The 72089-nt window shown below is 32.8% G+C and overlaps 1 protein-coding gene across 8 annotated transcripts; it reads right to left on the minus strand.

Annotated features, from left to right (window-relative positions):
* Nucleotides 1–19665: 19665 nt before the first annotated feature.
* POSTN (periostin) lies at nt 19666–53887 on the minus strand. 8 transcript variants are annotated; one of them, XM_016123471.2, is made up of 23 exons: nt 53719–53887; nt 52338–52436; nt 48008–48072; nt 46264–46421; nt 44147–44311; nt 43113–43259; nt 42469–42610; nt 41134–41346; nt 40442–40576; nt 39191–39339; nt 37228–37364; nt 36219–36349; nt 35577–35707; nt 35369–35471; nt 34851–34918; nt 34123–34168; nt 31366–31446; nt 27784–27873; nt 27055–27144; nt 26330–26407; nt 25859–25942; nt 21480–21521; nt 19666–20440 (listed from the first exon to the last, which is right to left on the minus strand). In XM_016123471.2, the coding sequence occupies exons 1-23, from the start codon at nt 53835–53837 to the stop codon at nt 20403–20405; spliced, it is 2511 nt and encodes an 836-aa protein (XP_015978957.1). In that variant the 5' UTR covers nt 53838–53887; the 3' UTR covers nt 19666–20402. The 8 variants fall into 8 exon arrangements, with proteins under 8 accessions (XP_015978957.1, XP_015978958.1, XP_015978960.1 ...); XM_016123472.2 differs by lacking the exon at nt 31366–31446; XM_016123474.2 differs by lacking the exon at nt 27784–27873.
* Nucleotides 53888–72089: the final 18202 nt, after the last annotated feature.

Consider the following 72089-nt stretch of genomic DNA (forward strand, 5'->3'; position numbering starts at 1 on the left):
ATTCCAATAAAATAATTAATAATAATAATAAAAAGGTTTTTCTTAACAAATTACTTCCCTTGATTCTTCAGCCCTCTCCAAGTACTGCCTCATTTTCTGTTCGCTTCAAAGACAAATTTGTCAAAAACAATGTGTATTTTTGATGTCTTTATTCTCTTACTTTTTATCTTCTTGTCAATCGGTTCTTGGCATCTGCTTCCAATACTGATGTGCCAAGGCCCACAATGACATCTCTGATGGAATACTCAATGAGCACATTTTTGCCATTCACCTTCTTATTGTCCTACCATTGCTCAGCATGTCCTTTCACTCTATTCCTCCTGAGATACCTGCTTTTGAAACTATGATCATGGTTTTCTTTCCTATCTCTGTTGCCACTATGTCTCGATCTCCTTTCCTACCTCCTTCTCTTTCAACTAATCTCTAGCTAATAAAGTTCTTCATGATGAATATAATTTTTTTCTCTAACTTGACTTTTAATATCATCAACTTTCTAATTTCAAAAATCACCAATGTGGCAATACATGCATAATTTTTATCTAGCCTAGTTAGAATATCTTCTCTTAATTTTAAATTCCTGTGTCCAAAAATCTATTTGATGTGTTCACATGTATGTTTACAGAGAACCCAAGAGTTATCAAGTCCGAAATTGTACTTTTGGCTTTCCTGTCCCCACCTCCCTGCCCATGCTTTCCTACTTTATTAAATGACACCATCATCCAGCCGGGGACATGGGATCATGATCATCCTCGATTCCTTTCTCTCCTTCACTTTCCTCAATCCAATGCCAAGACCTGTCATTTCTACCTTCAAAATATATGTATTTCAATCATCATCTTCTTTTCACTTTTATTACCCTTAACATCCTTCAAGCTACCAGGATTTTTTACCTGGATTGCTCAATAGCTTTCTAACTGGTTTTCATTTTTCTTTTATAGTGGATCATGTGTCAAATGCTTCTAACTTTGCTTCATTCATAGAAAACCTTAAAGAGTCTTTACATATACTTTCTGCTTCTATAAATAAATCATTGTCCCTATCTTTATAAACAAAAAAATAATACCTGCCTTTGCCTTCTCCATTGTAAGTTAGAAGAAATATTCCCTATCTGTCCTTAATTATGCCTTTATAAGAATCACCACATATTCTTTCACACTTGTCAATATATTAGAGTATGAAATTGAATAACCAAAGATAACTTTTACAACTCTTTTTTACTCTATTTAAAAAATGAACATTAAAGTTAATTTTACTTTTTAGTACATCTTAGTTAAAATTTATTTTTAACATAAAAGTATAATGTTACCACTAAAGAAAATTTATTTTAAGACATAGATTTCCCCACTTTTGAAAGTATAGTGTTCCTATTAAACCTTTCTTAAGCCAAAATGGCATAGAGGGGAGAAGCGATCTCCTTAAGACACATCTTGCTAATGGATGCACAGAATAAATCTAGAGAAAGCACAGGTGCTCACAGACACAGTTCGAAGTTCTGTTAGCTTTATACTGAGATGCTGAATGTGGTTCCTAGAGGAGGAGCTCTCCCTGCTCAGAGTGCTGTTGCCTTTGTAAGGACTTACTGCAAAACAAACATTAAACATTACTTTCACTTTTTACCTTTTTTTGTAAAAGTGAAAATACTCTTCATATATTTTTTGTTGTCGTTAGCAACAGGTACTAATGCAGATCATTCCTAAGAGCAAAGCGGAATAAAGTGAACTTTCGATAAGCATGAGATTGCCAAAAGTTGTATTTTTTCCTATATGTACATATTTTATTGAAATGGATCTATGCTGTATATTTTTGGAGGTAACTTGTGGTGTAACATATTATATTATTATTCATCATTAGAATCTTCAAGAAAAATGTATTAAATATTACTTTCTGAATATTATTCTACTAGCCATAATGTAACCATTTTCTTGAAGTTAAATGTGAAGGTTATTTCCATTTTCCACTATAATAAATGACTGTAGTATACATTTTAATAAATAGGTAGTGTGCTTTGATTTTTTTCCTTCGAAAATATTATCGTAAGCTAAACTGCTGGTCTAAAGGGTTAGCATGTTTCTAATTCAAAATGAACTCTAGAAATATTGGACTTATTAATGTTTATACCACCAGAGTATGAGGGTACACAAATGTACTGTCAGGATAAGAGTGAGGCAAAACAAGCAAGGAAAAAACAGATCTTGGTGAAGAACATTACTAAAGTTTCTATTGTAAAATATTTTGTTACTTCTGCAATATAGATAACTTTTTTATTATTAATACCAAATTATTGGAAGGTTGTTAATTATTATATTAGATGTGTGGTGGCCACAAACTCATACGTTTCAGTAATATGTATTAGGGGAAAATGTTTACAACTTATGAGAAACAATAGTATTCTGTTAAGCAGACATTAGTTTGTGTAAGTCTCAGCTTGTGACTTAATATAGAATTGGTAGTTTTTTGGAAATTTGCCTTTGGCTGAGCAATTAAAATCATATTTTTGGTGATAAGTGTCAAAAATAAATTCTAACACATATTTTCTAAATTTGGAGAGACCATTACACTTCAAATTACATAATCCACTCCATTAAAATATTTTATAACTGGAAGAATAAAATAAGTAGATGACAATATGTTTTTATTTTTATTTTTAATTACAGTTGACATTTAGTATTTTATTTAAGTTTCAGGTGTACAGCATAGTTGTTAGACATTTATGAAATTTACAAAGCAATCCCTCCAATATATCTAGTAACAACCTAGCACCATAGATTGCAATATTATTAACTATATACCCTACACTGTACTTTACATCCTTGTGACTATTTTGTAATGCAAATTACTACTTCTTACTTCCTTCACCTTTTTCACCCAGCCCTCAAACCCCTCTACCATATGGCAACCATCAATTTGTTCTCTGTGTCTATGGGTCTGTTTTGGTTTTGTTTGTTTTGTCCTTTAGATTCCAGATGTAAGTGAAATTATATAGTATTTGTCTTTCTTTGTCTAACTTATTTCTCTTAGAATAATATCCTCTAAGTCCATCCATGTTGTTGCAAATACTAATATTGTTTTATGACCAAGTAATATTTCCTTGTGTATATGTACCACCTCTTCTTTATCCAGTCATCTGTTGATGGACACTTAGGTTGCTTCCAGACCTTAGCTATTATACATACTGCTGCAATGGACCTACAGGGGGGCATATATCTTTTTTGAATTAGTGTTTTGGATTTCTTCAGAAAAATACCCAGAAGTGGAATTGCTGGCTCATAAGGTAGTTCTAGTTTTAATTTTTTTGAGAACTCTCAGTATTGTTTTCCATACTGGCTGCACCAATTTGCAACCCCATCAACAATGCATAAGGGTTTCCTTTTCTCTATATCCTTGCCAACACTTGCTGTTTGTTGATTTATTGATGATAGCCATTCTGACAGATGTGAGGTGATAACTCATTGTGGTATTAATTTTCATTACTCTGATGATTAGTAGCACTGAGCATCTTTTTTATGTTTATTGGACATTGATAAGCCCTCTTTGGAGAAATGTCTATTCTGACTATCTGCCCATTTTTTAATTGAGTTGTTTTTTTTTTTGGGGGGGGGGAGGGTATTGAATGAATTCATTACGAATTTTGGATATTAACCTCTTATAGAATCTATCATTGGTGAATATCTTCTCTCACTCAGTAGGTATCTTTTTGTTTTGTTGATGATTTCCTTTGCTGTGCTAAAACATTTTAGTTTGATATAGTCCCATTTGTTTATTTTTCTTGTTTCCTTTGCTCAAAAAGATATATATATATATATATATATATATATATATATATATGATTAAGTGCAATGTCAGAAAGTTTACTATGTTTTCTCCTAGGAGTTTTATGGTTTGGGATTTTACATTTAAGTCTTTAATCCATTTTTGAGTTTATTCTTATATATGGTATAAGAAGGTGATCTAATTTTATTTTTTGCATGTATTTGTCCAGTTTTCACAACACCATTTATTAAATAGAATGTCTTTATCTTACTGTATGTTCTTCCCTACACTGTCATAAATTAATTTAACACATAGGTGTGGGTTTATTTCTGAGCTCTCTATTTTGGTCCGTTAATCTGTGTGTCTGTTTGTATGCCAGTACCATGATGTACTGATTGCTATAGCTTTATAGTATAGTTTGATATCAGGTAGTGCACACCTCTAACATTATTCTTTCTTAAGATTGCCAAGATTATTCAGTCTTTAATGGTTCCATATAAATTTTAAGATTATTTGTTTTAGTTCTGTGAAAAATGCCATTGAATCTAAATTGCTTTGGGTAATGTAGACATTATTAATTATTTTCTTCCTATCCATGAGGACAGTTTATGCTTCTATTTATCTGTGTTTCCTTCAATTTCTTTCTTCAATGACTTACAAGTTGCTGAGTCTTTTACTGCCTTGATTAAATTTATTTTTTGATGCAATTGTAAATAGATTTTTCAAAAATAAATATTAGAGGATAACAATCTTTCTGGTAGTTCATTATTAGTGTATAAAACTGCAACTGATTTCTGAATATTAATTTTATATCCTACTACTTCACTAAATTAACTTATCAGTCATATACACGCACACACACACACGAGTGTGTGTGTGTGTGTGTGTGTGTGTGCGCGTATTTTATGGAAACCTTAGGGTTCTCTCTATGTAGTATCATGGCATCTGCAAATAATGACAGTTTTACTTCTTCCTTTTCAATTTGGATGCCTTTTATTTCTCTTCCCTAATTACTGTGGCTCAGACTTCCAATATTATGTTGAATAAAAGTAGTAAAAGTTGACATCCTTGTCTTGTTCTTGATCTTAAGGAAAGTATTTCAGCTCTTCACCATTGGGTATGATGTTAGCTGTTTGCTTGTGATATATGGACTTCATTATATTGAGGTATGTTCTCTCTATTCCCACTTTACTGAGGGTGTTTATCATAAATAGATGCTGTTTTTTTTTTTTTTTTGTAATGTCTTTTTCTGTTTTTGAAATCTGAGTAATGGTGGTGTCATAAAATGAGTTTGAGAGCCTTTTCTCCTCTTGAATTTTTAGAAATACTTTGCAAAGGATAAGTGTTCATTCTTCTTTGATAGGTGTTAATTTTACTTTCATAAAGTTCACCTATGAAACTATTTAGTTAAGGTCTTCTGTTTATTGGGAATTTTTGATTACTGATTCAATTGTTGGTAATTACTGAGGTGTTTGCATTTTCTATTTCTTCCTGACTCAGTCTTGGAAGAAATTGTATGTGTTCCCAAATTTATCCATTTCCTTCAGATTATACAATCTATTTCCCACAATTATTAATAGCAATTTTTAAAAATTATTGTTTGTATTTCTGTGGTGTCAGTTGTTACTTCTCTTTCATTTCTGATTTTATTTATTTGGGTCCCCTCTCTTTTTTTCTTGATGTGTCTTTTAGATATGAAAACAGATTGTCTATTTGAAACTTTTCTTGTTTCTTGAGGTAATCCTGTCTTGCTATGAATTTCCTTCTTAGAACTGCTTTTGTTGTGTTCCATAGATTTTGGGTCATCGTATTTTAATTTTCATTTGTCTCAAGGTATCTTTTGATTTATTCCTTGTTTCACTGTTAACCCATTCATTGTTTAGTAGCATGTTTGCCTATTTTCAGTTTTCTTTTTATAATTGATTTCTAGTTTTATACAATTGTAATTGGAGAAAATGCTTGATTGATTTCAATCTCCTTAAATTTATTAAGACTTGTTTTGAAGCCTAACATGTGGCCTGTTCTGGAAAAATCTATGTGATTTTGAAAAGAATGTATATTCTGCAGCTTTGGGTTGAAATGCTCTAAAACATGAATTAAGTCCATCTGATCTAGTGTGTTATTTAAGGTCACTCTTCCCTTGTTGTTTTCTATCTGCATCATCCATCCACTGATTTTAATAGGGTGTAAAAGTCCCCTACAGTTATTGTATTATTGTCAATTTCTTCTTTTATGTTCTTCAATACTTGCTTTAAAAATTTAAGTGCTTCTATATTGGGTTCATAAATGTTTACAAGGGTTATATTCTCTTATTGGATTGATCCATTTATAATTATGTAATATGTTTTATCTCTTGTTAATAGTTTTTTTAAGTGTTAAAAAATATTGCTACACCAGCTTTTTTTCCCCCAATTTGCAAGAAATATCTTGTGCCCCTTGTTTGTAGTTGAACTTTGTTTGCTATAGGCATATAAGTGGGTAGGGTTTTCCCTTAGACTTGCTTACTGATTGTGAGGAGTGGCTATGACTACAGTGGGAGCTGATCACATAGAGAATATTTCACCCTGGCATGGCTCTGGTGTTTGCCAAGACCACCCTTTGAATGTGTCATTTGTGACACTAATTATGTGGTGCTCTGTTGTGGTCTAAAACTGGCCACCAGGTATGTTGGTTTTGGAGCCTCTTGGGAGGAGCTCGAGTGTAGGCTGAAGCCAGCTATCATCTGTGCTCAACCCAGACCCATGCTGGTAGAAGGCACAAAGCAATCTGAGGTTGGAAGCTGCCTGTACTGGGCCCAAATGCACATAGAGAGGACCCCTGCAACCCAAGCTGGGCTGTCACAATGTCATTCCTGGGGCCATTCAGCAAGATGCTCAGGGTACAGTAAGTCCAGCTGCTACCTGCTTGAGGCTTGCAGACCTTGGAGTGTTTTAAAGAAACTTTGCAGTGTGGACTGAAGATGGCTGCCCATGAGGCGCAATTACTGATAAAGCCAAGAGCAATTTGAAAGTTGGGTGAAAAGGAGTCTCAGGGAGTTACCAGGTGTTGGTCCCAGATCTGGCTGGTCCTAGGTCTGCCTGTGATCTGGGGTCACAGCTTGGAATAGGGCCCCAGATTTAGAATATTGCATTCTAAATGTAGGCCTGCACCTATGATATGTAAACATAATTCAGCTCATTGTATCATGTATGTGTGGCTGAATGCCACTATTGTACTCTGATATGTGTGGAGCCCATGCGGTCTCCTGGGGAGCAGAAGAGGAGTAGAAACAGAAGTGCACTCCCCACAACAGAAGTGCACTCCTTGCAATAAAGTTGGTACCTGCCATTTCATTCTCATGTCTGCCCCTCGTGCATTTTTCTAACTGGGCATCTCACCACCAAAACCTTCCTTTCTTGATCAGCTTGGCACTGACACCAGGGTAAGGCAAGTGGTATTTTCCTGGTTAATGCAGATTGAGATTTGGGTCCCGCCTGCACCTGCAGGCTGTGTGGGTGGAGGGCTCAACACTGACCCAGTGGGCTTAGGATGAGAGTTTGTGTGCAAGTGAGTCTTTGTGTGAGCCTTTTACGAGGACACCTGGGTCTCTAGAAGCCGTCCATGTCAACCAAATGGAATTTATACTGATTTGTGTGGGGTGGGGTCTCAGGGAGTTACCAGAGTTGGGCAAGTGCCCCTTGTCCTGAAGCCACACGGTTCAGTTTCTCCCCCTATGTCTCTCATGCCTTTTGAGTTACTGTCCCTTTGCTGAGTTTAGGGTGAGTGTTTGTGAGATCAGAAGAGGATGGGATGTTTAGTGGGGCAAATCAAGATGAGTGCTATGGGTGATGTGGAATTTGAGCTGAGTCTTCAACATGAGGAGGAAAGAATTGTGGTAAATATTGCACTAGGTATGTCGAGGAAGTCAGTAGTAATGCAGTTAGGTTGTATATCCAATATTCATCAAGGTATAGTGCTAGGTTATGTTAATATCGAAGGACATTTTAAACTTTCTTCTATATTTAAGGGAAAGTGTTCAAAGTTGCTGAGCAATGAAGTGATGCTGTCAGAGTTGGGTTTTAGAAATAAAAATGGGTTGATTTTTTTATGCATAAAATAAGACAAAGAGACACCGCAAGTAGGAAATCCAGTTAGGAAACTTACTATAGTCTCTAGAAAATAAATAATAAGGATCTAAAGAATTGTAATGGATCCAAGGTCAGATTCAGAGAAAACTAAAAAAAGAGATTTAGCAAACTGGAGGACAGAGCTAGAAATTAGTCTCACCACAAAGACAACCTGAAAGCCTTTATGTGTACGCATGTGTTAATGACACTACCAGAATTTTCAGGCACATTTCTTTGAAGAAATTGTTTCTAAGAAGAGATAATACTAGGAAGACAATAATTGTCAGCAGGAAAAATAATTTTAAAAAACAAAAACTAGACAAATTAAAAATATATTTTTGTCTTTTAATGTCAGCTATTTTCTAGTTGGATGTCTAAGTGTGTCATGAGGGACCTGAAAATAAAACTTGAATTTTTCATGAAAAAAGGCATCATGAAATCATCAATAAAGATATTCACCTTTAATGTATTGTTTATGTAATTAAAAAGACAGCTATGTATCTCCTCACACATTTGATGTGTTGAAATTCTTGAAGATTACAAAGTAGATTGGTGCTTCAACATAGAAGTTGAACAATTTTAACATGTTAAAGAGTTGATCTTACTAGATAAAAAATTTAATTAGCTAACATTTATAAAGGTTTTGCCTTTTCCCAGCTGCCTCGAGATTGCTTCTTATTAGAAGCCATGCATTAGTACATAATATTGATAGTTATGTTTTACATGAATCCATGCTGCTATGCAGAGACCATCAATATTATAATGAAGTCCCTGGCCTCTAACAACTCATATGTTAAATAAAATTAAAATTAGTGTACTATTGAAAATAAGGTAAGTAAATATGCAAATGGTTATATTTAAATTGTACTATTATTTTCAAAGTAGTTTCCTTGAATATAAAGTAGATGAAGTTCAGTAAAACTTCTCTCCCTTCTCTGATCTATATGTAGTGACATCTCCTGGGGAGGAAAACATCACTGATGCTTTCGAACATCATTCCACCCACTAGTTAACTTCTATTGTCAGAATTTTCTTCCTTTTGCCCAAAACATTACTTTTTTTTACAAGTAGCCTATCATATGATTAAGAGCTCAGACTATAAAGACATATTGTATGGATTCATATTCTACTTTTATTCTTGCTAATCTGGGAAAATTGTTTAAACTGGGATCCAGTGTCCTTTCTCTAAAATAGAGATAAAAATCACACCTACCTTATAGAATTTTCAGGAAGTTGTATGCAAAGTGCTTAACAAGTTTAGTCATATCATAGGTGCCAAATAGATGATCTATTTTTTAAAAAAAATATTTTTATTATTTTTTAACTAATGAGTCTCTCTAGAACTGTCAGATAGTCTGAGTGGTGATTGCTTATAAGTGTGAAAAAGAAAGTCATAGGAAAAATATTTCCGAGTGTGAGTTCACCGAGAAAAACACTATATTAAGTATGACTAAATGTTGAGCAAACAAATGGAGATATTTATTAGAAAAAGGCACAGGATAAGGACATAAAAATGAAGGAAGCAATGAGTAGAAGACCAGGGAAGCTAGAAGAATGAAACAGAGGATATTTCCAGGGCAGTTGATATTGGGCATTTTGGGAAACTAAGTCCAAGAATTAGAGATAGCTGTTGAATTTCCCTGTTTTCGAGTTCATCTCTTGTGAAAGGGCATGTCTACCTTCTTTAAAGAGGTCTGTCGGGATCCTAGTTGAAAGTACAGGACCACTTAGGGAGGTTACACTTTAAGTTATTACCCCTAATTTATGCTTTTTTGTTATTGTGTTGTCTATGACAGCCCTCATGAAAGGCAATGAGTGCACACATGCGACTAAGATATAGATGTATTTCTTGGTAAGGGGATGTCAGTGTTTTAGGTAATGTAAGCTATGGAATATGAAAGAAAAGTAATAATATAAAAGTATGATGTCTGGTATGTGTGGGAAGAGGAGGCCAAATATGAAAACGATAGTCTTGTGTTAAAAAGAAGACATTGTCTATTAGAGGGCTATGTGAAGAGAACATATTTTAGGTATAATAGGAGGGAAAAAAAGTATTGTAGACTGAAATCAAAGATGAACAAATAAGGCAGTGAGGAGGTCTATGCAAGTCTCAAAATAATATTGAGTCTCTGTTATGTGTGAAGATTTACATGTTCCTTGCCATTAAAATATAAACTCTATTAGCAATATATTTTCAATGATATATACAGAAATATCCATTTTAAATGTTTTCTAATAATTAGCAATGTTAGAAAATTATGAAGGGATTACAAAAACACTTGTAAGATTATTCTGTCAATAATTTCAATAATAGTCTTCCAAAATTTTTACATTCATTATAAATAGATTCTATATAAACTCATTCACTAATTCGATATCAAGACTTCATATGTGAAAAACTCATTTCTAGACATTAGGGAGATAGCTATGAAAGAGAACAGACAAAATCCTATCCTTACAAAGTTTATATTTCAGTAAGAGGAGAGGAACAAACAATAAACATCAAACGTTACCAATAAATAAATTTTGTAGCATGCTTGAGGGCAATAATTGCTATGGGAAAAGAAAATGCATGATGTAAAAGAGATTTTAAGTGCCAGGTTAGGGTCAGTTTGCAGTTTTAGATAAAGTAGTTAAGGTAGGTCTTATTGAGATTATCTTTCAGTTAGTTCTTGAAGATGAGCAATATTTTATATATTATAAACTTTTGTACTTTGTATTATGTATATTATGTTATACTGTATAAAATAGATTTATACAATAAATCTTAAAATTTTATATAGTACAGATTTTTATGTCTTTAAATGAATTTTTAAAACTTTGCAATTTTTCTGTAAATATAAAATTATTTTAAAAACAAAACTTATTATAAATGTTTTTGTTACTGTAAGCAATATGAAGACATTTATTTATACACCTAAATCTTTGTACTTACATACCAATATGGTTTTAGGAGTTATTAGGTCAGTGTATGTAAAATTTTAAGCTGTTGATATAATTTCCAAAAATAATGTTACAGTAATATTCCATGTACTTCTATTTTCACTAAAATTTAGTGTTATTTTTTTCAGTTATGCCTAAATTTAGCATATCATTTTAAATATCTGCCCTTTTGAGATGGCTGTGTACTGATTTTGGTTTTTGGCAGAATGGGACTGAGAAAATTCTGAGTTTCTTATTACCACAGAGAGTTGTGAGCAGGATTATAAAACCTTCTTCCCAAGGAGGGGAAATGAAATAGTGTGGCAGCAGTGGCATGAGCCAAACGCCAGAGACAAGGTGGGTATGTCCACACTTTAGGGCGTGCTGATATGGACAGCTAATGAGAACTGAACAGACAACTAGATCCAACTCCATCTAGATAGCAACTGTCTCCAATTTCCATGTTTACAAGCAGTTCAGTCCTTTCCTTCTATACCTTGAAATTACTGAATATGCCAATTGGAACTAGAGAGACTATGCTGGATATCTAAGAAGTGGCAGAAAAATGTTTTGGGAGTATTTCTATTGGCCAAGATTAAGATTTCTGACATCATACGGAATGCAACTAGAAATAGAGACTACTAAGTTGTCATCGATAAGAAAAAAATTCTATTTCTAAAGGCTTTAAAACCTCTAACAAACAATACTTCCTTAGAATGATGTTCTAAAGGTGCAGATAACTGAGGAAGACTTCTTCCTCAGCCCCTATCACTGGCATATCTAATGTTTGATAATAGTTTTCAAAAATAAATGAATTATCATTTCCTATAGCTTTACTGATTACATGCAAGTTTTATAGACTTAATCTTACTTTAATTCATACATTGGAATTCCTTTTCTAGTGCTGAAAGCATATGAAAATTCAGAATTATCAAAAATGAATATAAAGTCATTAACTAATACACAAATCTCTTCAAAGCAGGGCTTATGTTTGCGTAAAAGGGACTGATTTTTGTTTAATATGAGGTCCAAACAAGTAGAAAATTATGAATTCAGTACATGAGTTGTGTTAACTACAAAATTGCAGAAAGATTTCCTAATGTGAATTATATGCTAAAGGTTGGCATGTTTCTTATTGTAAAGGCCTAGATTGATGGGCCATACTGTTTCTGTCATAATTCTTCAATTCAGTTCTTGCAGCATAAAAGAAGCCATAAACAGTACATAAACAAACATAATGCCTGTGTTCAAATAAAACTGAACTTGTATAAGCAGGTAATATGATGGATTTGACAATAGTTCACCTATCTTTTAGTGTACACTCAAACTAAATTGAACAATTTTTTGCTTCTGTAGAACTCTTATAATTACATTAATTATATTATTTTAGTATTTAAAGAAATAGATTTGTATTTAAAGAACAATGGATTAGCTGTCACATTTCTGTGACCTATGTAAAGGCACAGTCATAAATACAAAAATAACAAGGGACTGATGAAATTACCTAATAATTCAGGCATAAAAAGTATTTTTCACTCAAAGAATACTGTAACATAAAATGTTAATTTTTACTTCAGTCTTTCAGTGCTCTGCAGTAATTTTTTCAATGCAGTTCTTATGTTTGGTAATAAAAACTTGTTAGAGAAAATTGTCATAGTGAAACAAAATCCATGGATCTTATTTTATCTTCATGTTCATATTTCTGAAGATCTTATTACATTGCAGCTAAGGAGAAGGTGAATATAAGAGAGCAGCTTTGAGTCCAAGGAGATGACAATGCAGTTATGTAAGGTTCTAACAGGTTGCTTGGTGTCTTCGTCTGATGACTTTGTACATTTCTCAGATTTTTCTGTTTCCACAGCTTTTTGTGAGACTTCAGGTAAGTTTAGAATATGCACTAGTTAATTGATTTATTACTAAGAATGAAAGTCATGTAACAATCTTACATATGGTCTATTTTCCAACTTTGTTTTGGAACTTGTTTTGGCAAGAAAATTACCTGTTTTATCTCATCATATTGTATAGAAATATTAATAAATATTTATCATATGTTATATAAGGCTTTTCAAAGACTCAGAGAAGTGAAGACAAAGAGCTTGCTTATTTATTTATTTTTAAATTACAGCTAACATTGAATATTATTTTACATTAGTTTCAGGTGTATGGTATAGTGGTTAGACATTTATGTAATTTATGAAGTGATCCTTGCTATTAGTCTATTAACCACCTGATGCTAAAATAGTTATTACAATATTATTAACTATATTCTCTGTGCTATAATTTACATTCTCATGACTAAATTGTAACTACCAATTTTTACTTCTAAAGCCTTTCACCATTTTCACCCAATACCCTAATCTACTCTCATCTGGTAACCATTGGGTTGCTACCTGTATATATGGGTCTATTTATTTTTGTTTCATTATTTGTGCTGTTCTCTAGATTCCACATATGAGATCATATGATTTTTTTTTTCTCTGAATGACTTACTTCACTTAGCATAATACACTCTAGATCCATCCATGTTTTTGCTAATGATAAGATTTCATCTTTAATGGCCAAGTAATATTCTGTTGTATCTATGTACCACCTCTTTACCAATTGTCTATTAATTGGCATGTAGGTTCCTTCCATATGTTGGCTATTATAAACAGAGCTGCAGTGAACATAGGGGTGTATATATCTTTCTTAATTAGTGTTTTGAATTTCTATCGATAAATACCTAAAAGTGGGATTGCTTAGTCATAAGTAGTTCTATTTTTAATTTTTTTGAGGAACTTTCATGCCGTTTGTCATAGTGGCTGTACCAATTTTCAATCCTGCCAATAGTACACAAGTTTCCTTTTTCCCATATCTTCATCAACACTTGTTATTTGTTGATTTATTGATCGCAGAATTCTGACAGGTATGAGGTGATATCTCATTATGGTTTTAAATAGAAATTCTCTGATTAGTGACCTTGAGTATCTTTTCATATGTCTATGGCCATTTGTATTTCCTCTTTGGAAACATATCTATTAAGGTCTTCTGATCATTTTTAAATTAGATTTTTTTTTTGGTGTTGAATTGTATGTGTTCTTCATATATTTTAAATATTAAATCTTAACAGATGCAGCATCAGTGAATACCTTCTCTCAGTTCATTTTGTTGATGATTTTCTTTGCTCTACAAAAACTTTTTAGTTTGATGAGGTCCCATCTGTTTATTTTTTCTTTTGTTTCCTTTGCCCGAGGAGATATATCTGAAAAGAAATTACTGTTAGCAACAGCAGAGAGTTTATTGACTGTATTTTATTGTAGAAGTTTTATGGTTTTGGGTCTTACATTTAAATATTTAATCTATTTTGAGTACATTCTTATATACAATGTAAGAAGGTGATTCAGTTTTGCTTTTGTTTTTCTGTTTTACATTTATCTGTCTAATTTTCCCGGCACCATTTATTGAAGAGACCGTCTTTACCCCATTGTATATTCTTGTCTTCTTTGTCATACATTGAGTGTATAGGTTTGGATTTGTTTCTGGGCTCTGTATTCTGTTCCATTAATCAATGTATCAGCTTTTATGCCAGTACCATGCTATTTTGATTACTGTAAGCTTGTAGTATAGTTTGATATCAGGTAGTGTGATACCTCCAAATGTGTTCTTCTTTCTCAAAATTGCCATGGTTATATGGGTCTTTTATGATAACATATAAATTATAGGATTATTTGTTTTAGCTCTCTGAAAAATGCCATTGACATTTTGATAGGGATTGCATTGAATCTATAGATTGCTTTGAGTAGTATGGCCATTTTAATTATGTTGACTCTTACTACCCATGAACACGGTATATGCTTCCATTTATTTGTATCTTTTTCAATTCCTTTTTCAATGCCTCATAATTTCTGAGAACAGGTCTTCTATCTCCTTGGTTAATTTGATTTCCAGGTATTTTATTGTTCTCAAAGCAATTATAAATGGGATTGTTTTCTTAATTCCCATTTCTGAAAGTTCATCATTGTTTAAAAATGCCATTGTCTTCTGAATATTAATTTTGTATCCTGCTACTTTAAGAATTCATTGATCAGTTCTAACAGTTTTTTGGGTGGAATCTTTACGGTTCTCTATATATAGTATCATGTTATTGGCAAATATTGAGAGTTTTTCTTTCCAATTTGGATACCTTTTATTTTTTTTCTTGTCTTATTGTTGTGGCTAAGACTTTCAATACAATGTTGAAGAGGAATGGTGATGGCTGACATCCTCGTATTGTTCCCGATTCTAAGGAAAATGCTTTAGCCTTTCCCCATTAAGTACAATGTTAGCTGTAGGTTTGTCATATATGCCCTTTATTATGTTGAGGTAAATTCCTCCTATTCCCACTTTGCTGAGAGTTTTCATCATAAATGAATGCTGGATTTTGTTGAATGCTTTTTCTGCATCTATTGATATGATCATATGTTTTTTATCTTTTGATTTGTTAATGTGATGTATCACATTAATTGATTTGTAGATATTGTACCAACCTTGCAACTCAGGAATAAATTCAACTTGATCATTGTGCATGATATTTTTAATGTATTGCTGAATTCAGTTTGCTAATATTTTGTTGAGGATTTTTGCATCAACAATGTTCATAAGCGGTATTGACCTATAGTTTTCTTTTTTTGTAATGTTTCTGTCTGGCTTTGGAATTAAGGTAACAGTTGCCTCATAAAAGGAGTTAGGGAGCCTTCCCTAACTCTTGAATTTTTAAGAATAGTTTGGAAAGAATACGTATGAATTCTTGGAATGTTTGGTAAGATTCACCTATGAAGCCATCTGGCCCAGGACTTTTGTTTTTTGGGAGGTTCTTGATTACTGATTCGATTTCCTTTGTAGTGGCCGGTCAGTTCAGATTTTCTGTTTCTTTTTGACTCAGCCTTGGGAGATTGTGTGTTTCGAGAAATGTATCTTTTTCTTCCAGATTGTCCAATTTCTTGGTGTATAACCGTTCTTAGTATTTTCTTATGATCTTTTGTATTTCTGTGAAGTCCATAGTTATTTCTCCTCTTTCATTTCTGATTTTATTTATTTGAGTTTTATCTTTTTTTTTTTTTTTTTTTTTTTGATGAGTCTGGTTAAGGGTCTGTCAGTTTTTTTTTTAATTCTTCCTATGACTTGCCAGGAAGTTGCCTGGTAGGAGGTACAAAGCTATGGTAGGTCACTGTCTGTTTTGGACTTGAAGGCATATGAAAGAGGTCATGCTGAGAACTAAGGCTGGCTGTGGCCCCCACCTGTTTCAGGCCTGGGGAAGCTCAGCAAAAAGGGTGTCTGTTTGGGTTTATATTATTTAGAACTCTCTGCACTTTCTGAAAATGTATGTCTATTTTTCACTAGGCTAGAGAAGTTTTCATTCATTATTTCTTCAACTAGGTTCTTGATCCCTTGCTTTTTCTCTTCTTTTTCTGGTACTCCTGTGATACAAATGTTGTTACACTTAATATTGTTTCAGAGATCTCTTAAGCTATCCTTATTTTTAAAAATTCTTTTCCTTTTTGTTTTTCCAATTTGGTGTGTTCTGCTACTTTATATTTCAAATCACTGGTTTAATACTTTGCTTCATTTAATCTGTTTGGATTCCTTCTAGTGTATTTTCATTTAAGTTATAATATTCTTTATTCCTGACTGGTTCTTTTGTATGTTTTTTATATCTTTTTTTAATGCTTAGTATCTTTTTGTTGAAATTCTAAGATCCTAGATCATCTTTTTAACTAGTATTTCAAACTCATCTTTGGTAAGTTGTTTGCTTCCATTTAATTTAGTTCATTTTCTGGATTGTTCCTCTGTTCTTTCATTTGGGACATACTTCTTTGTTTCCTTTAGCTTCTTGACTGTCTCTCTGTGTTCATTTCTATGTATTAGGTAGGACTCCTATGTCTCTTAGTCTTCATTGGGTGATCTTATGTAATATGGGTCTTGTATGGACCAGTGGCATAGGCTCCCGGATCAGGAGCATCCCTTTCTGTGGATTTTGTGTTCCCTCATGTTGTAGGTGAGACTTGATTTTTGTTGGCACATCTGTGAGTAGAATTGCCTCTAGGTGAGGATTGTCTCCACCCACTGTGTGTGGGCTGACCTCACAGAGCACAATTTACCACAACAGGTTCCTGTGCCTTTTGTGACCACTCTTTGTGTGTTTTGCTTGTGGGGCTAATTGATTAGTTCTTTTTTGTGGTCCGAAGCTTGCCTTTAAGTTTGTTAGTTCTCAGGATTCCTGGTAGAGGCTCCAATGCAGGCCAAGGTCAGTCGCTTCCTATGACTTGCTAGGAAGTTGCCTGGTAGGAGGTACAAAGCTAAGGTAGGTCACTGTCTGTTTTGGACTTGAAGGCATATGAAAGAGGTCATGCTGAGAACTAAGGCTGGCTGTGGCCCCCACCTGTTTCAGGCCTGGGGAAGCTCAGCAAAAGACTCAGGGCATCCTGAGACCTGATGCCACCTGCCAGGCTTTTACAGGAGTCAGCCACTAAGAGAGTCTTGGGTAGTAGGCGCGTTGGGTAAGGCAAGCTTCCAGGTAGTAACCAGGGTGAGGTGAGTAATGTTCACCAAATTAATGCCGATTCAGGTTTGGTACCAGTGTTGAGGCTTGGACCCCTCCCAAAAGTCTTAGTGCTTGCCTCCTCTCGCCTCCTCATATCAAAATAACAATGAAACTACAGAACAACCATCATTGGGAGTTGCCTTAGGTCTAGCTGAACAGAAGGGACATATATAAGAGGCCACCTCAAGGCTGGTAGGAGGGATGGAAATTGTGAAATGGGGCGATCCAACACCAGCATGTGGTGGTTGACATTAGGAGTGATGTTTTGGCTACATAGGTCCCCCTGGAAAAGCAAGGGGTTCAAGCTTCACACTGAGTTTCCCAGCACAAGTTTCCAGTGCCAGGAAGAGAAGTCTCCAGAACCTCTTCTGATACCAGCAGAGATTGTGGCTGAGATAGAGAGCTGCAGGATATTCTCAGATGTTCCCCTTAAAGGGCCTGTGTATGACCTTACTCGGTGACAGACTCACTTGTTTGAGCTCCAGTTCTGGGGCAGCTGCCAGAGGAATGCCAGAGACATATGGGAAGGAACTGAATTATCTAACTTCAGGTGAGGGCTGGTGGGGAGGCTTTCTCTCAGACAGGTGGGCTGGCAGATTCTATTGTTTCTTTCTTGAGCCCACCCCATTAGGCATGCAGAAATAGGTGGCTACCATATCTGAGTCTCCTTCAACTTGGCTGACTCTGATCATCCTGCCCAGGTGATTTCCTGAGATGCTACCCCACCAATGTGCAGGCTCACCCAAGCTACTTCCAGTGGCTTTTCCATACAAATGGCTAAAGCTGTGAATTTTCTAAAAGCTCTCACAGGTTCACAAACCCCAACTAAGTAGCATCTGGTCTTAGCATGCCCCATACCTCTTTCTGAGCAGCCTCAAGCCCAGCAGTAGTGGCAGCCAACCGCATATCCTGGTTTGGCCTCTGAAGGTACCTATAAGCCCAGCACAAATGGGAGCCATCTGTGGATTTATTGGTCACTCTTGCCATGTGACTCTGGACAGTGCACAAGCTGTGGCTAACCTTGGCCTGCTGCTGGACCCCTCCCAGGGGACCCTTGGGCAGGTGCACCCTGTGGTTGGCTTCAATGGGAGCCAGGGCACCATCCGAGGCTACATCTGAGGAGGACACACCCAAAGGGCAGACCGAGAAGGCACCAGAGCCCAGCTAAATTAGTGAATCCTACTTTGTAGGGCCATCTCCATTATCACAATCAATCAACCCAAGGGCCATTCCCTCCTATCGATGTGCAAACAGAAACCAAAGCTCAACTACAACAGGAGGCACACACAACCTGTATAAGGAACAACACACTTGGAACACCTGGTTCAGGTGACCAGAAAAGACTGTGCCACTGGGCCCCACAGGACACCCACTACATAAAGCCACTTTACTAACACTGGAACCCTACTTAAGCCATTTGTTTTGGTGATAATGTAGTATTTCCTACCATTACCACATTATTTCTACCTCCTCTCAATCATTTTGGGAAGATCATAGCCACACCCCATCCAGTTGAAATTGAAGTCCCAGAATTTTCTACATGCATACTGAATTGGTAAGACATCTTGTTTCCTGTCAGAGGCTCTAAATGCTAGATATTAATCTTACCACTGTCTTACCACTGTCTCAGACTAGAAAACATTTTGGAAAACCAAGGTTATCAAACACTTCTTTAGTAGGTGGCACTGTCGGAATTTTATATATCACTTTCTTACCCCAATCACCCCTCAAACAAAGAACTAATACTTTTGCTACCTCCAAAACTTTCCATATCCTTCAGTGGTACTTTAGAAGTGAGCCAAGGTGGATGTCTATGGTCAAGATTAGTATCTTCAGTTTGGCCTTCCTTAGTTTTATAGTCTCCCATGACTGACTTACGATGCAGGACATAATTTTATTACACAATCACCACTCAGTTTTTCATCAGTATGAATTCTGTTTCTTAAATACTCATATCAACTAGTTCACAGAAGGATGACATTTGTTGACATTCTTAGGAAAAAAATTATTTTTCTTCTCCTTTTCTGTGCAATGAACTCTAACGTTACTTCACTCCTAGTTTAAAGAATTTCTGTGGCTTCTCCTATGTCTGGCCCAATCTTAAGAAAAATTAATGTACTTGTGCTTGTATAGTGCTGATTAAAGGTCATGGTGTATTGTGGATTATTGATGATTTGCCTCTTTACCCTTCAAGGACAGTAACTGTCGAGTTAATCTTTTTAATCTACAACTTAGTACAGATCTGGGGTTATATTATGTATTCACTTCATCATGATTCTTTATTCACATAGTATATTTAAAAATTAAAGAAACATTAAATTTATTTAATTCCTTTAATGAGTATTTTTATTAAAAGGAGGTATAAAGTCTCGCTGCCAAGTCCAAACCTCTTATTACCTTAAACTTTGAGTTTTCTGAATTACCCAATTCGAAGTAATTCTCTTTAAACCTGAAAAATGGTTTTATTGAAATGTTTGAGATAAAAAATATTATTGCAAGAAGCATAGACAAACATTTCAAGAGTACAAAATCAGTTTTAGGAATAACATAATTTATCAGTAAACCAACATTGCATTAGAAACATGCAAAACATTTTGATATGTTTGTTTTTTAATACTAAATACTCTTTTTTATAACTTAGCTTCCCATGAGGAGGTAACTGGTTGCATGCATTTTTTTTCTATCCACTATGTAAAGTCAAGGCTCAATCTACTCAATGGTATAACAGTTCACCACTCTGAGATTTGAATTGTAATAAATCCAGTGATAAGGATTTTCTTCAATGGATCCCAGAGTTAGCTAGAACTTTTAACATCAAGATGTAAAAGCCTGTAAGGTGTTCTAAGTCCCTCAGTTCCCATCCCATAGGAGACTAACCCCAGAATTTCCCTCAAGTTTCTCATTTAAAAAAAAATTCTATTTGCTTTTATAGTTGTTCAATAATTGCTTTTTTGTGTGTGCTGATGATGGTTCATTTACTGAAGTAAAAGTAGCTCTCATAATTTTCTTTTAAGATCAGGTTATTGATTTAAGGCTTTATAAACTTTGTAGTCTGGTCTGGATTTTCATTGAGAATGACCTTCTCTTGATCGTCTTCTAGATCCTAATTAAGAAAAAGAGAGAACATATAGATTGTAAATGTTATGAAATTTTAGAGTTTACAAATATGATATTCTATGAATAACTATATCTATAAAAGGCCATCACTTCTAGTTGTAATAAAACTTTAGATGGTTTTTAATATACTTCATTTATGATGCTGAAATCAAGGTTATCCTGGGTTTAAAGGTATATGTAAATAATAATTTAAAGTGATGATTTCAGTTCTTCAGTAAATTTGAATAAACTCTTCAATTAAAAGTTACTTGTATAATTGATTATTTAATTTCAAATATCTGTATTGAATTAGCTTAGAATCAGATATGCCCATAATGTATTTATAAGCTGTGTCACATCTTGTGACTATTCGAAATTGTTCCACTATTAGAAGCTGTGCCACATCTTGTGACTATTTAGAAATTCCAAACTTGTAATTTATTCTAAGTTCTACAAGAGGAATTTTGGATTTTTGAATGTGTCAAAATATAAGGTAACCTAAGTGGGAGATTAGAAAATGCTTATAAGCATAGTTGTAAATAATGTTGTAGTGCATGGGTTATATACACATGTATATAATCTACGTATTATATGAAAATTTTGTACATAATTATATAACATTTTCTTTTTGTGTACAGCTTTCCTTTATGCTTCCAACTGTAGTCTCATTTCAAATAATAACATTTAACAGAGTTTAGTTCCTCCAAAACCTACTTTTACTCAGCTCTGATATTCAAGGATTTCTTTTCAATTTAATTTTACTTGAGTCTTCCTCAAGGGTTCAATATATATAGCAGTTTACATGAGTATAATTGTCTTTCCTTTAATATTTGTTATTCTTAGATGTTACTGAGAGTGCAGAACATGAACAATTTATTTTCTAATTCTTGTCATTAAAATACTTTGTCCCTATATTCACTAACTTTTCTCCCTGACAGATGGAAAATTCCAATAAAATACATTAAAGTACTCTCCTTTTCATTGGTTCCTCTTAAAATAACAAAATAAATGTCATATATGCATATTACTATAGTTAATACATTTACCTTGAACTCTTTTGTTGGCTTGTATCTTCCTCACAGGTGTGTCTAAAATTAAATAATTGTAGTTAGAAAAAAACTTTGAAATTATGGCTAAAATCAAACAGGAGACCATAGTTGAGTAAAAAAGTATAAAGCTTAAAATAAACATCACTTAAACATGTAGATTTTCTTTTGGAGTAATAATAAATTTCACAAACATGAGACTTTTGCATGGGCAACAGACAAAATGAACACTTGTTCTCTATATAACATGATGAATGTGCACTATTTGCCAAGCATATTGTTTCATTATGGCATTTGAAACCCCATATAATGTGCCACTTTTGTATAGAGTCAATCATTTACAGGAGGTTTTCATTCTTTTTTAAAAAAGCATGACTTTATGATTAAAGTATGTTTAACATTATATAAAGTTTAGCAGAAGTATCTTCCCAGAGTTATCAACTCATTCCTATTTGTGATGTATCAGACTTCTGCCCCCGTAAATTCTTATTGTAAATTAATTCATGATTACCTTAGAGTACACAAGGACAACAAAATACCACTGGCCTAATAACTCTAGAAACATAATAAACAATTCAGGAAATGTATGCCAACATATCCCCCAATTTAATTCCAATCCCATAAGACCATTAAAAAAATTAACTAGTTGAAAATAATAAAAGCTTTCACATTTAAGACTTTCAGGTGTCTATCACTATGAAGTTTTTGATTATTATAGTTGTAAAATATTTCTCAATTCCCTTGTCTTTTAATTCATCAGTAAGACCAAGCTGGTAGGCCTAAAGTCATATTTTCACTCTGTTGTTGAGCATTTGCCATCAAAGAGGTTCCTATGGTGACTTCATTTTTCTCGTTACCTTCATTTTTTCTCCAAATTTTGACTTCTTGCTTTTTATATATCATCTATATTAGACAATTAAGTCAAATTTTTATATATATATATATATATATATATGTTTTTTTTCAATTCTCTGAAAATCCATAAAATGTAAGGCATGAAATTGTCACCAACAGTAATTTGAACTGTATGACACCAAGTAAAAAAGAAATGTTAAAAATTTTTTTGCAGAATTCTATTTCTGTGTATGTGACATATTTTCAATATGTCTTCCCCCCCCCCCAGAATATAAGATGTGTAACTGTATTAATATCATAATAAAATACAGAACTTCAGAAAACATTAGATTGGACAGTGGGGGAAGTTTATTGAGATAGAAAAGTCTGAATTATGAAATATGCTCTAATCAATATACTTTCTTTAACCTCAGATTTATTTGGTAACACAATACGGCTTATAAAATGTATTTGAAAAAAGATGGATCCAACTTTTAACTAATGAATCAGACCATTGTATATACTGGACATATTAAATTCCAAATAACAGTTAATGTATAATTTAATACAAGATCATAAAAGTATTTACAGCATTGCTTTTCAAAACAAGCACTTACACTTGGATTTTCTTTCATACACTCGTCAGCAAACAAGTGATGAGCAGCCCAATAAGTAATTTGTTAATTTATTACATTTTGCTATGATAATATTAAAATAAGTGTTTATTGTAGCAAACGAACATTTTAGAAGAAAGAATGAATAAAGTGCACAAAATCAAATTTCTTCTCAGTGGTTCTCTGCTATCTCAAAATGAATGAGAATTGTATCAGGTCACATTTAGAGAAGCAAAATGTGCAATGATAAAGCAATCACAGAAATGATGCCAATAAAGTTTCCTCTATAGTACATGGTTTATGTGGTATTGACACATGCAAAATGCTTCAGCTCAATTATTTGTAATACTTCTGCATTTTCAAGTGGTTATTACTTTGGGAACTTAAAATAGGGTGTAAAATATTACTTTATTGATGAGGTTAATGTTAATTGACAATAATACTGATAATAGCTAAGATCACTGAGAACTTATGTGTGCTGGGCACTTTTCATATAACTTGTTTAGATGTAGGTTACATTACTGTCTCCACTTTTCAGAAGAAAGGATCAACTTTCTTAAATTAGTTTGAGGTGAAGGCCAGATAGGGAGTCATATCAACAACCTGATCGCCTATATGCTACAGAGCCATAAGTCTTTACTTGTTATATTGGCAAATTTGTCAAAACCTTCCAAAATGACTTTTTTGGTTCCTTTCTCCATAGCCTGATCTGCTCTCTTAATTACTTTAATAGTTTCAGTAATTGGAGTTTTACCTAAGAATGGAAATTTTATGCATTTTGTGAGAACTTTTTTTTTTTAGTTAAAGGCCCTGAAGTATTTTAGTGACAAAACACAATATTGATACCAAAAGGACCACTTAGCCATATTAATAGTCATGACTCACATGATTGGGTATATACTCAATTCATTAAAATGTACTATATGTACCACAATATGAGCAGTTCAGATAGAAAGCTCAAGCTTAGAAATATGACCATAGTTTGACTATAGATCGATCATCTATATTTTCAATGGAAAGAAAGAAAGAAAGAAAGAAAGAAAGAAAGAAAGAAAGAAAGAAAGAAAGAAAGAAAGAAAGAAAGAAGGAAAGAAAAGCCAGTTCTGCATGATGTAATGTTTATTCCCACTAGTTTCTTTGTAAATTGGTGTCTCTTTGGATCTAGCCAAGAGGATACTTGTAAATCAGGGATGACTCAGTTCTATTATAGGAATGGAAAAAATAATTATAACATGTCCAAGCAATATCCAGATACTAGTAGATATATTGATTATACTGCTAAAAGAAATCCTTGGAAATGTTTAGATAAAAATTTATGGTGTGGCATTGTGGAAAAAGATGTTTTATAGATATTTAGATAAAATATATTGGAAACTAAAGAAATCAGCTTCTGTGATGAACAGATACAAGAGTTAAGGGAAGAGTCCACTAACTAAGAATAGAATATCATATTCTTAAATTGTAGTAAGTATATCTTTTTTTTTTTTTTTTTGGCTGTTATTGTTCATAACAAACTTAGGACTTATTAAAGAAAGAAAACACACTTACCTGAATTTTAAGCTTAAATAAACACAGTATAAATAGGTAAATTACTAATTGATTCATTCTCTTAAAAGCACTAGCATTCTACAAAGCTGCTTACTATGGCAAGGACTGAAAAAAAGAATTCAATTTAATCTTCATAATGTCTTTGCCCTTCCCTCGAATTCATGTGTTTATGAATATGTTAATAATTTGAGATAAATGAATGAATTCTGTGTTAGATCTCACAGAAAACTTTGGTTCCATTATGGCTTTGGGTGTATCATATACTCCCTGCTGTCTGAAAGGAAATCTTGTATTTTTCAGACATTTGTCTTTCTTTTGAAGGGAAAGTCAATCATTGTTTGAATAAAACTTATTTATTTTTACTATTGCTGAAAAGTTTTAACACTATGTGAGATTTATTTATATTAAACTAAAGAATAAAGAAACAATAATTGCTGAAAATGCACATGGTCCAAGATATTTTACATCTTCGTGGACATAGTGATACAATTTTTAAAATTTTAGGCAGAAAAGCCATCTGGACCATACTTTGGGTAAATATCAAACTTCAGTTGTGTTTCTCAATTCATAGTATATTTTAAGGAGCATATCTGAATTTTCTATGTAATTTAAAATCTTGTTTTTCTAAAACAATATGTCATTTAAATAAATCTGTTGTTAATAAAATGGACTAGAAATTCACTTATTCAAGTAAAAATTATTCAAATTAATTTATAAAATTACTATTTCTTTGAATAATTACTGTTTAGAGTTTGCATAAAATTTAGAATTCTTTTTTTCTCTTTTGCTCTTAAAAGTAGGTCATCTTAATGCCATAGATAGAGAACATTCCATACTTTAAAGGTTAATATTAATTTCATATGCAAAATAATTTACATCTCCAGGCATAGATTATCACTCAAACTGTTAGAGGAAACAGATACTCATTCCAAAGAATGTAGTTTTAGGAAAGAAAATTACTAAATGCACTGATTTTACCTAGATCTATGCACTTAAAGAATCCATAAACATGCCTTTTATTATTGTTGTGGGGGCAGTGAATATATTTTTTTAATATAAAAGTATGTCAATTTAAATTTGTTTAGACCACCAATTTGAAAAGTGTTCCTCTTTCATATACTTAAAACATCCTTACAATTATCTGTATCAAAGCAAAAAAAATTATTCATTGCTCCCCAAGCTTTGTACCATAGGACTTTTTAAAGACTGCTTAAACTAGTAATTATTGCTTTATAAATATTAATTAAACTACCATTGAACAAATCAGTCTGTTAAGACAGCACATGATACTATCTTTAAAAAAAATCTGAATGCTCAGTCTTTAAAAAGTTGAACTCTATCACCAGAACCTGTTAACGTGTTAGTTGTTTCCATTTTACTAACCTCCCTGAAGCAGTCTTTTAATTTCTTCATCTTCGAATAAATGACCATCACCACCTTCAATAAATTTGGTGACCTTGGTGACCTCTGAGAGGATACATGTATATAGCAGAAATTGGTTTATGTAGCATAAAGACAGGAGACTTGATGTGTTAAATAATGACATCTGCCCAATAATGAATTCCACACCAACACTTGGGTCTTTCTCAGTTTTTAGTGCTGTTTTTTTTTTTTTTTTGATAAACCAATTTTCTTATAAAGCTGTTGAACAACATATAGCAATTATAAACATAATAATCAATATGACTGCCATTTAAATTTCGTTCTATATCTTTGGATTTTTTCCTTGTGTTGGTATAGAACTTAAAGAAATGACATAGAAGAGAAAACATGAGGCCTCAAAGATTATTTAGACTTTGATACAGATAGATTAGGTAAAGTTATATCCGTATTTATTTTTTTTAGAATGCTGACCTTCTTGCAACAATTTCTTTAGAGTTTCTTCTGTTTCTCCACCACCAGTAGTAATCCTAGTGTATTTTATTTCAGGACCTAAGAGAAAGGCAATGAAATAGGTCTAAAACAGGAGTAGGCAAACTTCCTCTGTAAAGGGCCAACTTTGTAACTGTAATAAATAGACACTTGGTGTTCCAATAAAACTTTATTTACATATGTAGGTGACTCGAGCCATAGTTGCTAACTGCTTGTTTAAACAAATATTTATAGAATACTTATAGAAACAAATACTTATAGAATTCAGAATTTTAGCTAATTTAGCTAATTTTGCTAATTTGTTGGTGGGAGACTAATATAGAGGTTTACCAAAATTGTTAATCAATTGTTTTATACAAACTTCCATATATTTTGGTACATAGATATGTAGACATTAAGATTAATGGAAAAATATAAGGAGGGAATGGTTTTAATTTTAGGAAATAATAGTGTATTATATAATATGTATACACACATAATAAAAACAAATACTTATAGATTTATCTACAAATTTCTAATTCAGAGAAAAGCATAGATTACTTATTTAGAATAATATTATGTCTGCCATGAAGAAATGAAGTAACTTCAGTAACCACCATAAAAAATGGCTCAGTTTCTCTAATGATTCTTATAGAAATATTTCAGGATTCACTATAATTTGATCTGTATAACCTAGGCATAGCTTCATGCATGGTATTAAAAATTACCTGTAATGATTCGTTCTTCCCTTGTCTCTTTTTCAGTTATTTCTACAGGCACTCCATCAATGATTTTGGTGTATTTCTTAATAATTGGCTCTGAAAATAGGGGAAGAAAAATGAATTTGATTTATCTCCTTATGGTGTCTAAACCTTCATAAGCTAGACACTTTAATGGTATTTCTCAAAACAATACTATTTAGAATGAAATCATAACAACAGAGGTCTAAAAGGTACTAGTTATGTCCTGAACCTTGGGTGAGGGCAAGAACCAGCTGTCAAGCTAACTCTCCATGTCATATTTGTTTTCTGATTGTGGAACGAATAATGAGAATCCAGTAAGTTCTACATTATTAGAATGAGAATCCTGTGATGAGTCCTCAAAGTGGCTAGTCAATTTTATGCAATGGCCATTTTTCTGCTAAGTCCAATATGTTCTTTCACATTGACATTATTGTTATCATATTTCATAATTGTCATGGCATAGGCAGAGGTAATGACAGTTTTATTGAACATGATAACTTAATGGTTAAATTAATTCCAAATAGATCCATTAAAAGGTAAACAATATTTTATTTGATGGGCTAATAAGAACCCATTACTAAGAAAAGTATTCCCACAGTTCAGATAAAACAAAAGCCCAGAGAAAATATCAGATGTTCAATATATTTAAACCAACACTATTTTAAAATAATCACAGTAATCCTAACCAGGCACTATGAAATATACATAATGTACCTCCATGGATCACTTCAGTTACTGTTTCACCTTCTGTGGTAAGTCTGAATTTAGGTTCACCTTCGATTTTCACCTTTGTTATTGTGGGTCCTGAGACATTATTTTAGGAGACAAATTATCATGTTAAAGTAGTACTTTAATTTTACCGAGAGGGAATTTATTTTACCATTTTGTGTTTTTCGAACATCAAAGTGGTTTCGGCCTTTATGAAATTAGTTTTAAACATTTCCCATTTTCTTCAAATTATGTAGTATTTATGAGAACAAATGATTCAGTCTATTGGTGTGTTACTAAAATTACTTTCATTTTTATTAGCATATAAATTTATACGTAAATTCATCCATTCATTCATAGCTATAAAGTATGATCATACAAAATATATGTGAATCATACAGTATGTACAAATTTGAGTTGTTCTAATAAAAATTAGTCTAGATCTTACTTTACCATACTAAGATTGTCTATTACTCCTTCCTTATCAAAATTTTAATTTAATATTAATCACTCAGTATCTTATGCTTTTTATCTAACAGGCATATGATTAAATATTTAAAAATTTTAATTTTATGCCTACCTTTAAGATACTGAATTTCAGGTTTTGTGAGAAAATAAATTTGAGTACTTACCTTCTATGTAAGAATGATGCAAAAATTTACTAATTAAAAATTAAACAGTCCTTCAAATGCAAAGTTAAATGAGAGTTGCATTTGACCTACAAAATGATTTTACTCACAGAGAAAATCATTTTGAATGTTAGAAAGCTGATTACTACATTAGTTAATCAAGAATATTTCATAGAGAAGAAAAATAATGATTCAGTACATTTAACTCATACTGTAACACTCTTCAACAGTTGAAACTATATTTACTTTGAGAAGATTTATTTGTTTGCCCCAAAATTGTCACTGTACACCATTACCCAGAATGAAATAGTCTAGAATAATTAAAATAATGAAAACAAAAGTATAGTTCTTTCAAATAATAAATACTTAACACCATGATATTTGATCTATGGGCTAGGGGATATAGAGTATCAAAACATAAGGCCAAGTTTTTCAGGTGCAGAAATTTCAAAAGAAAGTATATTTAAGGAATTTAAGAACAGGAAATGTTAATAAGTTATCCAAATTGACATTTATTTAACAGAACCTAAACTGTTATTTCAGAAATATCCTCTATAGTTAAGCTCAATGAAGTCAGGGTTTTTTATAATTTTTTTTTCATATTTACTTCTAATACCTAGGAGAGTAACCAGCACAAGAAGTTCTCAATAAGTATGTGTTGAATTGAATTTCAGTTAATTTATTCTTAATTCCAAAATCTGGTTAAGTATCTTTTTTTTATTTAAATAAGAAATGTCTCAAAATTGTGTCTTGGAATCTAATTTATTTAATGAGAATTCAAGAGTCATCAATGAATGAATCTGCAAAATACAGTGAAAAGGAAATACCAGTAGCGATCTTAGAGCTGGGAAATTGTAAATGGTAGCCAAGATTTGTTTCCTTCATTATGTTGTACAGAAGTAAAATTTATAAATTTTTGAACTAAAGAGTTATTATTGCATTGATGACATGACCATATTTTTTATCCTTGTTCTCTTTATAGGAAAAACCCAGGTAGAATTAATGATCCACTGTGCTCCTGACTGAAGAAAGATTAATACAATGGAATCCCACTAACAAAAACTAGGAAGATAAATTGTTTGAATAAAGGAGCTTTAAAGAAAAGATAGGAATCTTTGAAAATAAGAACAGCACATGTGAATGATTTCGATATAGAAGCTGTATACTAGTAATTATATAAAATTTTAGGAAATCCACATATACAATGGAATATTTCTCAGCCATAAGAAAAGATGAAATGCTGCCATTTGTGACAACATAGATAGATCTTGAGATAATCAGGCTAAGTGAAATAAGTCAGACAGGAAAAGTTGAAAACTATATGATTTTACTCATATGTAGCATATAAAAGTGAAAGCAACAAACGAACATAATAAGCAGACACCCATGGACATGGACAGTTAATTGTGGTTATCAGAAGGAAGGTGGGGAGGGGGGAAGTAGATAGAGTAAAAGGTATCAAATATTTGGTGATGGAAGGAAATCTAAATTTGAGTCGTGAAAACAAAATGACATATATGTATGACATATTGTTGAATCGTACACTTGAAATGTATTTTATTTTATTAATCAATGTTGCCCCAATAATTTTAATTTAAACAGGTTCTTTTCTATAAAAAATGTTAAAGGGATATTTGTTATTTTTTCTGATAAAAATAAACTCTAAAAAATTTGTAAAAAAATTTAGGATATCTAATTTTTAAAAACTGTACAAAAATTTTAAAATAAAATTTATTCCCAAGGTTCATTTGATCATTTTTCATTAAAATATCATTTTTTAAAAAAAAATTCTGTAGTTTAATTTCTTCTTAAAATATCGAATTCTTTTCATCAATATATAAATGCAAACAAATGACCATATTATAGTATATTTTTTTAAAGCACAAATTTCAAACAATACCTCAATTTTAGGTCTCATAAATGAGTAAAAATGTAGATAAATTAGCTAGGAAATAAACTTTTATATATGTATTTCAATGTCTAAGTTTCGTAAGTCATGGCTAATTTTTAAAGCAGTAGACAAAAATATTCAAGTATTTTCCATCTCAATTTACAGAATATTAAGAAATACCAAAATCAAAGGTAATTTAAAAATCTCAATTAAGACTAAATTGAGAACAAGGTCTATTTTTTTTCTCTATGGCAAGTCAATACATTAAGATGTTTACGCATGGAAATAAAAACATCTTAAGGTTTAATCCTTAGTGATAATTAACATATTAAAATGCATGAAAAGAAGGTGGCATCAAGATGTTGAAGTTGGCTAACATAGACAGTAGGTGTAGAGAGAACATTATTTAATGTTCTAGTCTGAAATGTCAGGAGAGATACTTAACCTATGTATATAAAAATATGTATGTTCTCATATATATGAGTTCAAAGCTGGAGTTAAGGATTATAAATTTGACTCACTGTGCCAGCTACATATTCCCACTTCTCCATCTGGTAATCTAATTTCAAAATATATTATGTGTGGTTATAATTTTAAAAGTTTTCATCAATTTACAGCTTTCTTTGTGCTTTCTTAAGTTGTTGAGTGAAAAATGCCTGAGCTTTTTGGAAGAGCTTTGTATAACAGTACTAAAGGGATCCATGTGGAGAGATTGGAAATAAAACTACAAAAAGAATATACTCTGGAGTCTGACTGTAGTGAAATAGCTTAGGATTTCTTTGTTTAGTGAGTATTGGGTACTAGTGCTAATGCAATGGCCAATTATGTTTATTTGAAACTATTGCTCTGTGTCAGTACAGAACAAGCAAATGTACTGAAAGTATTAGGAATGCACAATTTACTCTGTTAAATAATTTGCATTCCACATTCTGCAATAACATGAGCATGCCATTGGTATAGAAATATTTAGCATGTTAGTTTTTTAAAAAGAATGTAGATACATTCATAGAAATCAGTCCGTTATACAGATTTTTTTTTTTCACAATAAAAGGAACCATTGATTTTTACCTTCAGTTTTGATAATAGGCTGAAGACTGCCTTCAATGACTTTAATTTTTGGTTCCACAACTTTGGTTATAATTTTAGTTGCTGAAAGTATAGAAAGTGGAGCATAAATAATGTTTGTATTAAAAAAAAATCACAATAATTTTTTTTTTCTTTGTTGGGTACTCAGGTATCTGTTATGGTAATATGTTCGGGCAGTCAGATACAGGAAATATTCATAGCGGTATCTTCTCATGTCCAGATGGTGAACTCTGAAGTCCAGTGACTGGAATTGTTCCAGTGAAATATAGACTCACTAAGTGAGAAATTCTATCTAGAAATCTATAATTTTTAACTACACCACTAAAGCTCTTTACCTTCTTTTGTACTTCTTGAAAATATTGGCTGCATAGCAACAGAAGACAAACATAATTAATTTCATGCAATTCTTAATATCTTAAATTGCATTGTTGAATTCTTTCTTGATTACAAAAAAAACACTAAAAGAAAAAGACTCAAAACATTTTTCATGCATTTTATAACAGTAATGTAGAAAGGAAAATATGAAAAATAGATCAGTATACTTAAAAGTAAAAATAAGTTTCACCCAGCCAGATATGAGAGCTATGTATGCAACAAACAAAATATGATCAGTATTTAAATTACAGGCTAAAATATGTTTAGTTTTCAGTATTATCATTATTATCATTTAAAAAAAAACCTTAAAGGTATGTGTTTTGAATGTATGTCATCCACCCAAATAAGATAATAATATGAAAAATTTGTTTAAGATTGCATCCAACTATTTGGTTGGCTTCAATTCTACAGAATAATTGGAAATGAGCTTCTGGAGCCATACAATCAGAGCCACTAGCTTTCTATCATTTCAAATTAGAAGCCTTAAAGGATGGTTCCATAGATAATAGGCGACAATAAAGCTAACTGTTCAAATGTAACAAATTACGTTAACACTTTAGAGGAGAGATGTTAGCACAGTTTGGCTTTGTATCACATTCTCACCTCAGGTTTCTGGGATGTTTAGCTGCCAACCTTTTTAATTAAGTGGGTTCACAACCTGAATTGTGACTGTTTCAGTCATATCAGATTTTATATTTTGAGGTCTCAAATTATAAAGTGCTAAATATATATCAAACTTAAGTATCTAATTATTGATTCTATAGGAAGTCTTACTTTAGAGGAACCTTTCTATGAAAGTCAAATGCACAGGTCAAATCCATGGGTATTATCAAAATAGATTAATTACTTTTATATTAAATTTCTAGTTCATGTTAAGGAACTTTAAGTTCAGAATGTTTAGTTGGTAGTTTGGTTTCAATCTTGCTTTTCTGAGGATTTAAACAGTTTTGACAGGTCATGGGCTAAGGATTAAATATTGATTTTATTCCTCGTCACCTCAAATGTTATATATTTGACATACTAAAGTGCATTTCTTGCTTCCCTCACCCCCAAGCAATTTAAAGTGTATGGTATTTGAGGGAAAACAATAACGTGTAGCAAGGAAATTAAAGTCAATAAAAGTAACATAAAAATGAAATCTTTGGTTTAATAAGTCTCTACCTCTAGTTGAAGTATGCTTCTAAATCACAGCATATTTATTTGAGGTGTTAAAAAAATTGACATCAGAATGTAAATCTCAGAGTTGTTTCAAGTGCTCTGAGTTGGTAGGTGAGATTCATTAGACTTGCATAATTTCATAAAGCATAATTTATTCTCTGAGTGAGGATCCAGTTTCAGTAGAGGATAATAAAGGAATTATGATGTGTTGTCATTGTAAGCAAAATATTGTATTGACATATATGGAAAGTGGTGGACTTATTATGGATAAGGTAGAAAAAGTAAAGAAACAGTGTAGATATATACATCTTTAGTGGTGAAAAATGACAAACATTTCTGATAAATAGTACTCATAATGATTCTTTGTCTTAATATATCTTTAACATTATTGTATACTTCCATTGTAAAATTTATACCACTTTGAATTATAACTATTCCAACTAAATCTTTAAAACAGTGCTGAGCTGGCCTGATACTGAATTCATATACATTATTATTAAATGATTGAAATCAGAAAGAGCAGCAGACATTTTGTTTTGTTCCTTACATTGTCTTTACTCTTTTCCATATTTAGTGTAAATCGTAAGAAAATTTTTAAAAATTAAATAACAGGATGTTCATGGTATAAAATAGAAGAATTTTCTAGCCAGAATAAAGTTAAAAAAATGAAAGTTAAAATAATGTTTTAGCTACTGGTAAATTTTTGCATGCTTAATTGTAGAGTCAAAACAAAATGCGTAAAATTTCTGCTTTGAAAGCTAAAAGAAATAAAGAAAAAAGACAAAGGAAGAAAAGTCACATTGAAAAAGAAATACCACAAGTTATATTTATGAGAATGAAATATTTTTTACTATTGTAAAGTAATAGAGTTTTAATTTTGATAATCTGGTAGTCAGGAATAAAAGGACCTTGGAATCTAAAACTTTTAGTTTCATCACCTGGCAAATTTTTTTCTTTGTCCAATTTTGGATGGAGAGAGAGTTTTGTAACCACCAAGTCATACACATTAGGGTTCTTTGGCACACTGTCTCCCATACTACCCTGAGATGACTAAGGGCTTGAGGGTAGCCTTATTTCAAGTGGGATGAAGTTTGCCATTGTTTGGAATTTTAAATACCAGACTATCAATAATCTTTATTTTAAAATATAAAAAAAATTATTATTTTAATTTTGCCACTTAGTGACAAATATTCATTTAGTACTTACTGTAGACAGTCATGGGGATTTCTTTGAAGGTACTACCACGAACAAACTGAAAATAATGTTTATAATTAGAAACATAAAACTTAGTTGTTTTACTAAAATCACGGCAACACTTTAATTCTTACTAAAGTAATTGATGTGAAGCTACAATTATACTTAACAGAAATGAAGTCTTCATATGAAACATCTAATTTCCTGCTATGGTGCAAATGACATAAAAATTATTGGATTTGTTACTCAGTCCCAAAATTTATAGAATAGTTAAAGTTAAGAGGATTTATAAAATAATATTTCATATATTTTGATACTATGAGAATAAAAAATGCAAAATATTCCTTTGCCTTTAACTACTGTGAGTAGTGATAACTTTTTAAAGTAAATATTTTACTTTTTTTCACATTCAGTAGCAAAGATATTTGATGATAGAAAGATTATAGATTTTTTTAACATCTTATCTGCCTGACTGAACTATAAACTGCTTGAATAAAGGGCCATATCTGATTCAGCTTAATATTTCCCATAACACTTAATACACTGTGTGGCTCCACATAGGTTTTAATAGATATTTATTGGATAAAACCATATCAAATTATGTCATTTATTTTTAGATGGGCCAGTAATACATAATCAATGGAGAGCAATTCAAGGTTAATATGCATCTACTCATTACTGTATACTTTTCTAGTCTCTTATATTCAATACTTTAGAAATAAATTCAACAATGTTCTGACCTTAATTTGGATGTATTTGATCAGTTTGTTAAGTATATCCAACAGCTGATTATTTCCAATAGGTGTGTCTATGAAGAGGAATATTAAGTTAATATTGACAAGTATGTGTGAAATAAAAATATAGATTTCTAATATGATTTCATTTATATGCAGAATCCAAGGAACAAAAAGAATGAACTAATCAAAAACAGACTCACAAATGTAGAGGACAACTTGGTGACAACCAGAAGGGAGGAGGGTTGAGGGGCTGGAAGAATGGGGTGAAGGGTTAAAGAAGTACAAATTAGTAGTTGATAGATGGTCACGGGGATGGGGAACATGGCATAGGAAATGTAGTTAGCATTAATGTAATGGTTATGTGGAGAGCCAGAGGAGAGAGGGTAATTAGGGGGATTGTTATAAAAACTATACAAATGTCTAATCAATGTACTGTATATTTGAAACTAATAAAATATAATAATATATATACATATTTCTATTAAAGATTTAGTCCATTAATGAATTCAATGATTACGAACCTGCTGGATAGAGGAGTTTATCCACAACATGAATGACGCCATTTGTTGTCATGATGTCAGATTCTTTTGATTTCAATTCATTCACCAGAAGTGTATCATTTACCTTTCAAAACAGGGGATAATGTCAATGAGAATTTGATAATAAATCAACTTTAAGATAATTAAATGATAGATTAACACTATCATAATTTTATTCTAGAGAACGTACTCCTTTCAGATAGATTTTACTTCCTTGTGTAGTCTTCAGAATGTTAGTAACACCAGGTTCGAATCCCTTTCCAATGAAAACTCCTGGTGTTAGGTGATAAAGGATGATGTTTTGAAGAGCATTTTTGTCCCCTAGGGTGAAAATATATATATTTATTTAATAACATATCATCTTCTGTTGACACTTTGATGCTATGAAGACTAAATGAAAAAAATATTTCTTCGTCTTTAACTATTATTTCCACAATGTAATTTCTCATAATGTCACTGTTCACTTAAGTTGATATCAGTGCTATGTCAAGATATGCAGTCATTTCAATCAGTTCAATCAAAATATTATCCAACTAACTGGGAGGGAAAAACAAAAAACAAAATATTTTTGAAAATTTTCCCTTCTTTGTCACCTAATTGTGTCAACTTAATAGAAATAATGAACATCTAACCCAACATGACAATATGAAGTTAATTAAGAAAATTAATGAGTGACTCTCCATATACTCCAGGTGAAATTAAAGAAAACTAAAGCTAGACAAGAATATGAAAGAGGAGACATTTTTGAGGCTGATATCTGGGCAAGAACACTTGAAGAGGAAATGAGATCCTGAAATCAAGGGGCAAATATCTGGTATTCATGTTTGCTTACGAATCAGAATTTCCTTTTCTTCCGTAGTCATTCCCTTAAAGGCATCATTAGTTGGAACAAATAAAGTCCAATCCCCAGGTTGTGTCAGGAGCTCTTTCAAATCTGCAGCTTCTAGAAGGCTGAGGAAGATGCTAAGCAGGAAGAGCATGTGTTTGTTTTGTTAGATTTATTTTTAAATTAAATTTATTTGGGTGACATTGGTTAATAAAATTACATAGGTTTCAAGCGTACAATTTAATAACACATCATCTGTATATTGCATTGGGTGTTTACCTTGCAAAGTCAAATCTTCTGTCACCATATATTTGAACCTCTTTGCCCATATCTATTTTCTTTCCTCCCCTCTTTCCCTCTGGTACTCACTAAGCTTTATCTGTGTCTATGAGCTTTTGTTTCTTGTTTGTTTGTTGCTTTCAGTTTTACATCCCACATATGAGTGAAACCATATGACTCTCAACTTTGAAATTTAGATTTAGGTCTGGTATACTCTCCCACAATGCATGGAATAGAATAGAATACATGTATTGCAAAAATCATGAGAAAATTGTTCATGCATTTTCATGTTTCAAATGCAATTTACCTGTTAAGAAAGTTTATCATGGGGAAATTATTTAAATGTACATGTGACTTTTAAATTTCCTAAGCCTTGTTTTTATTCTATGAAACAAGACAATGTCACAATTTATAACAAATAAAAATCATTTTTTAAATTTAATATTTTACAAAAGTCTTTACTAGTATATATTACATTTAAAGAATTAATTATAAAAACAAGGAATAGTTCAGTTTATGAAATTGTTTTTTTCAACTACTAAATTATATTAAAGTGTATAAAGAAGCAAAATAAAGTTAAGAACATATTTCAGTTTTGAAAACATTTGCATAGATTTTTTATTCTAAATTCTGTTCTTAGCAATACTGAATACTCAATGCATTTTGGAATACTAACTGTGAAACAAACATTATAATAGCTCTCATTCTTTTGTGAAAGTGAAGCTAATAAGCTTACCTGAAGCGTTTATCTTGTTTTAATTTTTCATGAAGGGATTTCTCTGCTGGTTTGATGATCTCTTGGAATATGTGAATTGCACCATTTCTTCCTTGCTTGCTTCCTCTCACCATGCATGAATTTTCAATGCAGACAGCCTAGCAAAGAAAAAAGATACAGCTGTCCATTTCCTTACTTGAAATTTCCAATGTGGAAAGAGTCAATTAAATTTCTAAATTGACTCTTCTAAGAGGTCACCTGACCTCTATGGCCAAAGAAAACAGCTGCTCTTCCCTGTTTTTAGGATCTTGCACCATCTGACATCACACTTCTTATTCAACTTTGTTTTCTACCACTAGTTAAACCACCTTGTGTGTCAGGCAGGTAGTTTTGTCAGTAAATAACAAAAGTTTCACAGAATTGCACTTCAACATTTTCCATAATTCTTCTCCATGTTCTAATCATTTTCCTAACCCTTTTAGGAAACTTTCATCATTTTACTCTTTAGCTTCCTCTTTCACCATAAAGTTTCATGTGATCTTCAGAAATATTTACTATATTTTATTGACTGTAAGATCAATTATAAGTGAAATTATTGATTTAGGTATAGTGTTTTTGAACAAATATGTACAATTTAAAGTTCAGTCTATTTTCTGCATCCTTTAAAATGTGTGTAATGAGCAATTGTTGGGTATTACATTCAGTTATAGGTAATGCTTGACTTTCTGTGAAATATAACTACAGCTGCATGTGCTGCCTGGCCTGAAACTGAACAGCACCACTGGTTACACTGTAGTTTTGATAAGCAATATTTTCTAGATTTTTTTCCTCAGATAAAGTATATTAGAACCATTCTATAGCGTTCAGAAATTATTATGCATCTATAAAAGTTTATTTGAAAGTTATTACAATTCAGTTCCTGAATTGTAATCTTGCAGTAAAAGATCATCCTACATATTTAATCCTATATAACAATTACCATGTAAACTTAAAGGACTATAGATCGACATACGGATAGCCAACAGACATATGAAAAGATGTTCAACATCGCTAATCGTCAGGCAAATTCAAATCCAAACTACAATGAGATATCATCTCGCACCAGTCAGTATGGCTATTATCAAAAAGTCAACAAGCTGCAAGTGTTGGTGAAGATGTGGAAAAAAGGAAACCCTCATGCACTGTTGGTGGGAAGTGCTGTACCCACTAGGGAAAACAGTATGGAGATTTCTCAAAAGTTATGGAAGCCACCTAGATGTCCAGAGCTAAGTGGATAAAGAAGATGTAGTGTATATATACAATAGAATGATATTCAGTAATAAAAATAATAAAATCTTGCCATTTTTGACAACCTGGATAGAGTTAGAAAGTATTATGCTAAGTAAAATAAGTCTAAAAGAGACAAATGCCATATGGTTTTACTTACATGTGGATTATAAAACAAAAACAGAACACATAGAACAAAACAAAAACAGACTAATAGAAACAGAAATCAATCTAATGGTTTCCAGATGGAGGTGGGATTGTGGGATGAGTGAAAAATGTGAAGAGAAATATAGTCAATAATATTGTGATAAGTTTGCATGGTGATAGATGATTACTAGACCTAGCGTGGTGTTCACATTGTAAGGTATATATACAAACTATTCTTGAATTTTTAGAAAGCATATTTTATAGGAGTTTTAGTAGTTTCTGGAATTGAAATAATTAATGCTTTAGAACATAAAGTTATTTATAATAAGATTATAGTGCAAATTTTCTGCTGTCACCAAATTTTCTGAATTATTAATACATAACACTTTTTGTGTAATTTCTCAGTCTTTTCATACATGTTACTCAGTTACCTGATCTTCTTATGCATACTTATCATTAAAATCACATAATAATTCTGAGAAACAATTGTTGTAACAACATTCTTTCACAACATTCTTTCATTTGACACTTAGGCCAATATGGATATTTTATATTTTTCTGATTCACTTACTGTACGATACACGAAGACTCTGAGCTGTTTGCCTCCAATGGTTTCGAGTTTTTGTCCATTGTAAAGCTCATTAAGGCCAACTTTTACTTTCAGTATGTGATTCTGCAGAATTAATTTAAGAAGGCGCTGGTCCATGCTCAGAGTATCATCTATAAATAAATTTTTAAAGAAAAAGATGATTTTATATAGAAAGCCTTTAAGTTTCTCCTGGTAAGAGAGAATATTATGAAAATAAGTAATTCAATACTATTGATATTATGAATTTTACACTCATATATGACTCAACTAAGTGTTGAAGGCAATGAATTTTATGCACGAATAGAAACTCTATGAGCTATTTTATCAATTGATTCCAAACAATCCAAACAATGGGTTTCATTTCTGTGAGGGCTACATAGTTTTAAGTGGTCTACGGCTAAAGTTCAACTGTAATGCTGGTCAAGACATTTTCTCAGAATTTGATATCCATTAGTCACATGAAAGACTACCAATGTATCATTTATAAATTTATCTTTATTACTGAAAAAAATCAAATCACACAACCTCTTAAAGGAGGGTTAACATATGGACATTGTTATTTCAAAGAAGAACAACATTTCTAGGAATTTGAATTTTTTATTAATAATTTCTATATTGCAATTTAGTATTTGAAAATATGCAAAAAAGCAATGCTTATTTGTTTTTAATTATTAAATTAAGCTAATGATTTATATATATCTTTGTGAAATCACTTTTCTTGAAAAAGTGGCAGGTAGCAGTAATCTAAACACTGTCCTTGAAGAACAGTTACTAGGTAAAATACTTATAATAATAGTTTACATCTTAATATGGAAGTATGTATTTCTTTGTTTTTATTAATTTATAATCTAATATCTTGTCAAATTCTGAGATGCAAAATACCTATTTATTCCTAAATATTATTATGTTAGTGTTAAATAAAGAAATCAAATTTATTTTTCTTAAGAACCATGATGTATGTTGGAAATATGGTTATATTTAGAGAATAACTGAATATCCATTACCACAAACTTTCACCCTACAAGCTATTATCTATTACAATGAAATGTTTTGAAATAAAGGACATTTTAATAGAGACTACATAGTGTTAATAACTTGTGTGTAGCCAGTGCAGAAACTAATCAAAATCTTGTAAAATGTCTGTTGTTTCTTAATGCATACAATCATGGTGAAGTACAAGAGTGTGTTTGGTTGAGGGGAGGGAAGGCAGAAATGACAGTGTCCAGTACATACCAGAAAATGCATTATTTACAGGTGCCAGCAAAGTATATTCTCCATCTGGTCTCAGAGAAGATGCCAAACCTAATTGGGCCATGAGGTCTGTGAAAGTGGTTTGCTGATTTCCAGCCAGTTCAATAACTTGTTTGGCTGTAAAATAAACCATCACCATCCCCCAAATGTCATCATTGTTATTATAATCATCATGAAATTAGTAAATCAATTATTGGCTGTTTTCTATAAGCTGTTTGCTGACAATGTGATAAGACATTCTGCTTGTCTCTAATAAGAATTCCAGCTTCTCTTTTTGGGGGTTGATAATCACGAAATATTTCAGAAGGAAAATGTCTTTCTGTCTTCTTAGTTTGTTTTCTTTAATTTTCTATTGCTCACCTCTTGATTCTACTCTGAGCACCATAGCTCTTTCATTTATACAAAGCTGACTATTTGGTTATATCTTTCTTTCTGTTTTCCATAAAACTGGTTGTATGAGAACTTTTAAAAGCAGTATACCTAGAAAACCAAGGTATCATGTATGAAATGCCCATGATGACACGGGCTACATACTTATCACTCACCTCCCTATTTACTTTGTGTTTGTGTTTCACATGCCCTTCCTTATATTACACACTCATTTTTCATGGACTTACTCTTGAGGCATCATAACTGATAAAAAAAAAAAAGTAGAATATGAAACTATTGCTCACCAGAATCAGGAATCAGGACTTGATCAATCAAATGGATAACACCATTGTTTGTAACAATATCTTTTTTGTTCACCATTTTGATTCCATTTACTGTTATACTATCACCATCACATCCTATCTCAACTGTGTTTCCCTCCAGAGTCTCAAAGACTGCTCCTCCCATAATAGCTTCAGAACACTGCAGAGTGTTTAAAATATGGTACTTCATGAGAGCTAGAAGACAAAATAAAGAGAGCAAGCATTCATATCAAGGGAAAAAAGCATTTTACCCTTAAAGCCATGTTTCACTGTGGGACTAATTACTCCTAACAAATATAATACATAAGTAAGATCTAAGGACTGATGAAAGGTTTTTAAATTCTCTTTAAGTTCTTGGATTTTTTAAAAATCAACTATATTGCAGAAAAAGCTCAGTTAAGTAGGGAGTAAGAAGAGAAAATCAGTTGCATGAAATGATTCGTGTAGTACTAAAAAAATGTTAGATCAAGTTCCCACTAACATGAGAAAGTAATTTCTGATGTGAAAGTAAAAAAGAATTGTTCCACTCAGAATGCCTATAAAGATATTTCTAGTACTTTCTAAAACACCCAAGTTGTATGTTGCATTAGACACTGTTAATAGAATAGCTGTACATTATTTGTAAAGAGGTTAATAGAGGGTGAATAACAAATTGATTTTTAAAGACAACATCTAGAAAGTAGGTACAATATAGATAATTTCTTGAAGAACATCTAGGAATCTAAGACAACTATATTATATCTATATCTGCATCTTCAAAAATTTTATCTTAAGTTGGTCGAATATGTTTTGGGATAGTTTGAGTAAATGAAATGTATTAGTCACCATGTAAAATCTACTTTAAAAATTCTGTGTATCAATAAGTAATGGCCCAAGAGAACCATGCAATTATTCTCAACTCAATATATCTTTTAACATAAATTTAGACTTAAGAGCATTTCATAATATGTATATGATATTAAAATTTGATGATCTAATATTTCATTTTAACATTTGCTAATTCTTTTTAATGTTGCCATTTATTTATGTGAAAGCAGTATAAAAATGTAATCTTTAGGAAATTCTTATTTTAATTAATTAAATTAATTATTAAATTAATTATTTAATTACTCTGCATACTCTTTCAAGGACTTTGTTATTTAAGATTTTTATAATCCACCTCGGAAAAGTCTTTCTTTGTCTTTGCTTATCAAGGCTGATAATATTGGCATGACAATCTTGTATTGCGTGTGTGTGTGTGTGTGTGTGTGTGTGTGTTTTAGTTCATTTTCTTCTTGTATTCTGGGAGGATTCTCATAGAGAAAGATGTTTTTGTACCTTCAGAAGCCACTTTGTCTCCCATGATCCTTTCTAGGACACCCCGTGGAAGTTTCTCAAAAGCCTCATTGGTGGGAGCAAAGAGTGTGAAGTGACCATCTCTTCCAAGGGCTTCCAATATATCAGAGGTGATGGCAGCTGCCTGAAACAAAAATGTGTTTTTCAGAGCCTTGCGCATTGCAAATACAAAAAAAAAAATCATAACACACTTTACTTAGTCTGACACAAGGGAGCCCATTTTTACAGAAAATCATTAAAGTTTGCTCTTATTAGATCTTTAAGACATTACTTTTTTGAGACACAAATTGTAGTTTTTTCAACTCTCCTCAAACTATGTCTGTAAGAATGAAAATTTTGCCATTGTTTGTATGACTGTGGCAATATCCAGCAATACCTATAATAACTGTGATGGACACATTCGACTAAAGTCACACAGTTAACCATTCTTTATCTATATTGTCCACATAAATATTATTTCATATGAGATGATTTCTTTTGTCTGAAATGAAAATCTCATTTTTAGAAATATGTTTGTTATATTTCTGCCAGATTTAACAGCATTTTTTATTGTTTTTAGATTTTGACAGGAAAAGAGAAGGGATTTCAATGACCCAAGGCGATCTACTGTTACTTCTTGTACTTACTCTAAAAGATGAGAGATCATCTTCTGCTTCAATGAAGTCTTGGATCGAGGTACCAATTTGTGTAAGGACGCGATCAATGACGTGTACAACACCATTTGTTGCAACCTGGTTCCCATGAATGATTCGAGCACAGTTAACAGTGACAACCTATAATTATTTGAGAAAACCAAAGTACAAAAATCAGAGCTATCCATTGACCACTGAGACAGCGAGCCTACTGACTATTTTTCATTTATGCTAGTAAAAGTATCAGTGAAAAAATCAAAATTCTGAATTTAAATACTGAGAATGAAGAGTTACATATATTGTTATGTCTAAAACTTGAGTAAAGAACTTGAGTAGAGAACTCAAGTTCAGTTACATTTAACTTATCACAAAACAAAAGGCAAAGCATTTTTTAATTTGAATTATTACTTTTATTCTTTTTTTGAGATAGTAATCAGCTATTTCTAATATAGATCAGTGAATTGCATAAAGTCTAAATAGTCTGAAAATAATTTCTGAGAGAGAAAAACAAATAATCATTGCATTAATATAATCAGTCCTGTTCTAGTAATTTTCTAAATATTATTTCATCAGTAACCTTTCTTGTTCCTGAAAATTTGACTGTTGAAAGAGCCCTATGAACTTGTAAGCTTTATGTAAAGACTCTTATCTACACAAAAATCTAAATCAATATAGTAACCAAAAGGTGAATACAGGAATACTTATTCTCCAATTATTCTTTGATAAACTTTCTGATACATGCTTATTTATTATTTTTTCTGTATTACATTTTTAAACACATCAAATCTTTATTAGAACATCTAAGTCTACTGTCAATAGACTTTCAATTTAATTTCTTCCTCATAATCATTCTTGAGTATAAATCAATCACTTAATCAGAAATTTTCATGCCCTAAATGTGCAGAAAGTCATGATATGGCACTTATATTCACTAACTTTTATTATTTCTGTGAATATTATATAAAAAGTACAGAAAAAAATTAAAGGTGCTGTTATTCAGAAGTGTACTGTTTATTAATGAAACTTACCCCATTAGGATAATGGTTAATGAAAAGCCCCAAATTGTTATACATTGAAGGAACAATCATGCCATTTTTTAAGTCTTTGGTTAACATTCTCTTATTAACCATGTGGCTATGTAAAGCATTCAATAATTCAACATTTACATTGCTCTCCAAGCCTCTACGAATATCCTAGAAAAAATTAAAATGACAGAAGTTTATTTTATTGTTGTTCATTATTAATATTCTTACAATTATACTGTTTCTCATCTCATTACTTATTGCATTGTTTAGCTCAGCAAATCAAATTGACCTATATATCTTAAATTACATTATTTCAATTGATTAAGGAATTTTGTAAGTTCAGGTACTCAGTTAAGGCTCCTGAATGTTTGGGCACTTTTAGAAAAAATTATTTTAAATGAATATATTGATAAAGAGACAATCTCAATATAAAAGCTTAGGAGGATATGAAATTTTCACATGCTTAACTTGCTTTGAGTGGTAAACAAAACAGAAAGTACTATATTTGTATGTACATTTTAATTTAAACAAGGATTTTGTTTATTCAAAAACAAATTTAAGAATTCAATCATTCTGTCCTTTTTTATTTATCCAATACCATATATTATATCATACTATACACAGTGCTATAGAAAATACAATGGTAAGTTAAGTTTCTTCCTTTAAGGTACTTATATAAAGACATGTAAAAATAAACAGTAAGATAAAGGTCAGAAGGGGTAAAAATATTTTCAGAGGTTAAATGAGGAAAACCAGCTATTCAAGATTTAGAGATAGGCTTTGAAGTGTAAATAGGATAGAAATGGTGTAATAATCATTCTAAGTCCAGTTCTTGACACAGGATGAATATTGGGAGAACATAAGTTTTCTAGTATGGCAAGTACATACTTTTATGTCTCTCAGATAATATTTAAAAATATATAGTTAAGACTTTAATGCCCAAGTAAAGCACAAATTAAACTGGCAGTGGGAAAGTATTAAAGATTTTGTGGCATTAAAACATCACATTTAGACTGGACTTTAGGAAGTTTAATACAGAGGTAATGCATGGCAGATGAGGGTATTAGGATGGTAAACATGAAATATGGGGGGTTAAGAGTAGTTTGTAAGAACTGGAGAGAGAGGAGTTAAGGATGACTCACAATTTTCAAATCTGAAGACTGAGGGTACTATTGCCAGTTATGGGGAAAAGGCAGCTGAAAAGCAAATATGGGGGAAAAGAGAGTGGCATAAATTTTAGATACCTTTTCATTTAATGGTATATCCAAGTAGAAATATTAAGATGGATATTAGAGATAGTCTCTTGGGGTTCCAAGGAAAACAAGTACATGAAAGATTTCATGGTTATATGCAATAAAGTAATAGCTGAAGCTGTCGAAAAATATAAAGAGCAAAGTCTCTTCCCACAGACTTTAATAAGATACATTCTTAAGGTAAGGAAGAAGAGTCAACAAAAGAAACCAGAAGAAAAATGGTTAGAGATGTGGTCAAAGGCAACCAGATGAAAGAGAGAGAGAGTTCTATAATGTGAACAGTTACTCACACAATTCATGTAGTAAGATAATATCTAAAGGAATCTACCTAAGTTTTACTAAATATTATTCAACTTTAGTAGTAATTATCAATGCGTCTTCATATCGAGTACAAAATGAGAATATATTTCTATATTTGTTTTATGGACATGGAAATTGAGTCATAATATAGTACTATGCACAAAAAGTCTGAAAAATCAAATGCATTATTTACAACACTTCATTTAAATATCCACAGATGTATTTATACATCTGTCAATCTCTGAATGACCATATATATATTTACATATAATTAAAATACTAATACACTGTTATAATAAATTTTAAATTCCACTAGGCTTCTTAAGTTACCATTTTATTAGATATGTTATCTAAAATTACACATATTTTCTCACAATCAAAAATGAAGTTACTTCATTTATGCACATATTACAATAATTTACTCTTTACTCTCAATAACTTATCTTTTTATGTATTTTCACATATATACAATAGAAAGATATAAAATTTCTATTATTTTTTAACTTAATAAGGTAATTAAAATAAAATAATAACATCAAAAATAATTATAAAAAAATAATTAATTACAGAATCCAAGTTGTCCCAAGCTTCATTACTTGGTGCGAAGTAAGTGAATGATCCCTTTCCTTCTATCTCTTCCCTCAGTTTTGAGACATCAGAATAGTGTTGTGTTGTGGTGGCTCCCACAATGCCCAGAGTACCATAAACATGGTCAATAGGCATAACTGAAATAATAAAGTAATGAATAAATAGGATTTTATTTCAAGAATATCACTTCACACTCATTTACACATTATACTAATTCCCCAATACAAAAAACTGATAATTTAAACAATAAAATTATGTGAGTCATCAACTTTATGTGAAAGTTGCATTTTAATGCTAAATAATGAAATACTATTGAGAACTTATTTCATATATCCTTTGTGTTGAGGGAAAATAAATTTTAAAATGTCATTCTTGTTCAACATTTAGTCTATTTAGGCGTCAATCTTTCTATGTCAATAATAGTTCAATTGTAACTATCGGTAAATATCTCTGGTTATTTCATGGCAAAGGTAATATTTTCTTTCACTTTGGCTCTAAGTTCCTAAATAATATAATATTGTTAGATACAGGGATATAATTTTTATAGATTTTGTTCTCTTAAAAGAAATAGATAGACCTGCTTCTCTTAATTATGACCTCAGGAAGGAAATAGATCAAAGTATCTAACACTTCCAGAATAGTTTTCTTGAACTTCAGAAGAAAAATTAATACACAAATGTCAGTCTGAAGTTTGGTTCAGGCAACTTATTTTTTTTAATAACCCTATCTTATTTGAAAATTAGTCTGATTTGGACAATATCATAGGAGAAATATTTATTACATTTGTGAATATAACAAGGCTAAGTGATATAATTAATACGTTAAATTATAAAATCAGGATTTAGAAAGAACTCGACAAGATAGGGAAAATGAATCAAAATTAACAGGTTAAATGTAACAGGGTTCTATGTAAGTTCCATGCTTAAGTTTACTATAGTCAATATTAATTGACTGCAAATTCAGTATGAGCTAATAATATGACATTAACCAAAATGGAAGTATTTGTCTTAATATTCTCTCTGCTTAGATCCACATGAATTGTAAATACCAGTCTGAGATCACAATCAGAAAAAAGATGACTGAACTAGAGGATTTTAATAGGTTAGTGTCCATGACAGTGAGGGCTCCAAAGTCTATGTAACTTCATAGGAAGTGAGGATGACTAGCCCACAGAAGAGACGATTCTGTTGGGGAAGAGAGAGTAGCTGGAGGAAGGGTGTGATGATTGGTGTTAAATATCAGAATTGCTGTCATTTCAAAGAGGAAATAGATGAACTATTTTTTCTCCAGTCGGCAGAGTTATAGGAAACCAATTTCCAATATGAAGAACATTATAAAATCAGAGCTGTTCAATTAGAAAAGATGATGCCTTGCCCAGTAATAGGCTCCATCTTTCTAATCAAATTCAAGAAAAGAGATTTTTGTAGAGGAAATTTTTGTTCATGAAGGAAAGGTGAACTAATTTAAATTTATGACTGAGTTTCTGTTGTATTGTCCAGCATTCAGTGCATGAGAAGTATATTTTAATACTTTATCACCATGATAAATTCATAATTAACATGAATGAGAGTATATCTAGGTTTTATTATGATGCTAAACACACACACACACACACACACACACACACACACACATACACGCCACACAATTGGCTTCTCTAAAAGCTACCTCAAACTTTTTCCTCACACAAGTTCCTCATTTTATTCAATACTTGAAATTTTACCTGCTGGGCATCCTTTCATTCCTTCCATTCTCATATAACCAGGGCAACATTCATATAACACAGTCCTGTACATTGAGAGAAAATTAATATTAAAATGGCAAACTATGTAAGATACATTTTGACACAAATTTAGTAAAGTATATCACCAATTGCCATGATTTTTTTAGAATCTAGAAATCATTTCTGTTTTCTGACACCAAGGTATTTATATTGGTTTGATTTTTAACTATAGCCTTATGGCATTCATTTCAGTGGAGAATTCTAAGATCTTGAGCCAGAACAATAGCGTTTACTTCCCAGTTCCACTGCTTGGTAGATGTGTGACCTTGAGCAAGTTATGTTACAAAGCTATAATACCTACTCATAGGTTGATTATAGATCTCAAAATTTGATTTGAAAATCATTTTGTAAATTATAAATAGCTAAAAATGTTTATTAGTATAAAGCTATTAAAAACTAGAAACATTAGGAAATGAATTTTGCCATTCTGATCAATAAAAGCTAACTAAAATAATGCCATTTTTGTTTTGAATTGCCAGTAGCTTTTATTTGATCATATTAAAGAAAATTTTTAAAATCTTCTATTATATTTTGTAAAGTTTGAAGAGACTAAATCTAAATGTTTGTTTCAAGTTATGAGGATAAAATGTTCAAAAGATGCTACTCTATTCAAAGTTAACAAATTATGTTAAATTACATACAGGCAATAATTAATTAAAGTAACAGACCAGAAAATTTAAGCAAATAAAGATATATCCAAAATAACTCTCTAATTTATCATATTTTGTGAGAAGATAATAACCTAAAGTCATCTATATAATTTCTTCCATTTTTGCACTTTATTAAATATATACCTGATATTCATTTTTCCAGACTTCTTTAAGATCTATTATAGATAGTATTTTTAATTAAAATTTTACAAAAGGCTTTGTTTCCTCTCAGTAGAAATATGAATAATATTCTCTTTATTTCCAATTGTCAATTGGAAATAAAGAGAATATTGCAAGTAAAGAGGGAACACAGATCATTTTGTCATGTCACTTAAGGTACTTACTTATAGACTAAGTTTCTTGTAATATAGTAATTAAACATATATTAGCTCATCCAGATATTTCTTTCCAGCTTTTTATTTAGTTGTGATAATTATACTACAAAAGTTTGAGTGAATTAATTTGGATATATTTATGAGAAAGAACACAAAATATAAGCATAAAAAACATTTTCTTGGTATGAAAAAATTGCAATAAGCTAATTTTCAAAAAGGAGAATTTTTAGTGATATAAGAAATGGTCTCATAGAGTTAACAAAAAGTAAATAAGCTTTTCAAATTGAAACCAGCTCCATTAATTGCTTATCTATGATTTGTGCTCCTGTTTATGATTTTGGGTTCCTTTCTCTTTTTTCTTAATGTAAATTTTAAAAGCATAATGTAATGTTGTTTTTGAATATACTTATATATGTAGTAAAATATGACAACATGAATGAGAAAAAATTCTGGCATGAAATATTGGCTTAAGTATAGATGATAAACAACAGACAAAATTATGTAAGAATGCTAATTTCAAATTGTTCTCTAATTTTAAAATAATTTTTTAAATAGTTTTTTTAAACACGTGCAAACATAGGGGACCCCAAAACAATTTTATTTACATAGATCTCCATAGAAACAGTTGAATATTTGATGTCAAGGGATTAAGAATTACTTACACATTCACTTTGTCATATACTGTAAACAATAAGAAAATGAGACATATTTTATAGTTCATGACTGAAAAAGCTTACTTGAAATTTTAAAAAAAGTGAGTAAAAGAGGAAAACGATAATGTAACAAAAATTTCTATAACCCAGGGATCAGTCTTAATGTAGAGAATTAATATACCATATGGGATAGAATTTCAAAAATATCAACAGCAATTTCAGCTAATAGTTAAGCAATATGGTTATCTGAGTTGATATTTTAAAAACAGTTAAAGTAGTTTTTCAGGAGAATATTTATGCTACACAAAACTCAAAAGTTCCCATATGGTTGGTAAAACAAACAAGAGTAAAAAATTACTACATAAATCCATGAAAGTGGGAAATTTGTCTTCATTTTCTAAGCAGTATTTAAAATCTCATGGAAATACTAGCTGAAAATGTCACTGACATTCTTTAAAAGAAAGCCTATAAAATTCTCTATTACTTGACCAATACATATTTTGAGAAATACCTTAAACCTACAAAACTGTTTTTCATTAGACCTGCCCGGTTGTTCTCCTTATATCTCCAAGCAACTGTTCAACCAGAAGACAAACATTTATGTCAACTGAGACATAAAGCCAAGATACCATTGGAAATTTTAGCTACTGAAAGTAGATGGTAAATTAGGCATTCTTTCTGTCAATATTGATTTCTTTGGTTATTTGAAACTAGCAACTACTATTTACATTTATTCTGGGGCATAGATGTACATGTGTTTGTGAAAACTGAAGCTTCTCAGGGGAAATAAGCTAATATAATTAAACAAAAGATACATTGTTATATTTCTGGCTTCAAATCAGAAAGAAAAAACAAAAACCTTTTTTAATGAGAAGCAAGAAAAAGTCTTGGCCTATGCTTTGGACAAGCCTTGGCATTTCTAATATATTTGGATGGGTAGGTATGATTATATCATGCTTCTTAACTTCCAGGAAGGATGTAATAAAGATTTCCAGTAAATATTTCTAAGAAAAGGTCCTTTTTTTATGTAGTTAACATGCATTCCAATTATGCCTCTTGGTAACCATGAATAGAAAGAACAAAGAGAAGAATTTAGAGTCTTGGAGTTCCCAGCTGGGGCCTGGCCTTCATCATTGTGGCCACTGACTTGTAATTGTAATTGTGAATGTGTGAATGACTCACAAGTCTAGCAGATGTCTGCAAACTAATAGCACTAATGCCCATGTCAAAAATTAACATCACTTGAAACTCTATTAAGCCAATAAGTGGAAACAGGAAGCAATGTCCTGTGATGTCCTAGATTTGGTTACCATAAGGAGGTACAGTCCACCTAAAGTTATATGCCTTGAATACCTACTTAGTTGGAAATAAATATAATCCTATGGATTTTAAATAGCTATCTTCTTACAACTCCTTTTCCCACCAATATATATTGCTTGTTTAAAATAGTTAAAATTTAAGTTAAAATTTGATATTGTGAGTTAGTTGTTTAGTGATTTCACATTTGTCTATTCAATTTACTTTCAGAAATTCTGTAAGTATTAAGTCAACATTTCGCAGGTAAAGAAAATGAAGACTGCAAGAGGTTAAATAACTCCACATTTATTATTTGTACCGATATTAAGAATAAGTTTCTAACAATCCTCCAATCCTTCTACACTATTTAGGGTAACTGACATTTAATAATGATGTGATAAGCAGGTCCTCCTTGCGGTACACTAGCTCTCAAAATGTCCCTCACTATGCCTGGGGTCTAAATAAGAAGCAAGGAGGGACCATTTCCACTGTTTTCCTGACTGAGGAGAACACATTTAATCTTTTCGACTTAGTAACTTATTCTGTGACTCAGGTCTTTCTTTTTAAAACAAAAACTTAGACCACATGAATAGTTCTCAACATGCCCAGAATTATATATTTTTCTACTAATATTTATTGATAGATTAATCCAATAAGCATGTATATCAAGTAATAAAAATAATTTTCGATTTTAAGTTAATCAGTCAAATACGTAAGTTAAAAAGTGATTGTCATTTTGGCTATTGAAATAGTAAACATAGTGGTAGGCTTTATCACTTTTGTGGACTCCTGGGCATCTGGCACTTTGTAATGGTTTAAACAAAGAGCTGAAGTATAAGTCCTTTCCAACTTTAAACTTTGATGATAATTCTGAGGTAAATTCAAGTACTTCAGATAATGTCTCAATGACTGTAGGCACACATTAATTTGTGTCTCAAAAACCCTGCAATTTCAGATCATTTTTTTCCTTTGGCCCATTTTTTTTTTTTTTATGAAATGAGGAAACTGAGGCATAGAGGTTACTTGAATTGCCTAAGAGAAAGGAGGCCAAACCAGGAACAGAAATGTCAGTCTCCTTCACACTGACTCTACCAGATCACATTACCAGGAGATTTGCCTTCTTTGGACCTCCACCATACATAAGTTCAGGAATGAGAGTTCCACTAGTATATGCAGAAATGCAGGGATAATTTCTTTATTCGAGTACGTGACACATTCTTTTAAAGCTCAAATTTGGAAAGCATTTTTAAGGAAAATGGAGTGCACGCCCAAAGAAAGGCATAGATATCACGTGTTGCCTTTGGAACGGGCGCATTAAGAAAAAGATGAGACTTACGTTTTCTTTCCACAGATGGCACCTTGATACCAGTTCCTACAAGTACTCAGGTATTTCTTTTTGGTGCCTAAAATCTGTTGAAGGGCACACACATTTGGGCTGAAAGATAAAGAAAGCGAGTCAATGTCTCAGTGAACAACTAGTTTTTTGTACCTACAAGTAGGATGGTTAAAAACAACAACAACAACAACAACAAACAGTTAACATATGGATTTGATTTTCAAGGATGTGATTCTAGTCTTGCACAAATCTGATTCTTGATCCAATCCTACTTATTACTGAACAAACTAAAGTCTATGGAAAAGAAAGAGAGAGAAGAAATACATTCCTGAGAATAAAATGCCAGTGTTTCAAAAATTAATCTAATAGAAATATAAAAGCAGCATTGTTTACCTAATTTTGTTTTAATGTGTCTCTTCGCATTTAATAGTAAATAATCCATTGACCCTTTTTAAACCAAATGTACTCATTTTGGATGTGGGAGAGCCTTTACAGCTCTTGGAACAATGAAGACTCGGCGATCAAAAGAGATAAGTTTTACTGTCTACAGACATTATACTCTAATAGTGGATGTAAGTCGCCACAGAAATAAATGAGTTTTAAGATGAAATGGTATGGCTGCAGAAAGAAAAAAATATATATTTTTTCAAATGGAAGTAATAAATCAGAACATCGTCTGCCAGAATTAATTTTTTCTTTTCTCTCTCTCTCTAAAGAGATGGAAGTCTTATTTGCACCATAGGGCAAAGATTTGAGCATTATGAAAATTCCTCTAAGACATAAGAAGTGCCAAAATCCATTTTTTAAAAACAATAAATGATTAGTTAAAAGACTAAATTATGACCAATATCTTTAAAAAGTGCTGAATTATAGTTAGATTTATCTTAGGAAACAAATTGTTTTTGCAGTTTTACAGAATGTAAATTTATAAGCTTTCCTAAATGCTTCAAAATTTGAGAGAACTAGTTACATTATCCATTATTTAATTTTTATATAAATTACAACTTAAAGTAAAAATTTCCTAACATGATGTGAGACATTTCAAAGCTGTATACATGAGAGCTTTTAATCGTAGATTCTTTCATTTTGAAAATCTCATTCCACATTTTCAAAATGAAAGAAAAACACAGTAAACTGAATTCTAAAGAAATGTCCTGTTAAATGTTATTAATTAGATTAAAATCATATACCATCATAAAAAGGCAAGTTACACAAGTTATTCTAACAATAATTTTTAAAGTTTAAAACACATATAAATCACAAAACACTCACTGTTTCTTTTTCCTTATTACTCTGTAATAAGTAGAAAAAACTTTAGGTAAACTTGTACATGCAGCAAGCTAAGGCTAGGGGAAAAAAAGGTTTATAACCACTGACTTACCCCTGATCTCGGCCCCTGATACGGCTATGAGCCAAAATCTTATCGTAATGACCACTGGCATTTGCAGGGTTAACAACAACTAGCAAGAGTAGAGAAAATATAGGTAAGAAAGGAACCATCTTTAGTCTCTCCGTTGCAGTTAGTCCACGAAGAGAATTGGCAGTGGGCTTTGGAGAGCTCAGAGTTTATATACATGTCAGAGTTGTGGGAGGGAGCACTGTATCAACCTTGGGAATCTGAACTCTGCAAAAAACATCAGCAACTTCAAGTTGCCAGCTAAAATCTGCTTTTGTTAGGTTTACTGAGCTCATTGAGTATCTTTTTTTTCTCATTATGAAGAAGATATTTATTTTTACATTATTTATATTTCTCTTTATTTTTAATAACTTGCTCATTGCATGTTGATATTTGTTTTATTCTTTAGTAATTTAGAGGGTTTTTAATAGAAAATGATTTTGTTTGGGTTTGAAGGAATTTCCTGCAATCTGTCTGTTTTAGAGTACATGTCCCTGTCTGTGCTCAATGAAAACATTATTTGATCTCATCACATCTTACTGCATTCAGTTAACTTCAGAAGTGCAGTTATTTTTTACTCAGAAAACAAAGGTAGATGTAAGTTCAATAATCACAAAGTAGTAATGACTGATAATTAGAAACAAGTGTTGAATGGATTTAAAACTTGCACAAAGTGTGAGGTAAAAATTCTAACTTGCTAACAAAACATGTAGAAGAGATTACATTTCCCTTGCAATCTTACTTAACTGAGGTGATTCCTCTCATTTCACTTCTCTTTTTAAATATCAAGGAATAGATGCAGTTAATATAAATTTACTTCTGGAAAGTTTCTCTAACTCTTGAAATTAAGCAGAAAAGAAAAATATTTGTGTTTTATTGTTTTTTCATTACATACTTCACATATTGAAAATCTCTAGGCAGCACATCTATTGATAACCACTAGACAAAAGCATCCCTGATTGGAAACAAACATTACCAACCTAACTATAATAGAATAATTATATACGTATTAAGGCACAGGGTATTTGCAAAATTATTCTTTAGATTTTATCAAGAATAACTAAAATCTTTTAATGTTATACTGCACAATAATTAACCAAATAAATATGCATTCTCACCACTTCATATACAACATGTCACATCTTTGAAACATTTTGGATAAAAAAAATGTTCATTCTAGAAGTCAATAGTAAACTAAAATGATAGCTGCAATGAGTCCCCTTGAATAAACAAGTTACAATGAGTCCCCGTGAATAAACAAGTTACATACCATCCTGAAGCAAAAGTGCTATTCAAATACTCCTTGTGCCAAGTGCTCCCTCTGTCATGGCACATCCGTGTTGTTTTCTTGCTGGTTCTATTAGGAAATTTTACACCGAATCTCCATGTTGTCACATTGAAAGTGCTTTTAGGGGATGCTGAATTGGGTCAGAGAAAATTCCAAGTATCAGGAGAGTTACTTTAAGCTTGCTATAAGATTTTGTCTTGGGGCAATAAATAATTATGCAACTTGCTGCTAATATATTAAGAAAGCATTCAATGAAACAATAAATTTTGAAATATGATTCAGAGAGCTCTTTTCAGTGTGAAAATCTTAGTAGTAAGGTATAGAAAATGAAAGAATAATTCAACAGGAGAGCTGAAGAGATGGCATAAAAGGTAAATTATACTCTTTCCTGACCCCTTGTGGGAAGAAGAGAATTAGCCTATCATTTATATTTCTCTGAAAGGAATTATTCTCACTTAATCTGTATGTCACTGGCATGCTTTATATAATAGATTTCTATTATTACTCTTATGTTGTGCAAAGAGTATATGGTCAGTAATTAGTCATTGAGTAGAATGGAAAGACTTTTATGAAAATAAGTTCTACTTAATATCAGCAAATTAGCTGTTAGAACATTATCGATAACATAGTTATATAAAAGTTTTCAATTCTAGACTGGTTAGACATTAAAATATAGATTAATTCTTTTCTTTTTTATTAAATTTATTGGGGTGACATTGGTTAATAAAATTATATAGGTTTCAAGTGTATAATTCAATAATACATAGTCTGTATATCGCATTGTGTATTCACCACCCAAAGTCAAATCTCCTTTCATCATCATATATTTGAGCCCCTTTACTATTATCTATCTCCCTCTATCCTCCCTTTCCTTTTGGTAGCCACCAAACTTATCTGTTGAGTTTTTGCTTGTTTGTCTTGTTTGTTGCTTTCAGTTTTATACGCTATATATGAGTGAAATTATATGGTTCTCAACTTTTCCTGGTTGGTTGTTTTCATGTACTGCAATGAAATCAGGGCACGCATATCTTTATGAATAAATGTTTTTAAATCTTTAGGGTAGATGTTCAGAAGGATTGTGGGTCAAAAATAAATTAATGAGACCATAGATGACTTATTTTCTTAAGTCTCACAGTAAAATTTATAATATAGAAAAAGAAATCAAATTTAAAATGCAGAAATCTCTCTAATAACACCACTATAAGTAGTAATTTACTCTTTCCTGGGATGCTTAGAACTATTAATGCATATAGACAGTTTTAACTGTTTATAAGTTTTTCTGTAATGAACCTGAAATTTGCTCAAATCCAATGTAGTTTAACTGGAGAGGAAAGAATAGGGTATAGAGAGAAAGAGATATGGACTTGAATAATTATGTCCCAAGAGTAAAAGAGCTACTTAAATACCTAAAGTCCAAAATGATAACAGGTAAACTTGATGATCATGCATATAGAGGAGAAGGAAGAATCAATAATTTCCTGCCATGTCACCTACTTTCTTCATAGTGCCTGCAAAAAATTGAAAGTATATTAATTCTTTTCAAGATCGATTTTGACCTAATTATTCCTTGTGACTACACTTTTATCAATTGCAATCAATGGCTTCCATTTATCTTGATTCCTTCAGTAGTCTAAATGGACAGATAATTGCATGGGATGAGTAGTGAAGATGGAAATGTATTCATATTTCAAAAGAAGACTGCTCTCTCATGACAGGAGATATAGTTTTCCTTTCTGTAAAAAGCATGATAGGTTTTCATAATACTAAAAAGAAAGTTCTTAAATCTTTCCTTCTAGAGTTTCAAATACTAGAGTCTTAAATATATTCATCCTGAGCATCTTATTTGGAACTTATAGAAATCCCATGGAAGCCAGCAAATGCTGGCCCTCAACAAACATTTATACTCAAGATGAGTAATGACATCAAAAAAGATCTTAAAAATGAGGGCCAGATTGTGCATATTAACTACATGTAAATTTAGAGGTTAGAGAACATTCCAAGAAAAGGAAAATTTTAGGGTAACTATAAAAACATTAAAGTACTTCAACTTAAAAAGCTAAGCCAAGCCCGAAAATGTGATATAGTGGGAGAAATTCCAACCAACTGCTTTAACCAGAATTCTGGCTTCAGTGAAGTTAATAATTAAATCCTGTTTCATAGCTGACAGTTGGGGTAGGATGAGAGAAGGAATAGAAAGTTCCAGAGAGTGAGAAAAAAATGTTGTCTAAGTTGTGGAGAAAAGATTTAAAAATCTTGAGAGAAATACAATTCTCTCCTTTTGAAGCACTCAAGCACATAAGATCCTTATTTTTCTGCTTCACGGAAACATCCTGGCCCTGGTTTGGCTACACAATTTTATTAGCAGTTTAGAGAAAGATTGAAATCTTGACAATTAAATCTGACTTTTAGGGTTGCAAAGTCTGACCCAGAAATGTAAGTCATTACTAAAAAAGAAACCGTTTATCATGCAATCAAAGAAAAATAATGTGTCTAAAAAACAGAGGCATTTCTAGCTATCAGGATGCTAATTTACTGACAGTTCCCAAATTATCCTTCTTTACAGAAAGTCTTATAGCCTTTGAAGACTGTGAAGTCATTGTAATATCATGCTTACTGTTGCTAGCATGTAACCAACATTAAATTTACCTTAAACTCTCTAGAATTGAACATGGCCTATGGATTCAATTAACTTGGATACTCAAGGCAAGAGTAGATTTTTAGGACAGAATTTCCTTGGTTTTAAATGATGCAGAGTGGTTATTGGCCCAAAGTTTATAAACATCTGCTTTTTAACATATGGTCTGTGGGATCCTGACATTTCCTAAGTATCACTTTCCTTTCTTACTGGCCTATTTGTAAAATATGATAAGGCCTTGAAGTTAATGCCACAGATTCTTGCAGGCGGCATTCTTCAGTCTTCAAGCTCCTTGGCCAGTGAGGGTCTCAGACTTCTCTGGTACATGGGTTTGCAGCTCTGAAGTTCTGGCAAAGACCCAGTGATCTTTGATTTTTTTAAGTGAGGGAAAATGTTCTCTTAAAATTATTAGATTATGTTGAACTAAGTCAAAAGTAGAAGGAATTTAAATTAAACAAATGTTAAATTTTATTATTTTTTCCCTTATAAAAAAACATTCATACAGCCAAAATGAAATTAAGTATCAATGGCCAATTTAAAGAGGGCAACATATAGGCTCAAGTATTTGTGGCCAACACATTGTAAAACATACAAGAAGTAGGACCCCCTGAGCCCTCCTCCTAATATATTTCCAATGGATTTCCTCCTATACTCCCATAGATCTTACAGGCATTTTTCTGGCCTACCATATCTAAGATAATGAAATCACATTCAGAGAAAGAGATAACTAAATTGACCCAAATGTAAACATTAAGTGATATCTCTCTAATGTTAATTTAGATGCAGAACAGAAAGCTTTCTTTGATAACTCTATGTAGTAAGCCAACAAGTGACAGATCTCACTGTCATACTAAGTAATCAGTGTGACTATTTGTCCTTAGTTGAGCTGAGTACTTTTGAAATCTTAAAACTGGGTGGGTATCAGCAACTTTTCTTATTAGCAGTATTTACTTGTATTTCTCTGGAGACATCTAGTGGAGAAAGTGAGTATACATTTCTAGAACTATATTACATTTTAATTAAAATAATAATATGAAATTGATATAAATATCAAACATTTTACATGAATTTCAAATTGCCAAACAAATACAGATTAATAATTGTCCTTTTATAAAATTTTTTTTTAAATTACAGTTGGCATATATTATATTAGTTTTGGGTGTACAACATAGTGATTGGATATTTATATACTTACGAAGTGATCACCCTGATAAATCTAGTACTCATCTGATGCTATACATAGTTATATAGTTATTACAGTATTACTGACTCTATTCCTTATGCTATTCTTTATATCTCAATGACTATTTTGTAACTGCCAATTTATACCTCTTAATCCCTTCTCCTTTTTTATTCATCCCCTCAATGCCCCTCCCATCTAGTAACCATCAAAATGTTCTCTGTATCTATGAGTTTGTTTCTGTTTTTTTTGTTTGTTTGTTTCTCTGTTCTGTTCTTTAGATTCTACATTTAAGTGAAATCGGATGTCATTTGTCTTTCTCTGTCTGACTTACGCCACCCAGCACACTACCCTCTACCATTCATGTTGTTGTGGATGGGAAGATATTATTCTTTTTTATGACTAATATTCCATTATATATATGTGTCACATCTTCTCTATTCATTCATTCATCAAAAGACACCCAGATTGCCTCTATATCTTGACTACTGCAAAAAATGCTACAATAAACGTGTGTGTGCACATGTCCTTTGAAGCAGTGTTTTGGATTTCTTCAGATAAATATCCAGAAGTGGGATTATCAGGTCTTCTTTTCTGTTGCGATAGCCTTCCTTTTAGAGTCTATTTTGTCTTGTGTAAGTACTGCTACCTAGGGTTTTTCATTTGGTTGTTTTCATTTTTATGAAACATCTTTTTCTATCTTTTACTTTCATTCTATGTGTGTCTTTTGATCTGAACTGAGTCTCTTGTAGGCAGCACATGCAAGTGTCCTGTTTTGTTTTCTTATACATTTAGCCATCCTTTCTTTTGATTGGGGCATTTAATTCATTTACATTTAAAGTAATTATTGATAGATATGTAATTATTGCTATTTTATTATTCATATTTTTATCATTTTTAAAATATTTTATTTTTATTATTTGTAATTTTTTGTTTTACAATAACAGTTGGCATACAAAATTATATTAGTTTCAGGTGTAAAACATAGTGTAACTTACAAAGTGATCACCCGGATAAGCTTAGTACCCATCTGGAACTGTACACAATTATTATAATATATTTGAGTATTTCTCTATGCTGTACCTAATATCCCCATGACTATTTTGTAACTGACAATTTGTATTTCTTAATCCCTTCATGTTTTTCAACCAGTTCCCTACTGTCCCTTCCACCTGGCAACCATCAGTTTGTTCTCTGTATCTATCAGTTTGTTTCTATTTAGTTTGTTCATTGATTTTGTTCTTTAGATGCCACATATAACTAAAATAATATGGTATTTGTCTTAGTCTGACGTGTTTCACTCAGCTTAATAGTCTCTAGGTGCATTTGAGTTGTTCCAAATGGTAAGATTTCATCCTTTTTTTTTTTATAGCTGAGTAATAGTCATTGTATACATGTACCATTTTTTCTTTACTTGGTCATCTAGCCATGGGTACTTAAGTTGCTTCCATATCTTGGTTATGCTACCATTAACATAGGGGTGCATTTACCTTTTCAATTCAGTGTTTTGGATTTTCTTAAATATATATACAGAAATGGAATTGTTTAATCATATTGTAGTTATATTTTTAATTTTCTGAGGAAATTCATAATCCCAACAACAATGTCCAAGAGTTCCCTTTTCTCTATGTCCCTGACAACATTTGTTGTTTGTTGATTTATTGATCTTAGCCACACTGACAGTGTAAGGTGATGCCTCATTGTGGGTTTTCTTAGTTTCATTTATACAGTACATTGATTAAACATTTATATAGTTTATGAAATGATCCCCCTGATTACTCTATCTTCCTACTGGCTCTATACATAGCCATACATTACTGCTCCCTGCATTCCCAAAGCTGTGCTCCTCATTCCCGTAACCATCTATCAACTGTTAATTTTTACTACTTTAACCCTTCACCACTTTCTCTCAGAACTCTCCTTCCCACTTTCTTAGGTTGTGGGTCTTCTACTCATTTTTAATTGGATTATTTTTGTTGTTATTGCTGTTGAGTTGCGTGAGTTCTTTATTATTTTGAATATTAATCCCTTACCCGATGTATAAGTAGATTGTCTTTTATTTGTTGATGATTCCCTTTGCTGTGAAAATACTTTTTATTTTCATATAGTCCCATTTGTTTATTTTTTCTTTTGTTTCCCTCGCCCAAGGAGATTTCCTGAAAATAAATTACTAGTAGCAGTATCAGAGGGATTATTGCTTATTTTCTTCTAGAAGTTTTATGGTTTGGGGTCTTACATTTAAGTCTTTAATCCGTTTAGGGTCTATTCTTGTATATGGTATAAAAAGGTGGTGCAGTTTCATTTTTTTTTTACATGTATCTGTTCCATTTTCCCAACACAATTTATTGAAGAGACTGTCTTTAACACATTGTGTATTCCTGCCTCCTTTGTCATATATTAGATGAGCATATAGACATGGATTTATTTCTGGGCTCTTCATTCTGTTCCATTGATTAATGTATCTGTTTTTAACCAAGCTGTTTTGATTATTGTAGCCTTGTAGTATAGTTTGATATCGGGTAGTGTGATACATCCAACTTTGTTCTTCTTTCTCAAGATTGCCGTGGCTATAAAGGGCTTTTATGATTCTATATAAATTTTAGGATTATTTATTTTAGCTCCCTGAAAAATGCCATTGATACTTTGAAGGTAATTGCATTGACTCTATACATTACTTTGGATAGTGTGGCCATTTTAATGATGTTGATTCTTCCTACTCATGAGCACTGTATATGCTTCTATCTATTTGTATCTTCCTCAATTTCTTTCTTCAATGACTTAAAATTTTCTGAGAACCAGTGTTTTACCTCTGGTTAATTTGACTCCTAGGTGTTTTATTGTTTTTGATGCAATTGTAAATGGGATTGTTTTCTTAATTTCTCTTTCTGAAAGTTCATCATTGGTGTATAAAAATGCCATTGATGTCTAAATATAAATTTTGTATACTGCTACTTTACTGAATTTATTGATCAGTTCTAACAGTTTTGTGTGTGTGTGTGTGTGTGTGTGTGTGTGTGTGTGTGTGTGTAACCTTTAGGGTTCTCTATATATAGTATCATGCAACCCACAAATAGTGAGTTTTACTTCTTCCTTTCAAACTTGGAAATCATTTATTTCTTTTTCCTGTCTGATTACTGTGGCTAGGACTTCCAATATAATACTGAACAGAAGTGGTGAAAGTGGGCATACTTGTCTTTTCCTGAACTTAAGAAAAAAATGTTTAGCCTTTCCCCACAAGTATGATGTTGTCTATAGGTTTGTCATATATGGCTTTTAATTCATTGAAGCATGATCCCTCTATTCCCATATTGCTGAGTTTTTATCATAAATGGATATTGGGTTTTGTTGAACATTTTTTTCTGCATCTATTGACATGATCATATGATTTTAACTTTCGATTTGTTTATGAGGCATATCTTATTCATTGACTTGCAGATATTGTACCAACCTTGCATTCTAGGGATAAATCCAACTTGATATCCAACTTGATCATAGTGTATGACATTTTTAGTGTATTGCTGAATTTGGTTTGCTAATATTTTGTTGAGGATTTTTGCATAATTCTGCACAAGAGATACCAGCCTATAGTTTTCATTTTCATAATATCTTTGTTTATTTTTGAAATCAAGATAATGGTGGCCTCATAAAAGGAATTAAAAACCCTTCCTTCTTCTTGAATTTCTTGAAATAGTTTGAGAAGAATAGGTGTTAATTCTTCTTTAAATGTTTGGTAAAAATTGCCTATGGAGCCATCAGGTCCAGGACCTTTGTTTTGGGGGGAGTTTTTTAATTACTGATTTGATTTTGTTGGTGATATTTTCATCGGTTCAGATATTCTGTTTCTTCTTGACTCAGTCTTGGGAGATCATATATTTCTACGAATGTATTAGTTTCTTCCAGACTGTCCAATTTGTTGGAATATAATTGCTTGTGGCATTTTCTTATGATCCTTTGAATTTCTGTGGAGTCTCTAGTTATTTCTCCTCTTTCATTTCTGATTTTATTTATTTGAGTCTTCTCTCTTTTTTTCCTTGATGAGTCTGGTTAAGGGTTTATTTATTTATTTTTTATCCTTTCAAAGAACCAACTTTCGGTTTCATTAATCTTTTGTATACTTTTTCTAGACTCTATTTCATTTATTTTTGCTCTGCTTTTTATTATTTCCTTTTTTTTTCTATTCACTTTGGGCTTTGTTTGCTGTTATTTTTCTAGTTCTTTTAAGTATAGTGTTAGACTGTTTGTTTGAGCTTTTTTGTTTGTTTGTTCTTTGAGGTAGCCCTGTATTGCTATGAATTTCCTTCTCAGGACTGCTTTTGCCATGTCCCATAGATTTCGGGTCATTGCATTTTCATTTTCATTTGTTTCTAGGTATCTTTTGATTTATTCCTTGATCTCATTGTTACCAATATTGTTTAGTAGTATGTTATTTAGTCTCCATGTGTTTGTGTACTTTCCAGTTTATTTTCTTGTAGTTGAATTTTTGGTTTCATACCAGTGTGGTCAAAGAAGATGCTTGATATGATTTCAATCTTCTTAAATTTACTGAGACTTGTTTCTTGGCCTAACATGTGGTCTATCCTGGAAAATGTTCTATGTGCACTTGAGAAGAATGTACATTTTGCTGCTTTGGGGTGAAATGCTCTGAAAATATCAATTAAATCTATATGGTCTAGTGTGTCTTTTAGGCCCATTGTTTTCTGTCCGGAAGATCGCTCCGTTGGTGTCAATGGGATGTTAAAATCTCCTACTGAGTGTATTACTGTTGTTCTCTTCTTTTATGTCATATGATAATTGCTTTATGTATGTAAGTGCTCTTGTGTTGGATGTGTATATGTTTATTCAGGGTTATGCCTTCTCAATGTATTGATCTCTTTATCATTATGTAATGCCTCCTTTGTCTCTTATTAAAGCCTTTGTTTTAAAGTCTATTTCATCTGATATAAGTACTGCTACCCCAGCTATTTTTTTTTTCATTTCCATTTGCATGAAATACCTTTTTCCACCCCCTTACTTTCAGTCTGTGAGTATCATTTGATCTGTAGTGAGACCCTTGCACAGCATATGCATGGGTCTTGTTTTCTCATCCATTGGATTATCCTATTTCTTTTGGTTGAAGCATTTAATCCATTTACGTTTAAAGTGATTTTTGATAGATATGTAGTTATTGCCATTTTATTATTCATATATTTTTCTCCTACTCCTTTTCTGTTTTCAGAAGTCCTTTTAACATTTCTTGTAATACTGGCTTGCTGGTGATGAATCCCTTAAACATTTTCCTGTCTGAAGGCTTTTTATCTCACCTCCCATTTTAATCAAAAGACTTGTCGGGTAGTGTTTTCATGGTTCTAGATTCTTGATTTTCATAACTTTGAATATTTCTTGTCAGTTCCTTCTGACCTCAAAGTTTCTATTGAAAAATCAGTAGACATCTTATGGGGGTAACCTTGTAAGTAACTAGCTGCCTTTTTCTTACTGCTTTTAATATTTTCTCTTTGTCTTTGACCTTTGGCATTTTAATTATGATGTGTCTTGGTGTGGGTATGTTTGAATTTTTCTTATTTGAGACTCTGCACATCCTGGACCTATATGTCTAATTCCTTTGCCAGGTTAGGGAATTTTTCTGTCATTATTTCTTCAAATAGATTCTCAAACCCTTGCTCTCTCTTTTCCTTCTGGTACTCCTATGGCACAGATATTGTTACACTTCATATTGTCCCAGAGGTCTTTTAAACTGTTATCATTATTTTTAAATTCCTTTTTCTTCCTGCTGTTCTGATTGGGTGTTTTCTGCTATATTTTCTTCCAGTTTACTGATTCAGTCTTCTGTTTTGTCTAAATGACAATGGAATCCTTCCAGTGTATTCTTCATTTCAGTTATTGTATTCTTCATTTGTCTGGTTCTTTTTATGGTTTATACATTTTTTTTTAATGCTTACTATCTCTGTTGAGATTCTCATTAAGGTCATCCATTCTCCTCCTAAGTACACTGAGCATCCTTACAACCATTATATTGCATTCTGTCTCTGGTAGGTTGCTTGCCTTTATTTCATTTAGCTTATTTTTTAGAGTTTTCTCCTGTTGTTTTGTGGAATGTTTGTTTTCTCATTTTATTAGCCTCTCTATGTGTGTTTCTATGTGTTAGAAAGATTTGTTTGGTCTTTAACCTTGGCCACATGGCCTTATGTTGAAGGTGTCCTATGAGGTCCAGTGGCACACTCTCCATAATCACCCTTACCAGGGGCTCTGGACATGATATTTGTGTGGGTTGTATGTGATCTGTTGTAGCTAAGCGTTTATTGGTGTTAGTACCTCAGCAGATGGGATTGACACTTAGGCTGACTAACTATGGGAATTCCACAGGGTAGGAATTGCTATGTGGGGGCTGAACCCAGTGAGAAGGATTTACCCTAGAAGGCTTGTACTTGTTGAGACTATCCTTTGTGTATGCTTTTTATGGGGCTAATCAAGAGTTGCTCTATTGTGGTCTAGTGCCAGCTTCCCAGTGCATTGGTGTGGCCCCTTGGGAGGGGCCAGTAGACCAACATCAGCTGCTACTTTTGATTGCTTGGGGTGAGAGCTACAAAGTGATCCACAAATGGTTGCTACCTATGCCAAATCTATAGGTAAGTGGAAGATATGACGCTGCAGGCCATGGTTCGGTTACCTTCAGTACCAGACCTTGTGCAGTTTAGCAGAAGGACTAGTGCTCCTTAAGGCTGGAGCTGCTTGTCAGTTGCCCATAGGACTCCACAAGTTGAAGAACCTCTGGGAAATATGTGTATTGGGTGGTACAAGGACCCAGGGAGTTACCTCTATATATTAAGCAGATTTTGGCCTGCCACTGCAGTGTCAGTTTGTGTGCCAGTGTTGTATCTGTGGCTTCCTGTACAAGTCTCAGATTGCATAAAGGACGGCTTCCACCCACCTTGGGTTTGCAAATACCTGAGATCTTTTCAAGACTTACTGAAGCTCATGTGCATGTATTTGTGGTGTGCCACTGAAAGCTTCTTCTGGATGCACAGGCTTTGCATGGGCTGCATGAACTGAGTGCTTTTATTTGCTATTGAATTTGTGTCCCAAGGAAAGCACACAATGGGACTGGGTTGCCTTGGAACAGGCTTGCCATAGGTCATTTGTGGGTTAGTTAGGGTGACATTTCAGTGAGGCATGGGGCTGTCAATCCTATACAGCACTAGTTTCGCTGCCAGCTCTGAGCCTGCAAGCTCCCACAAGAGTCAAATATCACTGCAAGACCTATTGCCATCTGAGATGGGCCTACAAACCCTTGCGATCTGCCCAAGAGATATTGTATGTCATGCTGGCAGTAGTGATCTGCCTGTCACTATTTTCCCTGAAATTTGCTCACTGAGCTAACCAAGGTCTGTTGCCTGCACACAATGCATAACCCTGGAACAGGACAGAACAGGAGCAGCTGCCTGTCAACAGTTTGTGGCACTTTGTGGATTGAGTGAAGTGGGATCTCAGGGAGTCAAGGGCCATCAGGCCAATACCACCTCGGTTTTGCTGCAACTTCTTTACCTGCATGTTTTCATGGTAATCACAGATCACAGTGAGACAAGTTACCATCTGGAGCAGTCCCACAGATCCGTGTTAAACCCTCAAGTGATATTTGGGCGTGCGCAGGCAGCAGGGGTATGTCAGCAATTGATTTCCCCAAAATGTACTCACTGTGCTAGCTGAGGTCTGTTGACTACACAAAATGCGCAAATCTGGAAAGAGGTAGGGAGGGGGAGGTTGCCTGTCATTTGGTTTTGGGCACTTTGTGGATTGGGTGAAGCAGGATCTTAAGGAAATATGGGCCGTCAGGCGAATATAGCCTCAGTTTTGCTGCAACTTCTATGCCAGTGCATTCCTGCTAGTCACAAAACACAGTGAGAACATCTGCCATCTGAGGTGGTCCTACTGACTCCTCCAAGCCTCACAAGCGATATTGCAGCTTCTGCAGGCAATAGTGGCCCACAACTGATTTCACCTAAATGTGCGTGGTGCTTTAGCCAAAGTTTGTTGCCTGTACAGAATGTGAGGCCTGGAAAAGGAGAAGGGCAGGGGTAGTTGTCTGTCAATGGGCCACTTCAGGCAATTTATGGTTGGGCAGGGCAGGGTCTCAGGAAGACAATGGCAGTCAGGCAAATACAACCTCAATCTTCCTGCAACTTCTGTATCTGCCTGTGTGTTCCCACAAAAGTCGCGTCCCTCATATCCCCACAATCTGTCCAAGTTTGTGTTGGCAGCAGTGATATGCCTGAAACTGTCCCTGAACTGAGCTCATAGCACTGGCTGAGGTCTGCTGCCTGCGTGGCATGTTCAGTGCTGGAGAGAGGTGGGGTGGGGCAGCCACCTGACAGCAAGTGATGCCAGGCAATCTGTGGGTTGGGTAGGGTGGGCTGAGCTCCTCAGGCCAGTGCAGCTTCAGAGTTGGCTGTGTGGGGGCAGGGAGCTGGGGAGGGATCTGCATGGACAAACTGGCACAGGTCTATAGATGGCCTGTAGGGGGCCCCAACTAAGGCACATTGGTGACTGTTTGTCCAGCCCTGTTCTGGCAACATATAATGTAATCTTTCACCATATGAATCTTTCCTGAGCCTCCATTTCAACACCGGTGCCCCAGGTGAGTGTTTGTGCATGAGAGAGTCTGTGTGTAGTCCCTTTACCAAGGTGTCTGGGATTTCAGTCTCCTTCTATCTCACCCAGATGGCCAGAATCCTCTCTGATATTTACAATCTGATCTTTTGGGAGCTCCTCTTCCTTGGTCTTGGATCCTAACTTGGGAGCTCTCATATGGGACTATGACCCCTCTGTCTTTCGGGGGCCTCTGCAATCTTGCCCTCCTTTCTGGTGCTCCACTGCACCCTGCTGGTGTGGGTCCAGTGCAATTGGTGACTTTGTCCCTCCTACCAGCTTTGATGTAGCTTCTTTATATTATCAAATATATGTATTATGATCAGCTGGACTTCACGTGATTCTTCACATTGATTTTTGTATATATATATATATAAATATATATATAAATAAATAAATAAATAAATAAATAAATATATATATATATATATATATATATAATTTGGTTGTAATTTTAATGTGGACCTGAAAGGAGGCAAACACTGCTTTTATCGAGTCTGTCATCTTGACCTCATCTCTTCTTTTTCTTAAAGAAGTCTCTAACATTTCTGTAATACTGGCTAGTTGGTGATAGACTCCTTTAGCTTTTTCTTGTCTGGGAAACTATTTGTCCTTCGATTCTAAATGATAGCTTGCTGAGTAGAGTCATCTCAGTTGTATGTCCTTGTTTTTAATTACTTTAAATATTTCTTGCTAATCCCTTCTTTCCTGCAAAGTTTCTATTGAGAAATTAACTAACGATCTAATGGGAGCTCTTTTATGGATAACTGCTTTCCTCTTGCTGCTTTTAAGATTCTCTCTTTGTCTTTAATCTTTGGCACTTTAATTATGACGTGTCTTGAGGTGATGTCAGAAGCATGGCAGTGTGAGAGGTCTCTTTATTTATCCCCTTGAAACTAAAAAGAGCTGATCACCAACATCTCAACAAATAACAACCAACCTGCACATAAGCATGTCTGAGTTTTGTGCATCAGAGCCTCAAAAAGTGGGCATTGCAGGCACATGATGGGGGAGCAGAGAGACAGAGCCAGGCACTGTGGAAAGCAGCCTGGAGTTCCCATGAGGGTGAGGGGGAGGGAAAAACAACAGTGCTCTTTGAAAACTTAAACAGTTCTGCCTGAGGGATAAGCATTTTCCATGCAGCAGAACCCATGGAGCAGGACAGAGAGCAGGGCAGAGACCAAGCACTGAGGGGCAAAAGTGGTGTCTTAGCAACTACCTTTTCTAGGCAGAGAGCTGAGTCACAGTGCTAGGCTGCCATCCCCCAACATCTTAGAGCACGCCCTCTACCTACTCTCCATAACCTCCCTGTGCAAGCACAGAACCACAGGGGATATGATGCAAACAGAACCAAACCATACACAGAAGACAGTCCCAGAGATAGGGGAGGAGATACAGATAGAAAGCAGCTGGAGTCTGAGATAGCATCAGTAGAAGGAAAACAACTACACACGAAGTTGGCTTCTCTCAATTCACCTTACCCCCTTCCAGTTATGTAACAGTAGAGCATTGTACCGGACAATTGGAGCAGAACTGGTTGTTCAGAAACTTTTAGAGGCTCAGACCCCCATTGCCTTTCACTCTCCCACAATGGTGGAAATCTGGAACAAAGGCAACCTAGTCACAGAGGAGATACACACCTTTCCAGAGGAATATAGGAAATTTTTAACCACAAAGCAGCTATCTAGCAGACTTGGGCAGTGCAAGAAACTAAGGTACCATCTATTGGAAATAAAATAAACAAACAAACAAACAACAACAACAAAAAGTCTTCTTATCAACCACTAAAGAGAGATCATTTTGTAATAAGTTTTTTTTTCTTAAAAAAAAAAGCAGATTATACTCCCATCAATGTCTAGGTGATGAAATGATCATCGAACACCATAAACAACCAAAGTGACAAGGCAGCTCAGAAAAAAAATAAAAATCTCTAGAAATAAGCTTAAAGATATAGAAATATGCAATTTATATGCTATAAAATTCAAGATTTCACTTATGAAACAACTCAGTAAGATGTAAGAAAATTCTGACCTACGATTTCAAGAAATTTGAAATGAAATCAACAAGCAAAATGAATACTTTCCCAAGGAGATTGAAACTCTAAAAAAGAGTCAAATCACACTTTTGGAGAGAAAGAACTCACTAAAAGAGATGAAATATCAAGCCTAGGAACACGAAGCTGACCAGATGGAGGAAAGAATTAGTGATATTAAAGACAGAAATCTAGAAATGATACAGAAAAAAGACACTTGAGAGAAAAAGAAAAAGTGAAAGAGCTCTATAAAAACTATCTGACAACCAGAAAAAGCAACGTAAGAATAATGGGTATATCGGAAGGAGAAGAGCGAGAGAAGAGAACAGAGACCACATAAAGAAGAGCTGGATTTTCTAATCCAAGAAGGAAATAGAATACTTAATTATCTCAATCCAAAAAGTTCTTCTCCAAGAACACTATACTAAAATTGTTAATATTAATGACAAAGAAAATTTTCAGGGCAACCAGGGAAAAGAAGACAGTAACTTATAAAAGAAATCTCCTGAGATTCTTTATAATTCTCAGCAAAAATCTTACAAACTAGGTAGGCATGGAATCAAATATTCAAACTACTGAAAGAAATACATTACCAGCCATAAATAATATATTGAGTGTAGTTCTCTTTTAAAAATGAAAAAAAAAATGACCTTTTCAGACATATTGAAGCTGAGAATTTTTCAAAACAAGACCTGCAATATAGAAAATACTGAAAGGGGTGATTCTACAGGAAACAAAAAGAAAAAAAAATGTGTTACTATGAGTAAGATAATGAACAGGCAGACAAAAGCAGTAAAGTGCAATCCTTATTAAGAACAGAGAATTAGAAGCTTAAATGTTCATAATGGTTAAAGTAAAAAAGAAAAAAAATATTAAAAAGAGAAGATAAAAGCGACCGCAACTCAGAAATAAAATTTCAGCACATATAGTGATAATTTGAGACAACAAAAAAAGAAAAGCAAAGAGAGTAAAGATCCAAATCTGCAAAAGGTAATGGAGATAAGACGCACAAAGAAGAAAATGAACTTCTGTATATATGCAATATGCTTTTACATAAAATTAATGAGAACCACACAGAAAAAAAAAATCCAGAACAGGAACACATAACATAAAACAAGAAGAAACACAGAGAAAAAAAATACCGCTAAATTAAAATAATAAGAACAGGAAGATGAGAAGGATCTTTGGAAATATGGCAAAGTGAGAGATGTTCCCAGCTCTCTCCCCTTGAAACAACAATAAGCTGAACATCTAAAACTCAACAAAAAAATACTGAAATTGAAAGCCAGCATGTCTGAGCATGAGATCTGTGCATAAGAGCTTCAAAAAGTCAGAAAGGCAGATGTCAGGTAGTGGACTGGGAGAAATAAAAAAGCTATTTCTCACAGCCACCGGAGCTCCCTGTAGGAAGAGGGGAAGGGGAGAAAGTGCAGCGACTTACCTGAACAGCCCTTCCTGGGAGAGCCGTGAGCTCCACGGGGCCAGCGGCAGGGCCAAGTCAACAGGGCAGAAAGCAAAGAAGTGGGGACAGCAGAAAAGCAGGGTCTGCAGAAAAACAACAGTTGAATTTTACAGGCTGTGGTTGCAAAACAGAGGCTGAGCCGCAGGCCCCAAAGCCAACCCTTATAGCCCCTCCCCCATACCCTCTGAGACCAAACACCACAAAGCCCCAGGGGAGTCTGAGCAAACAATGCCGAGACTCTCACTGATATGGACAGGGACTGAAATGGAGAGTAGCGAGCATGTTTAAATATCTATCAAAAAAAAAAAAAGGCATTTTTAAGACTTTATATAAAGCAGTGATCCAAGAGCTTAGACATCATCTACTGGAAACCAAAAGAAAAGGCAGAATAAAGAGAGACCTTTATATAATAAATTTTCTTTTTGGAAAAAAAAGTAGAATACACTATCATTAATGCCCAGGTGGAGAAATAGTCCATTAAATACCATGAACAGTCAAGGTGACAGAACATCTCAGAAAGAAAGAGAAAAATCTCCAGACAATAAGCTTATAGACATAGAAATATGCAATTTAAATGACAGAGAATTCAGAATGGTACTTCTGAAAAAAACAGTGAATTCTGAAATAACTAGATCAGCAGAGCAAGGAGATTGAAACCCTCAAAAAAGAAACAAATAGAACTTCTGCAGATGAAGAAAACACTGCAAGAGTTGAAAAATGAAATAGCAAGCTTGGGAAATAGAGTCGAACAAATGGAGGAAAGGATCAGTGATATCGAAGACAGAAATCCAGAAATAAATTGGAAGAAGAAATCGAAGAATGAAAAAATAAAAAAGAAATTCAATAACTAGCCGATATCATCAGGAGAAGAAACATAAGAATAATGGGCATTCTCAAAGGCAAGAAAAAGGAGCAGGAACTAGCAAGCATTTTTAGGCAAATAGTTGACGAGAATTTCCCAAATCTAAGAAATGAGCTGGAGCTTGGAATTCAAGAAGTCAACAGACCACCCAATTATCTCACCCTAAAAAAGCCTTCACCAAGACACATTGTATTAAAGTTATCAAAAATCAATGAAAATGACAGATTTCTCAGGGCAGACAGTGAGAAGAGAACGAT

The sequence above is a fragment of the Rousettus aegyptiacus genome, unplaced genomic scaffold (genome assembly GCF_014176215.1).
Source record: "Rousettus aegyptiacus isolate mRouAeg1 unplaced genomic scaffold, mRouAeg1.p scaffold_m13_p_11, whole genome shotgun sequence".
Lineage (NCBI taxonomy): Eukaryota > Metazoa > Chordata > Mammalia > Chiroptera > Pteropodidae > Rousettus > Rousettus aegyptiacus.

What these genes read in the sequence shown, in the direction of transcription:
- POSTN (XM_016123471.2), bottom strand. Translation starts at nt 53,837, where the DNA reads ATGGTTCCTTTCTTACCTATATTTTCTCTACTCTTGCTAGTTGTTGTT. An exon ending in TGTAAATAATGCATTTTCTG is followed by an intron (nt 39,340 to 40,441) that starts GTATGTACTGGA and finishes ATTTATTTATAG; the next exon opens with ATGATACTCTGAGCATGGAC. An exon ending in AGAAAAGGAAATTCTGATTC is followed by an intron (nt 35,708 to 36,218) that starts GTAAGCAAACAT and finishes TTTTCACCCTAG; the next exon opens with GGGACAAAAATGCTCTTCAA.